Here is a 67,530-nt window from a genome sequence, read left to right on the forward strand (position 1 = left end):
TTATAAATAAATAAAATACTAATATTTTATTGTCTATTGCCAGGGCTATTGAAGTGTAACAGTGGAGATGCAAATTCTATTGCCAGGGCTATTTACTGTTCATTAAGGGCAGTTACTGTTCATTAGGTGGATTGAATAGTGCATTGCCAGGGGGAGGGCTCCAACGCTGGAGTTGCTCTAATGATGCATGCAAACGTTGAGTTCGAATCACAGCATTAAGAGATTGCAATGATCTGAGAAAGCACGAAGCTAACAATTATATACGATAGAAAGAGCTTTACTCGGTGGCAGGGGTGGCGGCAGTTCTACTCGTCGGTTTCGTCGAATTTGGAACCTGACAGGCGGCAGCGAGGGGCGGGTGGCAGTGCCGACGATGTTAAGATTTGTTTAGGGTTATTTATTTATGTTTCAATAAATAATGAGTTATCCTGTTCTATAGCAAGTCTGTTGAGGAAGTAGTTTAGTAAGTACATCCCTTTTCTTTAGGAGTACTCCAAAAGTCGAGATGTGTTGTGAGTCATAGAAATTAGGGGTGAGCACGGGCTGAGTCGAGTTAAGCCTAAATTTGAAAGAATTGGACCGGATTCGTTTAAAAATGCAACGGGCCGATTAATGGATTTTGATTTTGAAATCGGAACTAACCCGGCTCTTGTGAAACGGGCTTATTTGGGCTTATTCTTATGGATACACGGGTCCATTTTTTTTTCCCTTTCTCTAGGTCAGAACAGATTATCAGGTTGGTCTTCGGGCTAGAAGTGCACCGGTTCATCCGAAAGCTTTTTCCCAATGACTTTTGAACGCAGAGATTCCCTCCCCAACACTTGAATCAACACTATCACAAGTCAGCTCAGAATTTGGGTGTAAGCTCATAATCCAGATGGTATAAGGTCCAAAACAGAAATGGAATATCACACTCTTACACCAGTGACTGTAAGCTCATAATCCAGGAGGTGTTTGGACTAATAGATAAAATTACAAGTGAGTCAGGTGGCTTTAGTTTTGTCTCACCAATTTTGTGTGTGATGGATAACATTTATAATCAAAGCTCAAGATTGCTTCCAACTGAATCGAGATTCTCTTCGGATCTCTGTGTCTATAGCTGAATAATCACATATCATAACATCAGGTGATTCAGACCACTCACGTTTAATCTTGTCATCCTCATTAGGCCATTGCATTGGCTTACCTCACATAAACCAAAGTCCGGACCGGATCTCTCCTTCCCTTCAACAGCCTGAATCACATGATCTTTAGGTTCTAGACACTAGTTCCTTCCAACTATCTTATAGCATTTTCTCTTATTACGCACCAACTGAATCTTAAAACATGCAAATGCATTTTTCAATCAAAATGTGAGATTTTATTACAATACTTAACGTGTATTTATTACTATCACTATCTCAACAGTTTAAGATGGTAATTATATTTAACTTCTCCCAACTAAACACAGCCACCAGTTTTCTCTCCTCTCTAACCTTTCCTTCTCTCTGCCTTTAAGAAAAAAGAAACCCCCCAGCTGCTGATCCTTGCTTCGGCTTGGGGTTGGCGGCAACATGACTTCCCCCACTTTCTAGCCTTTCTTTCCTTTTTCTCTTCCTTCTCCACCATCTGCATCTTCCCTCTTCCCCTTCTTTCCTCCAACCTTCCCAACTTTTTCTAGCTCTTCTTCCCTCTATCCCATCCATATCCCATCTCTACATCTTCTTTTTTCCTATACTTTCCTTCTTCCTTCCTTCCTCCTTCCTTCATTCCACTCAAAAGTTTTTTATTTTCCCTTTTTTTTCTTTTGGTCTTTGTTTTGGCTTCCCTTGAGCTTCGTTCTATGAACTCTATTTCAATTCCCATGAACTGGTCTCAAATCTAGACCTTCATGGCCCTCTCCTGCCCTGGTGCAACTTTTCGTCACGCGTCCTCAACCATCGGCCTCTGCTACTCGGCCTGTGTGCTTCTTCTCAGGTGTTAGGTGGCTGTCAAAGTGCTTTTAGCACTATCTGGTAGGATTATGGGAATGCTTCTTACGCGGGTGGCTTGCTCACCCCTATTTTCTTGTGATCTATTTCTTTAGTCGGTTCGTTCTCTTGGTGGTGGTGGCGGCTTGCGATGGAGGCGCATCTCGTGGCTGCGGGTTCCGTTCCAGTCTTAGGGTTATTTTGTTGTTGTTCAACTGGTTACTTTTAGGCCTATCTTTTGTATTTTCTTTTTGGGTAAATGACAAAAAACTACCTCAACTATTGGTGTCATGACACTTTGATCTCATTTTTTAAATTGACAATATCATACCTCATCTTACGAATTTGTGATAATGTCAGACCTCCATCGGTTTTTCTGTTAATTTCTCTATTAAATGTTGACGTGGCTAGAGATGGGGTCCACTCACTAATCCAACTGGTTTAAAAAATAATTAAATATATTTTTAATAATTAAATATTAAAAAATTAAGAATAAAAAAGGGTAAAGTACAAAAAACTACCTCAACTATTGGTGTCCCGACACTTTCATACCTCATCTTTTAAAATTGACAATGTCATACCTCATCTTACAAATTTGTGCCAATGTTATACCTTCTGTTAGCTTGGCATGAATTTCTCAGTTAAATGCTAACGTGGCATGATTCAGGGCCCACTTTCTATTAAAAAAATTAATAAAATACTATTAAAAACTAAAAAAAAATTATTTAATAATTTTTAAATATTAAAATAATAAAAAAAAAGTTAAAAAAAAAAAAACCTTCATCCTCCCCCCCCCTCCCCGGCATCCTTCTTTCTTCTCCCTCATCCCCCCCACCCCCTGCTGCAACCCTGCAACCTAGAAAACAAAGGAAGAAAATAAAAAAAATAAAAAAAAACTTTATCCCTTCCCACCCTCACCACCCCCCCCCCCCCCGGCGTCCTTCTTTCTTCTCCCCCATCCTCCTCCACCCCCTCTTCTCCCCTACCCGAGCCCTTACTGCAACCCTTAAAAAAAAAAAAAAAAAAAAAAAAAATCCCAGTTCTTCTTCCCCTCACATCCACCCTCCGCACCCATCCTTACACCCACCCAACCTCGCACCCACCCCTCGCGGAATCAGCGAACGGGATCTGGGTTTTTTTTTTCTTCTTCTTCCTCCTCCTTCTTTTGCTTTCTGGTTTGGCAGGGGGTTGGATTTGTTTTTTTTGGGGGGGGGGGGATGAACTGGGCTTGTTTTTTTTGGGGGGAGGGACGAACTGGGTTGGGTTTGTTTTTTTTCTCTTCTTCTTCTTCTTCTTCTCCTCCTTCCTTCCTTCCTTTTTCTTCTTCTTCTTCTTCTTCTTCGGGGGGTTGAGGCAAAAATTTATTTATTTATTTTTGGTTGAATCATGCAGGGAAGAAGAAGATGGGGAGAGAGAAAAGGAGGAAGGGGGTGGATGGGAAGGTTTTGATTTTTTTGATTTTTTTTTTTGTTTCAACTTTTTTTTATTATTTTAATATTTAAAAATATTAAATGATTTTTTTTAATAGAAAGTGGGATCTGGATTAAGCCACGTCAGCATTTAACTGATAAATTAACGGCAGGCTAACGGAAGGTATAACATTGGCACAAATTCGTAAGATGAGGTATGACATTGTCAATTTTAAAAGATAAGGTATGAAAGTATCATGACACCAATAGTTGAGATAGTTTTTTGTACTTTACCCAATAAAAAAAACAAAAAAAATTAAAAATGGCCTATGGGTGCGAGCCTCCCCTTTCCTCTACCTGCACCAACCTTCTTCTTCTTTTCGACAACCACCAAACTCTTCCCCATCCCCCCAACCTTTCCTAATCCACCCCCATCTCCCACCTCTTCCCTTCCCCTACCTCTTCCCTTCCCCTACCTCTTCCCATCCCTTTCAAACCCAAACCCAAACCCTAATTCTCCATTTTCAAACAGAAAACCCCAACCTTCCCCACCCGATGCGAGAAGAGAGTTATCCCTGGCGAAGAGGTGGCCGGGAGGTGCCACGGGAGCGTCCATGCAACAAGCCTAGAAAACATGTTTGTAAGCACCGAAAACTTTGCCATTGAAACTGTGACATCCTACATCGCCCATGGGAGTGATCCTTAAATGTATATTCTCATCCCTATCTAGCACGAGGCCTTTTGGGAGCTCACTGGCTTCGGGTTCCGTAGGAACTCCGAAGTTAAGCGAGAAGGGGGCTAGAGCAATCCCATGATGGGTGACCCACTGGGAAGTTGCTCGTGAGTTCCCAAAAACAAAACCGTTAGGGAATGGTAAGCCCAAAGCGGACAATATCGTGCTACAGTGGTGGAGTGGGCCCGGGAAGTGATCCGCCCCGGGCTGGGATGTGACAATTGGAATCAGAGCCAATCCCTGGCCGGAAATGTGCCGACGAAGACGTTGGGCCCCTAAGGGAAGTGGATTGTGACATCCCACATCGCCCAAGGGAGTGATCCTTAAATGTATATTCCCATCCCTATCTAGCACGAGGCCTTTTGGGAGCTCACTGGCTTCGGGTTCCGTAGGAACTCCGAAGTTAAGCGAGAAGGGGGCTAGAGCAATCCCATGATGGGTGACCCACTGGGAAGTTGCTCGTGAGTTCCCAAAAACAAAACCGTGAGGGAATGGTAAGCCCAAAGCGGACAATATCATGCTACGGTGGTGGAGCGGGCCCGGGAAGTGATCCGCCCCGGGCCTGGATGTGACAGAAACTCGGTCTTGGCATTTGCCGGAGGGTTGCGCAGCAATTATTTTGGAGTATTTGGACCCATCAGAGATTTATAAATTGGCAAAGCTGAATCGGGCGTTTCGCGGCGATGATTCTGAGTTTTGTTTCTTCTTTTCTATTTGGGTGCCGAGAAAGTGTGGGAAAATTGGGAAAGTTAGATTCTTTGAATTGAATTGTATCATTGTGGTGTGGGTTTGATTGGTTTCTATGTTTTCTCATTTATCGAATTTCGTTTTCAATTTTTGTTTAGCCCAACCTTGGGAAGGAGGTGGAGATAAAGGAAGAGATGGCGGCGGTGGGGTGGTGAAGGAAGGTTGGGGGGGGATGGGTGGGAAGGGTGGGAAGAGTTTCTGGGTTTTGGGGATGCAGGTGTCCAGAGAGAAAGAAGAGAGAGATGCGAGAGAGAGTGTGAATCCTACAATTTTATATAAAAAATAAATTTATTTTTAATTTTATAATATTTAATTATTTTTTAATCCAGTTGGATTAGTGAGTGGACCCTGTTTCTAGTCACGTCAGCACTGAACAGAAAAATTAACAGAAAAACTGACGGAAGTCTGATATTGTCACAAATTCTTAAGTTGAGATATGACATTGTCATTTTTAAAAGATTAGGTATGAAAGTATCGTTTGATCCATAGTTGAGGTAATTTTGTGTAATTTTTGTTGTTGTTGGGCTTGTATTTAGGTAGTGGACTACCCTTTGGGCTCTCTTTTTCCTTGTACTTACCTTTTTTTTAATGAAAGTAAATTAGTTTGACAAAAAAAAAAAAAAAAAAAAACAGTAATTATATTTATACATGTAAGTATTGAAGTCAGTTCCAAAATGTGAACAGGGTTATCAGAATTTAAAGGACATTGAAAACATTTGCCTTGCTTGTTTAATTATTGTGTTTTTACTTTTTAGTCACTAATGTAATATTTTAAGGACATTGAGAAAAATTTTGAACCATCTTAATCTTATCCAACTATAGTGAATGATTCCCACACGCTTCAATGTCTCTATATAGAAAAAGATTGGATATGCCAGGTCGTTTTCATGTTATTAATTAGGAGTGGTTGAGCGGTAGGTGAACAAGAGTACGATATCAAAACTTTTTAGGCCTTTTTTGGTAGACCGAGTGAGATTGAGCTTTAGGACATGATTAGATTGAAAGGAACATATAAATCAAGATTTCTAACTCATGTGTTAGGACATGTTAGATAACACACTTTATTGTGGATTCATAATCCATCATATACTGTCTATCTTACATTTCAACACAACAAACAACAGACTGAATTGAAGTATATTTTAATTTTAATTGGTCACAATTTATCCCAACTAACTCAACAAACAGAGATGCGGTGTTGATGACAATGATTTTCTTAGACGCGGTGTCTAGGAGATCGAGAATGTATTTAAACTAGCTTGGTCTTTGAACGTATGAAATTGTTTAGTGTACTTAGCACACTGAACGATACACCAGGTGAGACTCATAATTTAAGTATTAAAAAACTCAGGAGGTGGTAACCCACACGTATAACCAAATTTTGCTTAGTCTCACCCACCTATATTCTCAACCCACCAATCATTACATGTTTCCACATAACCAGCCGAATTCCAGAAAAGGTTAAACTTTTTCCTTTGGAGAACTTAGTTGGTGAACTGATCTGAACGCAGATCTTGAGCTTCAATTTTTAAAGCAAGAAAACCTCCTTTGACCTTGTGCATTTCCTTTGTGTTCAAGATTAAGATGAGCTTAAGAGTAACTAAAAGCAATATAATCATTGGTGTGGGACCCTATTTTAAAGAAATTGATAATAATAAAATGCATCTTATGGTCCAATTTCATATTAAAATCACACTTCACCTTCTTACTCCGATTTCAAGTAAGGAATCGGTCAATAACCACTTCGTTTTCATTGTTTTTAAAACCGAAAACCAAAAAGCTGATATTTTTTCAAACTTTGGCTTGGTTTTAACGTTTTTTTTTAACTTAAAAACAGCTAATAAACAAGTTTTCAGTTTTCAAAAAAATGAAAAACTAAAAATTGAAACGGTTATCATCAGACCCTAAACATGTCATATTTTCTTTTGTCACAAAAGATATTGAGGGAGGACAAACAACCTCAAATGTAATGATAAACGCTTTTAACTACTAAATGGAAACCATCCATGAGAAAAACATCATCCAACGTTTGAGTCTTTCCAATTAGCAAAGTAAAACCAGAAAAATGACTTTTGAATTAAAGTCCCCAAATTTATTGACCTGTTCTTATAAAAGGATTATCACACTTCTCCAAACCCCACTAAACGAGAGAGGAAGGCAAGGCAAAACAGGGGAAATTAACCCAAAAGCTTGAACAAAAGGTGACTAATGGCGAAAGTGATCGAATCACAGGCATCGAATCCTTCCGGTAAATGCAAAACATACACTTAGACACGAAGGGATTCGATCCTATGCGGAGACTTGAGTACCGTCATCAAGTTTTGAGGCAGCTGCCTTGTCCAAAAACCACACCAACTTCCCTTTCAGTGGCTGGACAATTGCAGCCGGCACTGGAGGGAGGTCAGATCCCATGTCGTCGACTGCCATGTGCGCAGCCTCTGCTTTGCTGTCACCTGTTGCGACTATCGCCACATTGGATGCCGAGTTGATGACTGGCAGAGTGAACGTGATTCTCTCGGGTGGAGGTTTGGGGGAGTCAGTTATAAAAGTTACCCATTCATCTTTCTTCTCCAGCACCGAGTGGTTAGGGAATAGTGAGGCGACGTGCCCATCAGGACCCATTCCCAGGAGGATTAGGTCAAACTTGGGGCAGTCACTTATATCAGACACGCTGATCACACGAGATTTCACTAACTGGCGAATGACAAACTCATAGTCATCAGCAGCCTCCTCTGCTGACACTGAATCATTAATAGAATGCACATGACTGGGAATTATAGGTACCTGCAAACATGAAATAAAAATGAGCATGGGAAAACCGAATACAGATGGGCGATGAAAGCTTTCAGTTCCAATATACTAACAAATGGATATTAATGTGTTTCCGAAACTTTGGGAAAATACATGAACACAAAGTGAATGACGACATTCAATCACATTCACCGGCAACAAGATTGTCATAAGTTTGAGTGCTTCTCTAATACTAAAATGATACTACGTGCACAAACTAGCATATTTTACATTCAGTAAGAGTCCCGATAGCCATGAACGAAAAATCTATAGCTTGATTAACTAATTGCTGATTGCATATTAGAAGATCTTCATGCTGTTGTGAAGAGATGTTCATGAGATAGCCATATGTGAAGTCAACAAGTGAGTAATAGTTTGTCCAATACCAGTTGAAATAGAAAAAAATCATTACTGCCAATGGCGGAACTCATCACATCATGTAATTAAAATATGGAAAATCATGAAAAATAGAAGATCATAACTCAAAGAGGAACAAAAAAACATACATCTCAGTAAATACTTTGTTTAAAAGGAAAGTTCACTGAAGTGGCTATGAGATAGGTTCATGGTGTTTAAGATGCAATAAATGACGGAGAAACAACCAACATAATCTGCAGCAGTGATCCTCCTTTTACTAAAAGCCAACTTTATCCGCAAGAATTGTTAAAGTTGAACATGTGCACCAGAAGATGGCTGCAATATATAAGGTGGTTCCGATGATGACACAGAAACTTAGCGAAACTACAGAAATCAGCAACAGCTAGTAAATTTCTTATACAAGAAACTTGACTATTTAGGGGGTGTATTAAATTGGGAATTTGAGAGATTTTAATGGATTTTTACGGAGTTTTAGAGATTCTATGTAAAATTTTGATTCAATTCCCTCGAAATCTCATGGGAAGAGGCGAGATTTGTGGATGCTTAAAATACACTACAAAATCTGTCTAATTCCTTCTAATTCCTCAATTTTTCCAAATTCTCTAAATTCTAATTCTAATTGAATACACCTGGAATTCTATAAACTTCTTTAAAATTCTAATTGAATACATCCGGATTTCTAAGAATTTTAATAAACTATCTTAAAATCCTGATTGAATACGCATTGAATTTCAGAGAATCACTTAAATCCTAATCGAATACCCCTAGATTCATTAAAAGAATTAAAATCCCTCAAAATCTCAATTGAATACACCCCCCTTAATATGATAAGCAGTTTAGATCCAGTACACAATTGTCGCGTACTAAATCACAGTCACCTCGTCGTCATGTAAAGAGGTAAAACACAGAACGGATCAAAATAATAATGCTAATATCTATCCTTTTATTCGAAGTTCATCCTGTCATTTGGCTTTCCGAAAGAGAGAAAGACCGGAAGAAGAAAGCATCATGCTCAAAGCAAGACAAGCAATCTCTATTACATTTCTTTGACTCAATTACTTCAAGAACAAAATACAGCCTGCACAGTCTGAGAGGGTAAAAAAGACGGAAGAATATCATACAAACCTTGGACAAAAGGCGATCTTTCGCAAGCTTGTAGTTGCTATCGACATGACTTTTCGCCACAACACGCTCGTCTGCCCAAAATATATACCATTTGGCCCAATCTACAGTCTTGTTATAAGGAGCTTCACACAGTTTCCTGTTTTCCCACCATCACAAGTTACGTATTAACACAAAAGTCAAAGCACATGAAAAAGGGGATGTGGAAGGGAAAGCATGATACCCCATTAAGCCAATGAGAGAACCACCAGATAATGCAATTGCAAAGACGCCGCGCTCCTTCACGGATGCCTCTGATAGCTCAGCAATGTAGTCTGCCAAATCAGTGCTCAGCTCATCCAAACTTTCATGAATCCTCAACTCTCTATCTTTTCGAACCCCGGAAATTGCCATGCTTCCAACAAGTTCAACACCACTATTTCCACACAAAAAAAAAAAGATCAAATTTAGAAGGAAAAAAAAATATAGAGCAAACACAATATTTATTTTTTGGTCAAATAGGAATACGAGGCAAAATTGCAGCTCATGAACTTTGGATAGGGGGTTAAAAATCTGTATCACTCAAATTCTACAAATTCATAATTCCAGCGGATTTTATACAAAATCCGGACTCATCGAACATAATTACTGATTATTAATTAAAAATTAATCACTGTGCTGTTGGAGTCTCTTAATTGAGTTCAATACTGCGATAAAACCAAGGGGTATGCTGATCATAATCCAAAGATCAAAACCCAAGAAATAAAGATACTAATTTTATCATTTTTACAGTAAAAGCAAGCAAACCCAGATCATAAAACAATCAAAACTCAAATCCCATCACAGCAAACAACTCAGAAAACACAAGAAATACAGAATGCCATGCAATCTGAGATTAAGGAAACTGCAGAAAATAGCAGTGCAGAAAGAATAAAGAAAGAAGAAGCAGATGCTTACAGAGGGGGAGGAAGAAGAAGGAAGGAGGAGGGAGAGGTGGCAGAGAAGCAAGAAACTGACGAAGGTGGAAGATGGGAATCTATACCAATTTGTTTATATATAATATATTTATAGTATTTCATCACATTACTCAAAAATTAATTTTACTAATTATTTATAAACAATTAAAAAAAAAAAAAAAAAAGCTGCAGTAGAAGTTGAGAAGGAATAAGGAATTTACCTTCTGGTTTTGCACGTGCATCCAATCATCTGGACAAAACACATACACGAAATCAACTCTCTCTCTTCAAACAAAGTAAACGGATAAAATCACTGACTGAAGATAAAAGGTGAAAAATAAACTCCCTCTACAGATGAAGAGAAAATCCTCTACCCTATATTCTCTGCTAAATGGAAGGAAGAGACAAAACAAAAAAAAAAAAACAAAAAAAAAGGAAACATTAAAAACTTGAGTATAGATATCCGACCACGTTATTTAGAAGGTATCTGTAACAAAGATACATAATTTTTTTGGTAGTCTTACTGATAGTAATTTTGTCTTCAAAAGCTAATAGCCAACATAACATTTTCTCATTGTATTTAAATGAGTGGTATTATCCGCACATCTCTTTACTTTTCACACAATTTTCTTAATTTTTTGGCCATTGGACCGAATGATTGAAGAAAATCAAACAACAAAATTAACAAAAAAAAATGTGTGGAAGGTTAAAAACATGTGTGTAGATAGCACCATCGTATCCAAATATCCAATTATGGTGGTGGGATTTTATCTATGCCAACATTACCAACCTCACCATTTACTCCATGCTAGCACATCATTTTTCCTTAATATGTAATTTCCAAACTATTTTTGGCTTTAAACCCATTGCTAAAACTATTTGAAATAAGAACCATAAATTTGAAATTTCTAATATGAATTAATTTAATAATATCTTTAGAAAGGTTGGTGAAATTTAATTTCTTACTAGTTTGTTTACTAGTAATATCTCTAGTTTTATTTCTACTGTGGCCCAAAGAAAAGGGTTTTATTTCTATCTTCCCCTTCATGAATCATTTTTTTTCTTGATTCATTTTCTGTTTGCCTGCATGACTTTGAATTTCTTCTTGTTTGTCGCTGCAAAAGCAACTATTTGTATACTTTTTATAGAGTATTGAGCATGTCAATCAAATCACACTATTAGATTATCACTTAACTAATAATCCAATTGGTTGAAAACTTTATTAAAAAAAATTCAATTAATTGTATTATAACATTTGATGTATTGAGCCGTATTCCCGACACACTAAAAAAAAATTTCGTACCCATCACCTCCATGATCTTAAATAATGCATTGTGAGAATACATATACGTCCTATTTCTATGGGCACCCACGGTGAGAAAACAAATCAAATCACAGTTGTTGATCAACTATTGGAAATTTGAGAAACCCAACCTAGATCAATGAGGGGTTGTCTTTAACTTGCCGCTCCTTTTCAGAGCTTGAATTCCTTTCACTTCAAAGTGCTCGTGGAAAGCATTTTTATCTTGAAAAAAAAATTAAAGAAGACAGCCTAATCATGTATCTGATTAAGTCATTTTCACAAACACATAAAAATCTACTGTATTTTAATTATACTTAATCTCACGCTAATTTTATCATATGTAAAATATGTCCTGATCAAACAATCTGTAATCATATAAAGATAAAAGCTTTAAGTCATGTTTCATGTTGTTTATACTTTAAGTATCATCATGTTAGCCATCATTGACTCCAATTTTTACTCGGAGTAGGATTTTTTCCCTTCAAATTTCCTCTCCCTCCCTCCTCTCTTACTTTTTTCATTTTCTTTCTTTCTTTCTCTATAAAGAAAATCAACACAAGATATTAACTCATTTTAATCGTGATCATTCAAATAGAAATAGATTAAAAAAAAAAGCGAATTTTGAAACAAAGAAAATCCTACTTTTTTTTTTTTTTCCAACCTCCACCACCACATCCACATAAATTAGTGACACAAAACATACAATGGAAATGATGATACAGATCAAAGAGTGGTTTGGAATCTCTCACACTCAATCAAAAACAGAAAAACAGTGGGAAAAGAAGTTCCCCAAGTAAAATGTGTGTCCTAAAAAACAACAAATCAAAATCAAAGCCCCACCACATCATGACAAATCAAAGACTTCCTTCCTCCGTTTCGAAAGATGATCCTCTTTGTGAGAATTATATGAATTCTCAAATCGTAGTCCTCCAATGTATGATTGAACAGACATGATTTACGGATCTTTAGAATTTTTATAAAAAGAATTTGAAAATGATCATTACAAAGAAAATTCGGAAAAAATCCTCATTACTCTCCTATACCTATATGTGTATATATACCCCAGTAGACAGTAGAGTTTCAGAGAATCTTAGCATTATCAAAGCCTGACACACTGATGGGGTCCTTACAATGTTTACTCCTTTTGGGGAGAAGCAGGCAACCATGAACCATGGCCTTCATGGCTTGGGTGACATCATTCCATTCACCCTCTCTTCAGTCTCTTCCTTCCATTGATTCCCAATTTGAGCCATTTTACCCAACGGGACTCAGACGGATGGGGTACACATCACGGCAGCATCTCGGTTGAATAATATAATCCAAGAGGATCCTCGCCGGATTTAGAAGATCTTCTAATCATATTAGTTCATCGTACATCGTACGGTCTAAAATTATTATAAATTTTTTTATTTAAAATTGAATACAAACAGTACTTGATAAAAAATGACCGTACGATATACGATAAACAGATGTGATTGGAGGATCCGGTCAGATCCTCTCTCTAATATAATGTCTTCTAAAGCATAACTAATGCATAATGGTTTGTTATTGAACTGATACACTGCAATAACGGTATATCTATCTGTATAAATTAATACTTCACCTTAGCACGTATCCTTTCAATTATTAGAAAAATGAAGGCATTTTTGAAAAATTAATACTTTTATGTTTTATTAAATTGTTAATGATGCCTCCGAGTTGATCAAGTTTCATTCCTTAATGGAAAATTAATAATCCTTAATTAGAGTTAATTAGACTTCTTCCATTTTGTACTCCTCCTTGACAATTATTGAACCATTGAATAGGTGTATGACAAAATTGACCATACAACCATTAATTCATCACAAACCATCGATCCATATGTTGCAATCGATCTAAACAAATTATTATAATTTGGTGGTCCTGAAGTAAATCCTCTACATTAAGAGCAATTAGTATCCCCAAACCATTATTTTTGCGTAAATATTGTTTCTCAAAAGCCACTTAGTACTATAGTCTAATAATATTCTTATTTACTTATAACTGAGAGGTCTTTAGTTCGATTCTCGTCAAAGGTAAATTCGAACTAACATTGTGCAGTTTAACCCATTCTTTCAACCCCTTAGATAATTAGTGGTCTAAATTGATCCCACAAGTCTTTTTTAATGTAGTTCAAAATTCTCTATGTTTCTTCGTATGCTATGTTTTTGTATCATATGCCTTGGTTAAAATAGCATGTTGTACAAATTAATTGCCTCAAATATTTCAAAGGGTTTCCAAGTTCACAAGGAACTATACAGGAGAAGAGAGATCCTTTTAGATAAACGGTAAGATAATCTAAATATAGCTTTCCAAAATTGTAAATTTTATCATTTGAAATATTCAAACTTGAGTGCAGAACAAACTCGAAGAAACAAAGTATTTTAAGTGAGTTTAAAATTTTGCAATTTGTCAAAAAGCCAACAGAATACACTTAAATTGGCCGTTGAAATGGTTGATAATTATGAAGTCTATATTTTTCTGAGAAAAATTAAGATGAAGCAGTAACGTGTGGGGATGTAATTGCCTTCACCAAAATTTTGCTTTCCCACCTTTGAAAGTAATATTTCGTATTGCCAAATGGTATCCTTGATTATTATACACCATTAGTAAAATACACCCTTTACACTAATGGTTGAAGACGTGAACTGAAGACTTATAGATGCTTTGGTTGAAATATGCGACTACGAGACAGATGCTCAGGGAAAAAAGGGTAGAGAAAGACCTAGAAACACTTGAAACTTTAAGAAAAGATATGAAGGTTTTTGGAGCTAACGTAAGAAGTGGTGCAAAACCTAGTGCATGGACGTTATAGAATTCATACAGCTGACCTCATATGGTGGGATAAGATTTGGTTGTTGTTGTAGTAGTAGTAAAATACAGCTATTTAATCAGAAAACAAATTAGTAGTCTAACAAGTTGTATATATGTTATTATTATTTATATATTAATCATTGTGTGCAAAATTATTCTAACTTGGAGTTGTTCAAATTTCAACCAAATACGTAGTTAAAATGCTAAAACAATTGGGCAAGATTTAGTGTTGAGCCAAAGCAGCCTCGAACTTGAGCAAACTATACACGCAAACAAAACTATCAGGACGAGATTCAAACTCCGGCGTATAAAGGGAGCAAATTTGCTATAACGAGCATAATTAGGCCCGTGTTTGCATGTTTATGACATTAATTGTTAGATTATGCTTGACACATGTTTGGTCTTAGCTAAGAAAAGAAACCCATCAATCTGAAAATAGTTAGTTTGCCAAATCTCAGTGGTGAACTAAAAAGGGAATTGGTTTATTGTTATATTTAGAAAGACTTTTTCGTTTGAGGATTCTTTGGTTTCATTTTGTTGATTTATTTCAGTGTTTTTGGGCAATTTGTGATTAAGGATAGTTTAGTTTCTCCTACCTTGTACATGTGTTGTCTAATCTGAGATTAAGATCTACCCTCTCTCTCTCTCTCTCTCTCTCTCTCTCTCTCTCTCTCTCTCTCTCTCTACACACACATATACATATATACAGTTATGGTAAATTGGGACCAAGTGGTTTCAGAATTATTTGAAGTTTGGAAAATACACATGTGAAAGTCTTTTAAGAATCCTTCGAATGTTTGGTCTGAATCTCTTTCGTACCACCAAATGTTTGAAGTAATGCATGTTAGGCATATCTCGGCAGGTTGCGTCGAGTGTACTCGACAAGTTCTCTCAATAGCACTTATTAGATTACTTCGACATACGTTGATATGTGCGCAACATGGTTCGGTAAACGACAACAAGTCCATAAAATGTTCGACAAAATATCTCGGTAAATAAAACTTAAATCTTCAACACTAAGACTCTCGATATTCAAATGTTTGATCTGCGATATTATAATATACACGGGATCACTTATTTCCCCACAGATTGGAGGATGGTTACTTGTAGATGGGGATCAGCAGCTGGTTTCAGGTTGAATGGCCATGCTTCTTTGGGTGTTTCAATACGTTAAATTGTGCCACATGCTACGTCGAGTTAACGAACTTTGAACTTTTTCATATTTGTACGTATATAATGCATCCAATCACAACGACCCCTCCATCAATTCGAGAAAAAAATTGCATCTCACGAGTTCATATTCTCTGATTCTCTTTATCTCTTTCTCAATCACATAATAATTAAGTTATGTGAGAAAGAAGTATAAAAGATGTGAACTAATGAGTTACACGAGGAGAGAGAAAAAGTATGAGTTTGGATTTGGACAGTCAAGTTATTGTCCTTCGTCTTTTTGCTCAGTGACAAACTTACGTGATGAGAAAAATAGATATGGAAGGAATATAAATCAGGCATAGTGAAGGATTTTCTCCTTAATGAAGAGCCTCCTCATGTAACCTAACTAGGAATTTGTCAATGAGGAAATTAAAGGGAGGTCTAAATCAGATAATGTAAGGATGGGGGGAGAAAATGAATGAAGATCCTTTCCAATTTCTCTTTGTGAGAATCTCGATGATTCTTCAATCACATTTGTTTATCGTACATCATGCAGTAAAAAATTATTGTAAGTTTTTTTTTATTTAAAATTAAATATAAACAGTACTTGACGAAAACTGACCGCACGATGTACGACAAACGGACGTGAACCCGCTTATTTGCTTTGGGGTCCTCCCAAAATGGACACATGCCCTCTTTTCAATTGACGTATAAGTTTTTTGTACTATTAATATTTTTATTTTATTTTATTTTATTTGTATTTTAAGAAGAGACCAACTGGTGACTAGCTACAACAATTCACTTTTCTAAAGATTGAGAATACTCACATAGGCATTTCACCATCTCCTAACCACCATCGTGTGATTCATCAATATCAAAAATAGAATTCTAGATGTGCTGTATAGAATACGAACCTAAAATTTGTCTCAACTACTGATCATCGAGTGATGAATTATTATTATAAATATTATTAATTTAATGAAATGAGTTCATCATCCTCCGCTGCACTACGCTTCCCACTCAATTTCAATCTTCATCATTTTGAAGGCATATCCCATCTCTTTCCATCTCCAATCACCAAGACTCTCACTGTGGGATTCTAACTTTCAATTGGCTTGTTTTTCACGACGATCTTCCAAGTCGCTCAAATTGCGTTTTAACTTTTCAATATGACAACTCATGATTATTTCAAATACCATCACAATAACATTTCTGTTGCAAAGAATAAGGAGAAACTCTTGTGGTACCTAAGAGATGAAACACAAATCAATCACACTCCCAATTTGTATTTGTAGTTGGTTTAAAATACCGTTGCAATGATATCCTGATCGAATGCTTCATTGTGAACAGAGTGTTTCATTGGGAGACTTTTTCTTGTCCTAAGAATTGAACATGAAATTAAAATCCAACCAAAACCATTGAGGATAGCAACAAAAAACCGACAAGAAGCAACTCCCTCCCTCCTTCCCACAGTATCTATCAAACCTATCCCCACTCTCATTACTCTCCCACAAGTCACAGTGCCTTGTATTCAATTCATGTTGTCAATTTTAACCGTTCAATTCTCTCATTTCTTTCTTGTTTTTCTTCCATCTGCTTTGTGGAAACAGTGACCTTTTTTCTCTCTCCAAAAAGTCCCATGGATTCTTTTCATGTGAGTGCAGTTGCTCACATCACATTCTCCTTAGCCCTTTTCTCAGTGCTACCACACAAGCAATTTTTCAGTAGGACAGTCATGAATTATATCACCTATTCATATTATAAAACGTACATTATTGGCGTTATGAATGTAAATTCTTTTAGATGAATTGAGACGGTATGAGATGCTCTTGATTAAGGGCTCATTCGAAAATGTTTTTAAAATAACTGAAAACACTTTTGAGGAAAATAATTTTGGGAAGAAGCATTAGATGTGTGCTTCTTGTAAAAAACACTGCAAGTGTTATTTCAGGATCCACTTGGATTTTTACTAAGGATTAATTTAAAAAATATTTTCACCAAAAGGGATTTTAGTCACTTTAAAAGCACTTCAAAACGAACCTAACAATTTTGTATCCACCCATTTGGTGAAGTAATCAATTGACACAAAGACGAACTTCCTAGGGCGCCTTGAGAGCGTGAAATCTTAAAATAGAATGTGGGATTGGCTACCATACATGTATTTTTACTTAATGCACGCATTGTCTTAGTGTTAGATAATGAATGTGCTAAGTAGGGAATAATTATTGACATTCCAAACTTTCTATATTTATAAAGAAAAAAAATACACTTACAAGACGGGCACAATTAATTTTTTTGAGTGCCAATAGTTGGGTAAGTAAATACGTGTACCGTAGGTCTCCTACAACCCAGGATCAACTTACGGGGTATGATAAAGGCCTTCGAATGGAAATCAACAAAATAAAAAGTAAGTGGACCTAACCCATTGCATCATAATTATATCTACTATTTTGATATTAAAATTCAATAGAGATTAAATTGGATCTTTTTTTTATTTGGACTACGTGGGAATCTGTCAATAAATCCAATTTAATCTTCTTGTTCCTAGACGTTGTATAGGAATAAATTAGGAATGAATAAATTAATATTCCCTTCCTTTACCAAAAAACATTTATTCCAAGTCACAACATACGAGCCGTTTTAAATATCTTTCTTTTATTCCAATTCCAGAACACAAGATCCGTTTTATTAGTTATATCTTATACATCTAGCAAATCGCTATTTCATGATCTTGAGAACTTAAGAACGTAAATTTGAGTGGCACGTACGAAATTCCCACCGAGAGTTTGCGTACCCTGAATTAGGCACGGCAGATTGGCAGGAGATGGAATGGTCCCTTTGCCCACTCAACAAAATTTGCACATTGTACGGCCCAAAAAAGAAAGAATCTGAATACGGAAAGCAAAGTGGAACCCTAAAGATATGAAACTCAGTCTCACTCGACATAAAAAAAGCATGAAATAAAGGAGCACCTGGAAAGCGCTCATCTGGGTTATCCTCCTCAACATCATCAGAGGATTACCATGGACTTATTTTCTTACATTGACCCCCATAAAATTTTAAAACGTCCATACAATTTCATGTTGGGGGAAATGAAATGCGTAATTTACAAGGTGAAGGTAGAGCACAATTACAAACTACCAACTGTTTAGATATATACTTGACGGAATTCAAACCGTACTAGGTACACCACAACTATAACCTACCTACCTACCTACCGTTGCCCGCACTGTTCCTCGCCCTTACTTAGCCTCAGTAACTTTATCTACAGCCCTTCACATATGCCATTGCCATTGCCATTGCGATGGTAACAGTCTAACAGATTATCGAAAATCAACAAAATTACACTATAGAAGCTCCGTTTCCCCCCTACCTACAATCGAAGAATGGTTCTTAGTGTATCACAAAGATTTTGAATAGTCTGTTGCTCCTGAGTTGCTTGCATTTCTTGAAGCGGCATATCTTCATAGCACCTAAAAGCAAATGAAGTCTCTCGAGTAAATAACAAGCAATGCAAGGAAGGTGGCGGCATGCAGGACATGCTTGCCGCAGCATAGATAATGTGACATGCTTGCATATTACGCACAAAAAACAATTTTCTTTCAATTTTTCACCAAGCCAAAGTAAAATTTCGATAAATATAATTTGGTTGACGTACATCTTGTGGTAGGCTAATGCTTGTGCCAGATTCATTAGAGTTGAACTTGTAAAGAGCCTTTTGTAAACACTTGGAGGGAGGGGAATCTGCAGCACATCAGTAGACCAGAAAATGCTTAGAGATAGAGAGGGAGGGAGGGAATGCAGAGAGAAGAGAGAGATTTGACCTCGTTTTGCGCTCTTCGTCCCTTCTTAGACTGTCCATCACCAGTAAAAAGCTCTTGTAGTGCCTCCATGGCTACAGTTCCACTATTATCCTGATGAATGCTTCCAAGAACAGTGTCTGATAAAAGAGCAATGGGGGATATATCGGTTGCCCTCAAAAATGGAATAGGCACTGTATTACCAGCTGCATATATGGACCATAGCTGCCATGAACATGAACATAAGTAATTATATACTAGTGTTGAGTCTGTTGACAACCCACCATTTTTTTAGGAAGGGCTGGTTTTTAAGTCAAAGGGTTGGGATAATTTTCGATTAGTGAGAATAGATGGAATTAGAGATGCCCCTTGACAAGAAGAAATGAGGAAGGCTTGTCCAACTGTGATAGGGACCTATCAACTGGCAAGCATAGACCTCAGGACGAATATTACCTTATCTTGCATTGCGAAAGCCTTCCGGCTGACAGTTTCATTCTTCACTGTGCCACTGCTTATACCGCTTGGATCTCCAACCTGGACTTGAGATATGCCTTTTGTCTTTATGCTCTGCTCAGATGCTTGTAGAGTGTGCGTAACTGGAATGCTGTTTTTGGTAATACTACTTGAATTTTCCTCCCTGATAGAACATCATGGTAAATTAGAGCACTCTTGTGGAACTAAAGTTTATCTTTTGACTAGGCAATTGATATTACATAAAGCAATCTTATCAACCTTGGGGGAGAATCAAAAAACGAGATTTCTAAATGGAATTCACAAATAAAAAGTGAGGGCAGCACCTGGGTTCGGGTAATTTGCCTCCTGCATCAGCATTGGAGGCGCTTCCAGGAAGTCCAGGAGCAGGTGAAGGTTCTTTGACACTAAAACTCTTTGTCTCACTAGAGATCTCATCTTTTTCATCCCCCTCGTGAATAATAAAGGTGCCAAAGTTACCTGTTAAACATAGGTTTCACATACGTCAGATTCCAAAGATAAGTATCTTGCACCTATAGTCATCAAATAACAAGCATACTTTCCCCAGCCATTCCCACATCACCAGATATGTGTTACCTGAAGAAACTTCATTTTCCACTTGAAGTGGCCTTGAAGGAACAGTATCTCCATAATCCTCATTGACTTTGGGAGCTTCAATTGTCTGCTTCATATTATAAACAACATGTAAGAAGACAATGACTTGACGCGAGTTGCACAAGGAAAGACAAAATAAGAATTCGTACACTATCCTGTTCAGGTGGAGCAATATGTTGTGCTTGCAAAGCCATTGAAGCCCTTGCTTGCCTTGCCTTTTCAATCTTTGTCAACATTACAGAGGGACCACATTGGCATTTTTCAATGAACTTGTGCTGCATTTAAATAAAAAATTAATAAAGATACACAATATCCAAGATTATTAGCTCTTGGCCAGATTAAGATATGTTTGTTTTCTTTTAACCAAATCTGCTTCAAGGTAAATATAATTATTCCACCCAGGAATTATATTCTTGCAAGAGTATCATCAACATTATGTATAAATTTGCTTCAAGCGATTCCTTCACGAAAGAATTTGATTTTGAAGAAAAATAGACATAAAAGTTTTTAAACAGAGGTTCTTCATAATCCTATTTTGCCAATAGAACATATTGTCATTCGCTATTAGCACTACCTTCAGCATCTCAGATGCAGTAGGGCGTAGACGAGGTTCTTTAGTTAGGCACTTTGCCACAAAATCATGAAACACAAGAGACCTGCAAAAGAACGCAGTACTATTTGAGCACAATGCTGCACAATAAAAAGCAAAAAACAATGGGTTTATACATAAAAAAAGTTAGAACCATCGTGAACATAATAATTTGCACCGGTAAGAGTTTATATTAGAACTCTTTCGTGTTTCATGTGAACTTCTTTAGTTCTATCGCAACTCCTCTCAAAAGAAAAACAGACTCAAATGCAGTATCTCGGACAAGTCCCAGGCAAAGAATCACATTCCAAGAAGTAAGTTGAACTCGTGCTCAGTAATTTGAACCATGGCAGTGGTTATCCTTTTGTCATAAAGAATTTTCAGTTGAGCGCAAATCCCATAACAATAAAATCACAAAACCTACACTGCTTTAAGATACAGCATAAAATAATTTAACATTGTCATACAGGCTACTGTCCTAAATAATGCAACAGAAAGATCAGATATACAAAAGAATGAAAACGGACCATTTTTCTTTATCCTCAAGCATCGGGGCTGGCTCAAGGGATATCATGAATAAAACCTATAATAGACAATAAATTGGTTACTTATCCCTTCAACAAGCAATAACGTGAAAGGGAAAAAGGGGGAACTTTTTTAACAAATTAACATTCAAATTGGGAAAGACGAAAAAGCAATTGAAAGATGAATGCTGCAGAATTTTCCTTTCCTCTTTTTCTAAGTAGAATCTGCAATTAATTCCCTAGCCTTTATTCTGTCCATTAAAACTGAAATCATGGAAACAAATAAAAAAATGTGGAAGCAATGAGAAAAGGAAAAAAAGAAACACTAAAAAAGGATTTTAATTGTGAACTCAAAGTGGTCAACTCAATAACTTCTAGTGGCAAAAAAATCCTCTATAATATCATATACATTTCCAAGAGTAATGTACACATGGGAGATTTCAAACCTCATAACTTACAGCATTCCTAATTTTGAACTAATTTTTTGAAATTTGTAAACCAAAAGAGAATAATGGAACCAGGGAAAAGATAGATGAAGGCTGTATAAATTTGGAGGCTTCATCAAGCCAATCATTCTCATACCTATATCAGTGCTATCAACCACACAACTTTTGAGCCATGGAATACACATCACATCACAGGATCCCTACTTATGAGTGATATGATAATTTTGCTACTTGTATGTATCAGGGGCCATCAACAAGGCACGGTTCTTTTGAAACATCCAATTTTTCTTACAAGCAATAATAGGGAGGGGGGAATCGAGCTCGGTAACTTGGGTGCAGGGGTGCATACTCTTAACCATTGAGCTACAAGCCCCTTGAGAAACATTAAAATTTTTACTATTTCTATATACTAACCTACTGTCAATAAAAGCAATGAAGGAAAGATTGTGCAACATAGAAAGTGACATCTGTGTTCCAATTGGACATGCAACCTTGGTAGAAACTGAGATGAAAAATAAGTAATTTAACTTTTGAGTAACTAGAAACTAAAAGGTTAAAACACTAACCCTCATTGGATGCACTGAAGATCTTGGAGGGAGCCCCTGAAAATTATTACAAGGAGAACATGACAGTAATCAACAATCATTACTATGAATGGTGTAATCTCATGAAGAAATGAGTAAGCAATTGGTGCTAAGACATAAACAACTATTTCATCGTGGGAGTTAATACCAGTGTTCTCTACATAGGACACAATAGTCATCAGTCCCAATTCAGTTTTGAAAAGAACATGCTGAACATATATTACCTCTGCCATTTCAATTGCAGAAACACCAAGAGCCCATACATCCACCTGGAATTATACCAACAAGTCAGTCTAGATAAGGGCAGCACATAGAGAAGAAACAAGCAAGACAAAGGAAATAAAACTGTGTAGAGTAGAAATGAATCGCATGATACCTTTCCATCATAGCGACTTTCCTGAATAACTTCTGGAGCCATCCAATGTGGAGTGCCAATGAACTGAGAACAAAATAAAAGAACTTTCATGTATCAAGCACAAACAGAGTATCACCAAAAAGCCAAGGTTTGTAACCGTTCATCCTATCAAACCATGATATGTTAGTCATTGTCAAGTCCAGGGAATCATCAGTTTCCCTTGATTACTTTTACAAGTGCCCGAAAGAAACCCGCCATTAAAAAAGAAGAAGAAAATAATAATCTTTGACCTTTAGAGCATACTACTAGCAACTTCTGGACCATTAAGGGAAAATTTTGGGGAAATAACAAATTAAATCAAATTAAACACAACTGTGCAGCAGCTATCACATACATCTTATCAAAACCATTAACATACCGTGTTGCGCTTTGACATGGTTCTTGTAAGTTGAGCTGCAACACCAAAATCACCTGCCAATATTGTCATACACCAAAGTTGAGTAAGAATGTAGTTAAAAGTACAAGAAAAATTATAACAGAAAAGAATAGCACAGAACAGTTTATTATACTCCATTTTAATTGTCAACTTGGAATGTTGAAAATTTAATTAAAGGGAAGAAGCCCCTTGGCATTTTCGTTGATGATGCAATAATGCCACTAAGGTTTAGAAGGATTATAAAAGAGAACGTCATCAGCAGTGAAGGAACTGCATAATATGTATGTAAAGAACATCCACAATTTTACCAAGATAGTACTGCATATAATGAAAGATAATTGCACTCACCCAACTTGACATCTCCTTGTTCAGTTAACAGAATATTACCACCCTTAATATCTCTGTGGACCTTGAAAATTGAGTGCAGATAAGCAAGGCCCTGTGCAAAAGAAATATTGTCCAAATACAGCAAACAATTTACATTGATAAATATAAACTGAATAGACAAAGAACATATGTAAGGCGGCATCATCACTGAAATTTTTTTGTCAAGCTCAATTTACTTTGACATATAAAATTGCGAGAACATATATGAAGCATTCTATAGGCACTTCATGACAAAATTTAAGCATAAATAAACCAGGGGAGAAGCCCTTAATGAGATGCAATTGTTTACTTCGAACTCGAATATCCAATCAAAATTGATCTTACCTTCAACGCTTCCCTACAAATGTAGGCTATTTGATACTCCTCCAGAGCATCCTCGGTAGCATTGATCAAGTCGGCAATACTACCACCACCACAGTACTCCATCACAATCTAACATGACACAACAAAAGAGCAGTCTATAGTCTCAGATTTTGCACTACCCTACTTACAAACACAAACCAATAACAGCTTCATCATCTAGCAATTTCACCAGTAATAAAAGCAAATGCCATTCATTACCCAAAGATACTCTTCTCCTTGGTAGCTTCCCAGGTACCGAACCACATTCGGATGGTTACATTGTTGCAGCATCTCGATTTCTCCGCAAATTTCTTCATACCCCTCTTCCTAAAACCAAATCAAAACAAAAATTCAAAATCAAACCAATTACAAACAAAATGTACAAAAAACCGAAAAGAAGATAACCGAGACATACCCCTTGAGACAATGAAATGACTTTGATGGCCACCAGCTCCGACGTCTTAATATCCCTAGCTTTATAAACAGCGCCATACGACCCCTTCCCTGCCATTCAATCCACTCTCAGTTAAATTTCACAGAAAAATTGAACAGAAGTAAATGCAGGAGCAGCTGAGATGCATATAAGTTGAAGGTACAAGAAACCCACCAAGCTCATTGAGCAGCTCGTACTTTACAGTTGGATCTTCTCTGGTAACGCTATCTGGTATCGAACTCGACGACATTTTAGTGGTTTGCCGATACTCTTCTCCGTGCGACGACCCACTGCCCCTCCTCTGCTTCCCAACTCCTAACTCCGACGAGGCCTGCATACTCGCCACTGCCCTACTCATTGTCGAACCAGCGCCACTGCTCGTCCTCCTCACCACGGTCCCGCTGACCGACTCTCTCTCACTCGACGGCCTCACCACAAATGTCGAGAACCCACTGCCGTCTCCGTCATCGTCGAACGACGCCCGCTTGAAGTCGCGCGACCTCCTCGTGGTCCGGTTTCGATCGGGCTTGATGATCATTGTGCCGAAATCGCCGCCGTTGTCGTCTTCCTCTTCGTCGTCAAAGTAATCGATTGAGGGTCCGCCGCCGAAGTCCTTCGGGAGGCGTTTGAGGAGCGGAGGGAGAGAGGCGTCGTCGTCTTCGTCTTCGTCTTCGTCGGCATTACCCTTATAGACCATGGTGGCGTACAGGTCGGGTTCCAGGTCAGAGCTCTTGTGCTTGCTCTGTCGATCGGACTCGGAGTCATCGTCGTCGTGGATGACTACCGTTGAGTAATCGGGTTTGGGTGGGATTTTTCGGGTCCGGCGAGTGGTGAGGATCGGATCCATTTCCGATTGGGAGTGAGAGATAGGGAGATAGAGAGAGAGAGTGTGTTAGCTAGTTGGAGATGGCCATAGCTCGGAGTGGATGCGAACCAGTTGGAACCAGCTGTCGAGGACGATGATGTTTTCGGGCTCTTGGCCTCATTTGTGTTTCCGATTTGGGCCGAACGTGATTCGTTTTCAAAGGACTTAAAAAGCCCATGCTTCGGTAACGCGCCTGGCTGCTCATCCCGATGGGCACTACCACCAAGGCACTAAAACAATCTCGTTTAGTTTTTATTTTTATTTTTTATAAACGATTGTGTTAGTGGGTTAAATTGTTAAATCTTAGTGGAAATGATGATATGTGCGGGTCCAACTTGCACTAGGATGGATAAGCATTATTACTTTCTACCACTAGGTAAAACGTCATATGATGAATGATATAATATTTCAAATGATGAATAGAAAAATGAAATTGATATTGCAACATTTGGACAATAAAAATGCCTTAACCACAACTGGATTATTAATATTTGTAACCTAATCAATGACACCATGATATGCTTGATATTATAAGATTTCTCACCACTACATGTCACATGAATAGAAATTTTAAAAAGTAAACATGTCAAAGACTATTACTCAAATTTAGTAACTCGAACAAGATTTTGACATAGATGCGTCGCCAAAGGAATTTCGAGGGGGCTCGATTGGCTATATTTCTAAAACGTGCATGGGAAAAAGTAGCATGTTGTTCTCAAAACAAAATTGTCAGTTTTCCGGACATGACCTTAACTTTGATTTCACAGCTTTGCATATGAACATATCAGAGGAAGGATGAGTTTTTTGCTTCCGGCACAAGGCGTGAAGGCCTCGCTGAAGGATAATGGGTCCTGAGATTAGCATCGCTTCACATTTTTGGTCTCCAAGATTTAAAAAATCGATAGAAATGATCATTGAAATTGTCCACTGATGATCAATTTAGTTATTCCGTGAAAAATCTCTATTAAATTGAAGGTATTTTTGTCAAAACAACCCTTCACTTAAACTATTGGTTTCTTCAATTTTATTGAGATATTTCATAGAAAAATCAAAATGGTTGACGGTAGACAATCTCAAAAACCGTTTCTATCAATTTTAAAAATTCCGATAATTGTATGCAAAATGAACCATGAACTTGCCGGTGACGTAGTCGGAAAAGATTATCATCGGAATCACTATAGTGTTGCATCTCCTTTACAAAATGAAAAGGAGTTGTGTCTATTTATATCCCTGCTGGTTGCTGCTCCATATATACATATATATTCTCTCTCTATCCTTCAAAAAGGAAAAGGAATATGAATCTCCCGACCCATCCTACCAAATCCAGCCTTTGGTTCTTATTCTTTGATCATCAATCAGCATGCATGCTGCTCGATTACAATCACGTATATATCGACATAAATTTACTACAACAGAGATGTCACGACATATATATGCCTAAAATACGATAAGATGTAGAAACTATAAACCACTTGAACGAGAGACGAACCTCATTCCTCATCAGCATCGTGAATCAGTCTGTTATGCAAGAATTGCCCCCATACACTCTCGTTCTCAAGTTAAAGTTGGCATATTTGTTTTTTCATGGTCCCTCCCTCAAATATGTTCAAATGTCTCTTTCTCGTATTTCCTTATTTTTTTAATTCTTGTTTAAAGTTAATTTTTACCAAGCGAAGGGAGTCCGTTTTCAATCATAAGCCTTTGTAATATAGAGAGTAACTCAATTTACTTGCATGCATTTGCAAAATTTCTCTTTTTACTGACGTAAGACTCTTTTAAACTTCACATCCATACACGGCCTCTCTTGTATGACGAATTTTCGACTCAAACACATAGAAAACACAAATTAAGTGACATGAAGCACGTATAACAGTTAGACTTCAATTGTGGGCCAACCTATACCATGAAAAAAATTGAAATTATGCCATGAAACCACTTAGCAAGATGAACAAAAACCCACGTCCTCAAAACTTGGTACTCTCTTGGTCTGGACTTTAATTTCACAAATGCCAAATTAATGATCTTTCCTAACTAAGGTTCTAAAAGACGCTAGATACTAGTTGGCGGTGAGCTGGGACCTAGTGCCTTGGCGGACCAGATAGATTTAAGTAAATTTATTATATTTCGTGTAAATAAGTGTCTGTTTATACTTAAAATATGTATAATTCTATCGTAAACTACAAAATCAATTAACATATATATGATAAAATATTTGAATATAATGAAAACATAAGAACAAGTATATAAAGTGTGTTCATTTAAGTTTTCAACAAGTTTCTTACATTTTATTAAAAAATAAAATAAAATGCAAAATGAAAGTTATTTATTTTTTGTCTAAGTGAGTCGCAACCTAGATTGATGCTTAAGTAGGTATGAGTAGGTGCCTCAACAAGTCTAGGCGCCCTTTCTTAGGCCATCTCCAACCGAATGGTCCAAAGGGTCGAAAATAGCTTCAAAACTGTCCCCAACTAAGGGGTAGGTCAAAGAGCTCGTGGACCCCAAGGGACAAAAAAGGGCCAACGGTCTGGCCCAACCTAGCCAGCCAGCCAATCCTGGGTTGGGCCACAAATTTGAATGTAACGGCTAGCTAACGTCAACTAGCAGTTATATTTGAATTTATTTTTTTTACAATTTAAAAATCAATTGTTTTCCTGTAACTTCCTAAGCCATTAAATAACATTAAAAATTCTCATTTTTTCTTATAAATTTAGGAGTGTTATTGGCACTCCAAAAATCTCATTCTACACTCCTCACAAGTGTATTTTTGTTTCCAAATATAGAAAGTTTGGAGTGTAGAATGAGATTTTTAAAGTGTCAATAACAATTTCCTAAATTTAAGTTGATGTAGTTTTTAAATTTAAATAATAAATTATGCTTGACCATACAATTCTCAGTTGGAGATGGTTTTTTACCACATGGTTGCAAATAGTTAGAAATATAACCCTGCATGGTTTATTAAAATATTAATTTCTTAAAAAACCAAAGGACTAGAACGAGACATCTAACCCTCATTCGGTTGGAGATGATCTTAATTTCCAAACGTTTAAGCATTAATCGGAACGATGACCAACCACCTAACGTCTAGGCAGATCCGGGATTTTTAGAACAATGTTCCTAACCTAACTTGACTGAGTAAACAAACTTGCGACACAAAATGAAAGGACAAGAAGAAACAAAATCACAGTAGAAAATTGTGGGGATGTTGTATAAACACAAACACAAACCAACTCGACTTGCAAATTAGAATTAGCGGACATAAAACATAATAGCATAATTATACATAGAATTTAGCAAACTTAGTTAATCAACTTTGATTACCATATATTCCAAACTGTATTATACAGTCAATAAGCTGCCCATGCATTACGCTAACCCTACTTAATTAACCAAAACTACCCGCACTTAACCCAAAAGATGAGGCCAAACTTGTGCATGGTAGCCCCCCAGCTATGGCAGCTAACATATCCAAACCTTGCACACCTAACCACGACTGACTCTAATTAAACTACAGTCTACCCTAACTTGTTAACCAAGCTACTTAAATTACGCAAGGGTCGGTTTAACAAGTAAACAAAGCTTTCATCAAACAAGCCTAGGAACCACCTTGCAGACCAACGGGCTCTTCATCTCCATCGAAAGCTTCAAACACTCCGACAAGTCCACGTCACAATTCTCCGAAGCAACCCAGGTAAAGTTCTGCAGCAGCTGAGCAAGCCAGAGCTGGACGGTGGCCAATCCCAATGCTTTCCCGGGACAAACCCTCCTCCCGGAACCGAAAGGCGCCAGCCTCAGATCAGTCCCCATGATGCTCACATCCTCCGCCATGAATCGCTCCGGACTGAACTTCTCCGGTTCAGTCCAAACATTGTCATCGTGTGTGATTGCCCACATGTTCACCATGGCAGATGTTCCAGCCGGGACAAAGTTATCCCCCACGTAGACATCATGGATGGCAATGCGAGCCCAGGATAGGAGAGGGCCTGGTGGGTGCACCCTCAGGCACTCCTTCACAATGGCTTGGAGGTAAGGCAGGTTGGGAATATCCGAACCCTGGACGGTTCTCGTGGAGCCTACCACGGCGTCGATTTCAGACTGAGCTTTGGACTGGATTTCTGGGTGCAACACCATTCTTGCAAGGATCCATTCGAGTAGAATTGCCACTGTGTCTGTTCCTCTAAATATCATCTCCTGCAATTAGAACAGTTTAGGTCACAATTTTTCACTGCCGGTAGATTATATACACAATAAAACACGTTATTTAAGCCACTTTATTGTTGTTTAATAGTGATTAATGTCATTTTCGTGAAAAGGGTTACTTAGAACATCGTCACCTGTAAAACCGTTTATGTTAGTATCTTTAATTTCGTTTGTTTACAAGTTTAATTAGAGTAGAAAGGTAAAAATTTAGTACCCAAAGCACAGCAATCATGTCAGAATCGCTGAGTTTGTCATCTTCCTCCAAATCAAGCAGAACATCAACAAAATCTCCAACTTTTTCCTTCTCAAAGTTGTCACCTTTAACCCTCTCCAGCCGATGCTCTTCGATCATCTTTCCAACGAAAACATTCACTTTCAAAACCAAATTTCTACTCCTCTTCCTTACACCCTGCAAATCCAACCAACCCAAGAAAGGAAAATGGTTGCTCCAGTTAAAAACTCCGAGTAGCTCATACCCTTCAGTCACCAGACTCTCGAGCTCCAGCCCATCTCCGCCCTTGTCGAACTCGTAGCATCGCCCAAAAACTGTCATCATAACGTTGTTGAGAGAACCAAAATGGAGCACCCTTTTCACGTGAACCTCGCCGTTCTCCGTCATCAAACGCTTTAGCTCCTCCACCATTTTCATCCCTATTTCACGTCGGAAAACCTCGGAGCCGACCACCCTCTTAGGACTGAACAAATGGGTCGCCGCAATCCTCCTCAGATTCCTCCAGTAATCTCCGTACGGCGCGAACCCCATTGCTCTGTGGAAAAGAAGCTCGTAGGCCGTCTCGTTCACGGGGCGGTTAGCGAAAGCTGTGCTGTTCAGCATCTCTTTAGCCGTCTCCGGGCGGCTTGCGATCACAAACCGGGTCAAACCTACAGAGAAAGACATCAAAGATTCGGCCTTGAAGCTCTTAGCCATCTTGGCGAGCACACGGTGACGAGTTAACCCAGTGAAAACCGTGAGCGACCCAATGAACGGGTAGCCAGTTGGACCCGGAATGGCCCGGAAAGCTCGGACCTTGCAGAGAGCCCAGGCGAAACCGCCGGGAGCGAGGCAGAAGGCGCAGACCGCCGTGAGGAGAAGAAAACAGGCAAATGCCTCGAAACCAAGAACGGAGGAGTGAAGAACCGACCTGGGTATAAAGAGGAGGTGATTTTCGACAGACATTTTGATTAGGGTTTTAGAGAGAGCGGTTTTTTGAGAGTGGGAGAGGAAGGCAGAAGAGCAAGCACAGGGGACGAAGAGCGTGAAATGGGGTAGTTAAATAGATGAAGTTGGTGGGATGAGTTTAACCGTGGTAAAAAGATAACTTGACTGGAGTTAAAAAGGACGGTTCTGGTGGACCAAGAATCAATTTCGAAATCGTAGATGTGTCCTATCCATCCGATTACGATTCTCAAGATGGAGCCCACCACGGAGAGGTCCCACGTCTTTGGAAATGCACTTTTGTTCTAGTTATAGTAACGAGAGAGAGAAGCGTAACGGTTGGAACAGTATTTATGTTGAAAATTAAGGACACGTGTAAATATTAGAAACTGATGGTCGTTCTGGTTTCCTTCGTTAAATAGTGAATATATTAAACAAATATCGATTAATCCATTATTAATCCTTGGGTGAATAGGATTATATATAATTATTGAGATTGTATTGATATATCTGTCGATGGATATTTGAAGTAATGAATAACATAGATCTTATTGATACGATAAACTGTCTTATTCAAGTTTTTTTAATCAATCTCGTAGCGACAAGTGGAGTGATACTTTTATAAGTAGGGAGGCATGATTGTGGGCGAGGAGGATTCGAACCCTGACATTGTGGTTTGTAACCATGCACACGAATCATTGAAGTTAAATGCCTCACCTCATATCCCTTAGATATGTTATGGGATCAAAATTAGCAATGCAATTTATCCAACGATAAACCCAGTCCAAATTATAGAGCCACAACACAGAAATAACCGATTTCGGTTAAGAAAATGGTAAACACCTATCTCTATATACATAAGAACATTGTGTTCTGAAGTGTGAAGTGGAAGTGCCACACCACCTATATGTCAAAGAATACACCCCCTTGCATTTCCATGGACTTAAAAACCATGATGCACATTTTGAGCAAACTGATAACATGATATAACACTATGTCTTCAAGGAAAACATTCATAAAACACGTTTTCCACATAACATTTTGATCCACTAACGTAATGTCATAACAAGATACTATTGAGTGTTAAGGTTGGTGCAACTATTACCATTAATTTGAATTGGTGGAATTTGTAAACCAAAATTACCCCAAAAGGACAAAGTTGATGCGTTTTGGTTCATCTATAACATAGAGAATAAGGGTTGGTTTGATATTGCTGTGCTTTAAAAAAAAACTGCTTCTACTATGTTGTGAGAATAAGCAGCTGTGAAATAAAGCAGCAGAGTGTTTGGTAAACTTTTTTGTAAAAGTGTCATGGGAAAAAAAAGACAGTATTACAGTGTTTGATAAACTTTTATGTAAAACAGCTATGACTGTGTGAAATGACCAAAAAAGGTATAATACTAGATGTGCCATTAATTTAATTTTCTTAACAAATAAGATGAATTACTAAATATACTTTATTTTTAAAAGAAAAATATTTATAAACTTTATCTTAAACATATAATCTAACGTTTAACAAGAAATCATAATCCAACATTCAAGATATAATCCAATATTTATGCTACTTCACGTTTTCAGCTTTTTTCATTCAAAACTGTGAAAATAAGCTGTATTTAAGTGTTTACCAAACACTTTTTTGAGTTCAAATTTTTTTAATACCCACTAGCAACTCATTACCAAACTAGTAATAAATATACATCATATGGATTTGCATTTCCCAACTAGTTTTGTTGGTTTAAAATATTTCTGGTTAGAAACCAGAATGCAAAATACTAGTTTGGTTTCAAGTGGTGACGTGTATATGAAGGACAGAAAGCCCCATGCACTCTTTGAAGTGTTGAACAAGCAAAAAGCTGTGGCCTAGAAAGAAAGATAGCTGCAGCAGAGATTGCAGTCTGTACCAAATAGCAATAAGTAAGGCAGTGGCGCATGCTGTGTACCTGCAACACCAACACCATTGTGTCTACTATACACTCAAGAGAGAAAAGAAAAACAAATGCAGTTTACGGTATTTTGATTTAATAATACATTATTTTTACGATAGTTTCATTTATACTAAGAAAATGCAAAGAATTTGAGCTCGAGGGACACATGGTTGAAGATAAAAACTTGTACTTATGGAAACAGTTTACCGGGTAACCATAAAAAATCTGATAATACATTGTTTTGTAGATCTAAATATAATTTATTAAAATAAAAAGAATTTTAACGAAAAACATACTTTTACATTAAAAAATCAATTATAATACTATTCATTTTATTATTTATTTTTAAATAAACAATATACACAAAAAAAATACAAACACGATAAACAAAGTCTGATTGCAACTTGCAAGGACGATGAATGAGCCATTGGAGTGGTCAATGAGAAACGATTTCCTGAGATTTTTCTCTCTCTGTTTTCTTTTTCTGTGAGGAGGAGTACAGTGGAGTATGTACGACAGTTTTTACGGTGCCGTCCTGCTCTGTCAGTTCCCAGTAAACGACCTTTGCATTTTTGGTCCGTTTTGGAAATAGGGACATTGATTTCCTTAATTCCAAGAAAATAAATAGGCACCTAGTGCAAGTGCCAGGGGGTTTGGTGTTGTAACTCTCCTTATTAGGGTTTACGGGTTAGGGTTTAGTTGGAGTTTGGTGTTTGGAGTTAGGGTTTGGTCTCGTCAGAGTTAGGGTTTGGTCCGTATTGTATTTCAATTTGCATTCAAAGAGAAGAAATGAACCGTTTTTATTTAGGGTTTCAGGTGTTGAAGGAATTAAAAGTTATTATCAAAAGGCCGAGATAAGACTTTGTTTATTTTGTTTATCACTTGATTTTTCACGTTATACACATAATTTTAGGCTAATTTTATACAATTGTTCAAAAGTTTTGGTCTTGATTTGCTTCTTAATTTATGTTTATTGATATCAACAACGATTATCTTTAACGAGTTTATTCAATAGTGTCGAATCATGATTTATTCGTAAATCAAAGACAAAGAAACTCCAAGAGGTTGAGTTGAGATACAAAAGCTAGGGAGAAGCAAAGGACAACATAACCCGCCCCGTGATAGACCATTGCCGCGGGACAATAAAAGCCACCTTCTTTATGGTTAAGGTTGAATTTCATTGAACTGGGCACAGAAACGGCATTGGCACATACTTTTACATCCCCCGCCATGTCCCATAAATATCGCATTGAATTTCTAATCGCATACAAAACAAAGCCATTTAATACATTTTCAAACCCTAGCCGACTCCCTCCCCCTCTTCATTCTTCCACTATCAAAACCACAAATGTTGAGTTACATGACCAGGTTAGCACCTTTTGTAATTCGAGTCTCTTAGGGGTATAGTCAACCTGGATTTCGGAGAATTTTAATATATTTTTTTTAAGTGATAAATTTAAAGGATTTTAATAGATTTTACATCCTTATATGAATTTCACTTATAGATTTCTATGAATTTGTATGGATTTTTTTCATGAATTTCTTACGACTTTTGTCATGCCAATTAACGCAGAGCCTACGTATGAATTCATCTCCGATTACAAAACACTCCACCCACGTATCCAAACTAAAATCCTCCATGTCCCTGCACGCTCAAGAACCGTCGCCAAAGTCGTTTCATTAGGCTCAAATCCATCACCTCTCATTTCCCGGAACAACCCCACCACATCTCCAGCACACCACATCTTGCAATACCCAGAAATCACGGAATTCCACGATACCAAATCCCTCTCAATAATTTCATCAAACACTGTCCATGCAAAAACCCACTACCACACCTTGCATACACAATAATCAAAGAATGACTCACTTGTCCATCATTATTCAATGCCATCCATGATTTGTATTGGATTCGAACCACAACAAACACTAACAAGTTTTAATCGCAACCTTACCTGCAACGACATTGGCTTGTTCATCCAATAAAGGCAAAGCACGAAATCAAACCCATTTTGGCAGTGGGTGGGTGGGATTGTTCATCCAATATGGCAGTGTGTGGGTCACGGGGAGGGATGAGGGATGGTGAAAGCAAGTTAGAGAAATGAGGATTTGGAAACCTGTTATGTATAGATGGTGAGCTGCTCATCGGGTTCTCCGGCTGGGCCAAAAATGGGGAAGACTATTCCTCTTCTACAAATATAATTCTTTGTTCTTGAAATGAAATTCTGGGGGTGAAGGTTGGATTGTTTATGACCTTTATTATTTATACTTTTACTCTTAAATCCATCAAAATTCTAGCAAATCCTTGATATTTTCACCACATTTAGGCTATTGTGGACTTTTTAAAATCCTAATCGATTACCTATGGATTTGGATCTATTATTTAAAATCCTAATTTGACCACACCAAGATTTTAAAATATTTTAAAATCCTAATTTGACTACACCATGAAATTGTAATGATTCACAAAAGTGGGTGCTTCATTTCTTTGTTGTGATGATTAAAAACGTTATTGTGAATTACGTTTCATTGGATGCAATGTTCAGTAATTTGCCCAGAAACTGTTTGTGAAAATGCTTCACAGGCAATGTATGTATTTGTTTTGATCGTGTAAAGGTTAAATGGTTGCTGAAATTTGCATGTAAGGATTAGGATTGCAACAAAAGCAGAGAATTGCCATGTTTGGAAGTGCTCGTGTTCGGCTGAACCGGTAGCAGCAGGCGGCTGTTGCGGTCGGTTCAGCTGCGGGCCCATTGCTGGACCCAAGAAGAGCTGATCTCGTAGCAGCTCTTGGAGGGACAACTGGGAAGCCTGCATTTGAGAGAGTTCTATAAAGAATGAAGAGGAGCCCTGAAGGCAGAGCAAGACCTCGTCTTCTCTGTTCTTATCCGTCTTAGTTATTAATTACATTTCGTGTTGAATGCTGCTGCTCTTGGTTTATATGCGACCCTTATATTGCGTGTTATCTTCCGTTATATGTTTGCTTTTGTAGCGTCACTTACAATGCGTTTGTTATTGAACTGATTCTTCTTATGTGTACCGTTTTGCGTTGTTTTTGCCACCAGTAACAGACTTAGAATGGTCCGAGATATCATAATTTCATTGCTAATCCATTTGCTTGCTAGACTTCTTGTTATCCTTGGACGAATGCGTTTCTTTCTTTGCAGGCCATACTTTTGGAGCAACCCCGTGTAATATCTGTAAATGTGGGTTATGCATGGGATCTACCAGAAAACACATTTGGCGCCGCCTATGCAAAGTTCATGGGATCCAGGAACTTCTCGCCAGATGATTGACCGGCTGTGCGGTTCATGGAGACGGATGAGCTTGCATATGTGGCCATGAGGGCTCGGGAGGTGCACGACTTCTGGCACACGCTTTTTGGCCTTCCGACGAACTTGATGGGGGAGTCAGCGCTGAAGGTAATAGAGTTTGAGCAAATGTACCTTCCCATGTGCCTGATGTCCGTCATAGGGGGATCGACGGGATTCAACGAGAAGCAAAGGAAATTGTTCTTTCAAAACTACTTCCCTTGGGCCGTCCGAGCTGGAATGCATTGCACAGATCTAATGTGTGTGTATTACGAGCAACACTTTCCGATCATAATCCAACTTTAGAAAGCAACAGAAATGACCATGTATGGATGGAAAACAGAAATCAATCACTGAGAAAATGACGGGAAACACGAAATATGCACTAGGAAATGTTTGGTTTGTCAATGAAAACGAAACCTGTATCGGATGGTTTACCCATCTAAAATAGATCATTCTTGACTGAATGATCCAAAACAACCACAAGATCTATATTACATCACAGAATCCACAAAGACTTCCATTGTTTATATAAAAAGGATGAAGGCATTGCCTCGTCCGCCATGGAGGTTTCACAAAATTCAACGTTACGAAGGGCATGTATGTCTCAGTTACCACCTGGTCCACCGAAGAGGTAACCCAGAGAAGATCCACCACCTGGGGCAGCATGGACCTTGGTCGAGGGTCGGTCCTGCACACAAGGAAAATCAATATGAACATCGGTAAACAGAGATTGCGCATAAAACAGAACAAGAACGTTACAACAAACAATGTTTTGGGTTGGGAGACAAGTTTAGGGCGGAGGAATGAAGAGGAAAATGCCAATTTCAGCATAAATATAAACTGTTGTCACTGTACCGTTAGAGATTGGATTTCACAAGAGTAGTTACTTTCTAGAGAAAATAGCTTCACTGCATCATAAACACAACACTATTTGGATAACAAATTCAAAATTAACGAAAAAATTGGGGATTCACGGGGCTATATCAGTAACCGTGTAAGTAAACTAGGTTTTGTCTAAGGCTATAAGCATCAGAAACAACCGTAACGTTATTTGTAGAAGACAATGAGAAGAACCATACAGTAATGAAGTTTCCGGTGTTCTGGCCATCTGCACGCATGTAGTTGTTTGTAGAGGTGCTATGGATACCAGCAGGAATAGCCTTGGTGATATCAACTGGTTCAGGAGGAGGAGCAGGAGCAGTAGGCTTGGAAGCAGGCTCATTGCTCACAGCCCTCCCTTCATTTGGAACTGGCGCAGCTTGAGCATTGTTGGCAGCCGGTTTTGGCGCCTCTCCACTCCCAAAAAGATAGTTCAAAGAACTCTGACCCCCACCGCTGCTAACTCCGCGACCCATGTTCTCCAACTTCTTCACAGATACCCTGAACTCTTGTGTTGGAAACAAATGTTTAGAACGGAATTCCGGAAAAAGAACAAATATTTCAAGAAAATATACCAAAAGTTATGTGCCAACATGAACAATTACAATAAATCAGAACAAAATTCTTTGAAATCAAACAACTCTACATGATGGTAAGCCATTGATCCGTTTCATAAAACATACCATTCACAACAAACCCGAACAAAATGGAAAAAACAAATATCTTAGAATCTGCACCATGAACTTCAAGGCTCAAACTTTCGACGTACAATTCCATTTCTCTTCAATTTTTAATCTTTTCTTCACAAATTTTAAAACCCAATTGATCATTTCAGCTAAATTACACAAATAGCAGCTCAATTCAACATAATGTAGCCTCGTATGCAAAAGCTTTTCGGTATGAAAATCGAACAGAGACAGATCCACGATGAGCTGTTCATCCTATAAATCTCAAAAAATCAGAAGCAAAAGATTTAAGAAACGCCTCATCAAACACCAGCACAAATCAAAACATATACATTCTAAAAATAAATCATAACACATATATAGATCTAACAAAAGAAATGCACCTCATCGTTGTACTAACTCCGTCAAACAATTTCACCCCAAAAAATCCAGCGATCAAAATATCAAAATTATTCATTAGGAAAAGCATCAAATCAAACACAGCACACAGTACAATCGGGTAAAAAAAGCGAGGAATTGAAAGCGAAACGCAGCGATTGAAACATGGAAATCAAAATCCGACAAGGGAGGCAGAGATCTAGGGTTAGAGAAAGCGGCGCGTGGGGTACCTGGTTGTTGGGATCAGATCTGGAGGGAGAGCTGTGGAAGCCGAGAGGGTGTTGAGCTACTGAGCAAAACTTTACGCCACTTCTATGCGTTATATACATATGTGAGTGTAGATACACTGTCACTGCTTTTCAATTTTATTATTATTATTATTTTATTTTATGGAATTCGGATTTTATTTTATAAATATTTCAAAGTTCACAAATTTAAATCCTACCAGGAAAAAGTAAATTGGGCAAGATTTAGTGGAAGTTAGCTATATTAATTTTCCTAAAATTGGATTGACCATTTTCGAACTTGATTCTTTACTTTTTCAGATTTATTGTTATTTTTTTTAAATAAACACGATATGACGTGAAAGATGATTATTGAATTCTAAATATGAACGGTTGTTCACGCATTCAAATGGAAACCCATCTTTTGCTGCATTGGTTGATTGTTACACCGCAACTCTAATATGAGAGATATTTTTTACTTTCAAGAAATTTTTTTCTCTTATTTATTTATTTATTTATTTATTTATTTAATGTAATACAAAAAGCTCATACAGATTTCATTTTCATTTAAATAAATAATTAGGCAGTAATTATGGATAAAACGTTATGCCAGTTTGGCATTTGATGTAACCCATGCTTTGTACTTTTCATTTGTCGGCCATGCATCAAGTGTAAAACCATAATTCTCGTCGGAAAGAGAGAGCTTCTCTGTTACTGGTGCAAAAGGGACTGGCCTCATTGAGACAGATGCCAGTGCAACATCCTGGTTTGGATCAAGGAACACAAAAATTAGCTAACCGGCCTAACCCCGTATGCAAGTCAAGACTTTCATGTTGGATACTTGAAGGCACACATTTTCCACATAGATTCATTTCTACAGTTGTACGAGATAAATAACAGAAAACAATCAGATTGGACTTCATCAGTGTACATATTCCTGTATCTTGTTTCCAAGTTCAGGTTCATCGTTATGGCATAATTCTCGTCGTCGTTAACCTATCACCACCATCTGTATCAACAGTTTTAAGTTGCATTCTCGCTGAAAACCCGAAGAAAGTAGATGGCATCCAACATGGATTTAGCTTAGCTTTAGATGCTTAGCATCGACAGCATGTCAACCAAACGCTACAACAGCACTTCTCGTCATTTTGCAATTGTGAAGCCGTTGCAGGTAGCTGCTTGGCTGGACAGGATTAAGCTCTTCAAGAATGCTCCAGTTCACAAGTAGGCGGCGGATGGACCACATGGTCCAGGTTCTGAGCATCTAATCGACCAGTCAACTTATCTCAACATTCAACAACATCTAGCTATGCCAGCATCAGATGTCCAAGCCACCGATTCTGCAACCACTCCTTATCTTGTTGCACGTCAGGATCAGGCATAAAAAAAAAAAAGCGAATGGCAGTAGAGCTTTCAAACGAATCATCTGAGCTATGCCTGCATGTAATATGGTACTCGTAAAAACAAAGAAAAAATTCACTGCAGATGGTGCAGACAACAATGGCATCTCTGAATAATCCAATAAGCATACCTCTTCGCACTACCTTCAATTCTGCATGGCATAGAATTGAGGAGCAAGCTCAGTTAACCACAAAAAGTCGATTCTAGTTGTGTTGCGGATGAATTTTCTACTAGTTTCGACCAGTTCATTGTAAATTAGGCACTCTGGTCTATTTCTTAACACAGAAGACGGGTGGATAGAAACCACCTCACCATTTGCTAAAGCCCTGTCATTTGATTAGTTAACTGTGAGAGATTGTACATGATTCCAAGAGAGAATTAAATAATATACATATAAGGGTACAAGCTTCGAAACGTAAATGAAACCAACCAAAAGAATTTCAAAACATGTCAAGGTAAGTTCAAGACCTGTATGTTCCATCAGGCTGCTTTAAAGCTGCATTGAGGAAGAAAGAAGCGGCAAGACATCTGCAAAACTGAAGCACATCATCCCCACAAGAGGTGATACGAAGACCCATTTGTTCAACATGCCCTCGAATTTGTCTGCAAATAAACATCTATTACACTGAGAGAAGCCAATTACTTCAATCTACACCATAATAGACACACCGATCTTCCAAAACAGGGGCAAAAAATCTAGTCTGATTGTGTGAGACCAGCAGAAACATGTCTATAGCTCAACAAGTAAGAAAAATAGCCAACCTGTGAATGTCACGAGCATTTGTCAAGGAGCGACTATGAATGAAATTATCCTTGCACCATTTCCGGAAAGCTTTTTCACGCTTCTCTTTACTAAGACCTGATCTCTTCTCCAAGAACTCATTGGATGCTCGATATACATTAACCAAAGTGAGGTGGTCTCCCTCTGGACTTGCAAAGGATTTCTGCGCAGATCTCACCTGACAACAGGAAGGTTGTATAACAAGTTAGAGTAGTATTGTAAAAGACAACAGTTCACCGTATTGTGAGATCATGAAAAGAGAAGCATAACTACACTAATATAGCTTCATTCATATCAGTGAAGCAACAAGATTATATTTAACTATATTGTGTGGGAGCATAATGGAAATTGGAAAGAGAGAATGAAATCTCAAGAATACTTCTACTCCACTTTCAAACTATACATAATCTACAAGAAATTAACAGGAGACAGATAGGTAAATGATTCATAACAAATACCTCTTCTATTTTGTCACGGGGATTAAAAAATATTGATTCCACCGAGAGCATTGCAACACTTATCAACATCTCTTCCAGGCAATTGAATTCACTTGCTACGATTAGAGCCTTTGAATAAATAGGGTCTAAGGGAAGGCGAGCCATTTGGATTCCAACTGGATTTGACAATTTGCAGTCGTCTGTCAAAGCACCCAGTACAAACAATTGCTCCAGTGATTTGACAATAGCCGACCTGTTCAAATAAGATTCATGTATGATAAAATTCTCTGGGAGATCAAAAAGCAATATTTATTAGAAGAACTAACTGCTTGACAAAAACAAATAAAGCTGCCACTTGCTTTCTACCATCAAGCCACAAAAAGGCATCATAAGAAACAAACAAATAACAAAACCTATCAAAGATTTTACCTCGACGGTTTTTCTATAAAGTCAAACCCAGTGATATCATCAACACCCAGCGCCTTAAGTTGCAAAATGACATTAGAGAGGTTGCATCGCTTGATCTCTGGCTTGGTTGAATCCTCTAGTTTGCCAAATTGATCTTCTGGGTAGAGGCGGAAGCATTTCCCTGGTCCTTCTCTTCCTGCACGCCCACTGCACAATGAAAGCATTTGTCATACAAAGTTATATGGTCTTAAGCATCAGTTCAACACTTCAAATATCCACAGATAAATTTAATTTTATGATATTGCACTGTATAAAGTGTTTACAAAATAAGCTGGCAAAGAAATCTAAAAATTTGTATAACATAATTTTAGTTTTTTATTTTTTATTTTTGATAAAAACATAAATATAAATTAATAACTTCAATTGTCCTCGAAACTGATATTTTATTTATAAGAATTCTTGTTAGATCCCCCCTAACCAACTATTTACCTCCTTTGAAGAGCCTGTGCTTTTGAAACTGGAACAACCACCAAAGATTCCAACCCTTTGTTTGGATCATAGTAACGTGCTTTTACAAACCCAGGATCTACAACATACTTGATTCCAGATATTGTCAATGATGTCTCAGCAATATTTGTTGCCAATATTACCTAACAGAATAATGTAAATTATTAGAGATCACCAAATGAATATACATCATAAACCTTCTTTTGAGTTTCCCCATGATCAAGTTCATGAAAAGAACAACTTTACACGAACAGATATGTAAGATACTCAAACCAAAGGTGTAGACAATTAGACAATTCGAGGGGCTGAGGTAAGTGACTGTAAATATCTTGGGGATGATATTTGCTCTTCACTTGAAACTTTGTTATGCAACAATCACAAAATATCTTGATGCTTCCTATTCATATACAAAAGCTAATGGACATCATTAAGTTACCTTACGAAATCCAGGTGGGGCTGGTGCAAAAACTCGCATTTGATGTTCTGACGAAAGAGATGAGTATATAGGAACAGCTACTAGTTTTTGACTGTTTTCTGGTAACTGCTTAAGTCTTTCTTTGACAAGTCTTTCTGCAGATTCAATTTCTTCTTGACCCGTCAAAAATACAAGTATATCACCAGGGCCCTCCTCCAGGTGAATCTAACACCACAGATATATTATTAGAGTTATATTATAAGAACATGTACATTATTTAGGAATAATCAGGACCTGCTCCAGATTAATCTAACACCAAATACTGATGAAGGGCACTAAATACCTGCAATATTGTGGTTAACGAAGCATCAAGATAATCTTGTATAGAATGATGTGTATAAAATATATCCACGGGAAACTGTCGCCCTTGGATGTGAACAGCTCTTGCACCACCGAAGTACTCAGAGAAAATTTTTGCATCCAAGCTGGCAGACATGATAATTAACTTCAACGGGGTCCTTCCTTGGTATTGCTTGAGAAAACGGAAGCCCAGAGCACCGTTTTCTTTCGACTGCATGTCATCATTTGTTTTCTGGTTTTTAGTATTCTGGAGGTTGTTGAGGGATTTTGACCTTGCATCTTGTACATTTTTCAGCAAGCCTAATAGCACATCTGTCTGGACAGTTCTCTCATGAGCTTCATCAACAATTATAACTGAATACCTAGAGAGATATGGATCCAATAGTGCTTCCCTGAAAGTGTTCCAACCGTTATATCAGTTCATAAAAATCATATAACTAAGCCAAAGTCTACATCTAGACAGACTCCAACGTGGTTTTACAACAACTGAAAATCGACTTTCTTACTGAGAACTCTCTCCACATGCACCAAAAATGATTGTAAAGTATGTCAATGAAGCTTCTAGATGTCTCAGAGAGAGAATATATCGCCTGACCAAGTTATTCATAGATTTACCTCAGTAGCAATCCATCTGTCATGTACTTGATCCGTGTTGAACTAGAAGTCACATCCTCAAATCTAATGGAGTATCCAACCTTCTGACCCAAACTACCGCCACATTCCTCAGCAACCCGCTTCGCCACAGTCATTGCAGCCACACGCCTAGGTTGAGTTACCCCAATGACTTTTCCGTCCCCGGAAAACCCAGCATTGAACAAAAACTGAGGTAATTCTAGAGAAACAAAAAAAGAGCTTATACCACAGGTAAAACAACATCAAGCTGAAAGCTCAGAACCACAAAATCAAATAAATACAGAAATTCAAAGAAAAAAACAATCTGCACATAAATACATATTCGTAGATTTATACAAATATATATATATATATAAAGACTACATACGTGTTGTTTTTCCGCTTCCAGTTTCGCCAACAATAATCAAAGTATCGTGCTTCCGAACCTCCTCGATTAGCCGTTTTTCAACTAGTAATCAAACAACACCAGTAATTACACTCCTAGGACAATCACTAAACAGAAACAAAAAAAGATTAATTAAAGAAATTAGAGTCTCAGATAATACCAGAAGCGATTGGGAGGGACTTCCTGTGCTGCGCGAGCGCTTTCCTCCTAGAATTAAAAAATCAAAGACCTTTTAATATTTTCTGGTTTTCTGAGCAGCCAAACAGAAAGTAAGGAGATTAAAGGTGCTTACTTGGTCGCGAGGGCATCGACGTTGCCGTTGCCGGCGGAGAATTGGCGGTTAGGGCTTTTCATGGAGTTGTTCGGCCGTCCTTGGCCTTGAGCCATGGCGGTGGGTTTAGGGCTTTGGCGCAAAAGGCAGTCACAGTTTGAAGCACGTGCAAAATTTTGTTTTCGAATGCCGCACGTGCGAACGTAGGAAGGGAGTTGTGTTTGTTTTACTGTGGTTGTGGACTTGTGAGGGAGTAAAGCGGAGTTGAAAGCCTATAAGAAACGTGTAAAGCCAATAATGCCCTTACTTTTGTGTAATCTATAAGGGCAAAAGAGACATTACATTCTTAAATACTCGTGGAACGGTTCCGTTTCATAAACCGATTTGACAAAAATACCAAAAACCCGAACCAACCCAAACCGTCTAGTTTGCTTTGGAAAAATAGAAAAAAAAACCAAACCAATCCAAACCGGGTTAGTTTGACTTGTAAAAATACTAAAAAGCCAAACCAACCCGAACAGCTTAGTTTAGTTAGGTTTCCGAAAGGGTGCACCGCGCCCATGATTAGATATTTTCAAAGGGATGTACCGCGCACGTGATTAGAAAAAATAAGTTTTAACGAAACACTCCTGATATTGTTCATTTTTAACGAAAAACTACATTTTTACCTTTCCCTGGTACTATTCACTACACTTTTATGTATCATTTTTCATGAAAACTAAAGTTTTTTTAAACTTTTCATTAATTTTCTTTTAAAAAAAAGCGTGTCACGAACAGGAAAACGCATGTGGAGATGCTCATCTGCGCCAGAAAATAAGAATGTATGTAAAAAAATTGGGCTTCTCTATTGAGGAGCCTCTCATATTTCACGTAATTACAGATACAAAACTTGAAAATCAAAACAAGGCTCTCTTTCAAACGGAAACTGCTGTAAAAAATACAGTACACATCTTACACTTCAGGTACTACCTATGTTGTGTGAGAAATCCCTTTGCGCTTGAAATCCTCGGCACTCGATTCTAAGCAACACCAAAAGCCAAATATGAGTCGACATCTGCTTTCGTTAATGCTGGCTTTAACGAATCTTTTGCAGTCCGGAAATGACGATTACACACAACAGTGGCTGATATGTCTTCCCTCAGAGCTACTATTCCTGCTTCCCTGCATAGACCCTCCAGCTCCGCTCCTGTGAAGTGCTCAGTATCTTTTGCTATGCGTTTGAGATCAACATCATCTCCTATTCTCATGTTACGAGTATGTACCCGAAGTATCTCATATCGACCTTCTAAATCTGGTGGTTGTACAAAGAGCACCTTGAATTTCATGAAAATAAGAGTTAACCCATCTCTTTGACATACTGCTGAGTTTTGGTTTGTAGAAATTTTTCACTAGACCTCCGTAACCATTCATGTGATTAAACAAAATCCTTACCAAATCAAAGCGTCCTGGGCGAACTAGCGCTGCATCGATTGCATGAGGACGGTTTGTAGCAGCCAAAACAAAGACTCCCTAAAAACAAATGAGAATACAATTTTGAAATTACGGCAGAAGTAAAAGAATTTAATGGGATATAGTGCCAACCTTAGCCTCTTCCAAACCATCCATTTCGGTCAGCAAAGTAGAAAGAAGCCTTTCTCCAACAGTACTGCTGTTGCTTGAACTCCCACCTCTGCCCATTGAAGGAAAACAAAGAAAGTTATGAAACTTGTACTGCTGTTCTTCGTTAGATTATGCAAACTTGTTCTAGTTGATACAAAATAACAAATCATCATGTTAATGGTCAATCCCACAACAAAGAAGGCTACTGGACAATTGCAGCATGCTAAGTTACTAACCTTTTGGCAGCAACAACATCCGCCTCATCAAAGAATACTATGCTGGGTGCTGCAAGGCGAGCTCTCCGAAAGGTATTACGCAGCAAAGCTTCACCCTCTCCAACGTACATTGAAAACAATTCTGCACCACTGATTCAAACTTTATGAATTTCAGGCATGCAACTCTTCTAGTTTGTCAAATAAACATATTGTAAATGTAAAAATTTCAATGCACTTCCAGGTGAGCAGCTTCTTACTGAATAAGTAGAACAAATTTGTCAAACTATGGAAGAAGTTCAAACCTCAAAGAAAAAAACGAAGCTTGGGCAGCATGTGCAGCGGCTTTAGCAAGAGTGGTTTTCGAGCATCCCGGAGGACCATAAAGAAGAATTCCACGCATGGGTGATATTCCCAGCCTTGAAAACACAGAAGCATATTTGATGGGCCACTCCACAGCTTGCTGGAGCTTTTTCTGTCAACAAGAAAGGTAAAATATAATTAGTACCATGAGACTTCAGCCTGAGATGAAAACAAACAAGCAAAAACTTACACACCTTTAAATCATTCAACCCTCCTATGTCTTCCCATGTCACCTTGGGAACTTCCACCGTGACACCTCTTGTTATACTTGGACTAACCACAGACCTTGCATGCTTCCAGTCTTCTATTGTTAAGCTAAACGCACCAGCATCTTTATTTGCATCTGAATGTCTTTTAATTGCAGACATAGCAGCCTCACGACATAAAGCTTCCAGGTCCGCCCCAACAAATCCATTGCAAGATGCAGCTATGCCTTGTAGATCAACGTTGGGATCCAAAGGAACTTTTCTTGTGTAGAGCTGAACATTCATTGGCATTGTTATACTTGGAATTTAGTGAACACTAGGTCGAATTTCGATTAGTTGATTGACATTATTGAAAAAGTAAGCCATGTTATTGCTTACAAAAATTTTAAAGCATCACTCTAACCTTGAGAATTTGAAAGCGTTCTTCTTCAGTAGGTGTAGTAACTTCAACTTCAACATCAAACCGCCCAGACCTTCTGAGTGCTGGATCAATTGCTTCAGCTCTTTGTATGTAGAAACCAGATATTAATATATTTGGAAAATAAGACGAAATAGTATACAAAACCTTTACATAAGTACTAACTAGAACATAAATCACAATGTAAAGCCATGAATTCTTCTGCACATTGGCTTTACTGGCAATGTGATAATGAGAATGCATAGAAAATTTATGACGACATAGTACCAAAAATTTCAAAACCATGGTGAAATAATAGATCATATCTCTCATGAAACAATCAGATTTTGTAGGCATGATTAAACATTATCAACTATTCAACTCTAGAAGAAACAACATACCTGTTGGTGGATGCAACAACCACAACCTGTGGTACTGATGCTGAGGATGTCTTGGAGTCCATCAGCGTAAAGAGTTGCGAGGCGATACGAACATCTTGCTCTCTTCTGCAACTCAAACATAACTTAACCATGTTAAGCCGGGCATGTCCAAAGTTCATTAGGGTTCACTCTAGCACCACTGGTTGTTACCTAGAATCACGGCGAGGACAGAGTGCATCTATTTCATCTATAAAGATAACAGATGGCTTGCCTGACAATGTACGCGAGGAAGCCTCTGCAAAAGCCTCCCGTAAAAATTTCTCACTTTCTCCGGCATGTGCTTTGTGGACAGAATGTGGACTATAGGAAAATGAACGAAATTAAAACCATGACAACATAATATCATAATCCTAACTTAACATGAGTCAAGAGCAACATTGCTACTGACATCATTTCACCTGTACCCAGATGATTAAGATTAATTCAAAGATTAAGGAATAAAAGGGTACCTAATGACAATTAAATGTGCACCACATTCCCTAACCACAGCTCGTACCAAGCTTGTCTAGCATGAAGAAAAACAAAAACAAAAAATTTCATAAAAACCCAATAAGCAAACAAAATTAGTAAAAACCCTATTGGAAACCAATGCTAATTACAACTTTAACAATATGATCAAGCAAATTAACAAGTAGAAACCTTGGAAAAGTGATGGTTCAATCAATATTTACCTTTCCGGTGCCGGGAGGGCCGTAGAGGAGCAAACCCCGAGGCCACTGAAGAAAAACCCAGAAACCCAAAATTAATTAGCATAAGAGAAATGGAAGCGTAATAGATATGGAGTGTGTGTGTCGGTTTTGAGGTGTTTACTTTGAGACCGAGCTTTTGAGCTTGACGGGAAAAGAGGAGAGGGTAGATGATGAGTTCTCTGAGAGCTCGGAGAGCTTCGGCGTTGCCGGCTATGGCGTCTTCAGCTCTCCATTGCTCCTTGTTGGTGTTGTTGCTGCTGGTACGCGAGGTGCTGCCATGGCTTTCCATCTCTGCGAAAAGAGTAGAGAGGGAAATCCGAGAAAGAAACAAAGAGAAATTCTGTGACCGTCGCCGCTCAACGGCGCTAAGACTAGACGATCGTATCTGGGCCTGGAAAGCGTTTATGACACCCTATAAGATTTGGGCCTGTTACAGACGTTATGTTTCTTCTTGGGCCTTTGACAGAGATTCACAATATTAAGCTTATGTTACGAGATGATAGTATTCTCTCTATTTTTCTCAAAATTCGAACCTTCGACTCGTATAAATTGCTAGTTTGATACTTAATTATGCCTAACTTAAAACTCGTTTAGAATTATTTTTAAAATAACTGAAAGTACTTTTAGAGTATTATAGCTTATCGAAATATCGAAATTCAGCTTTGATCAACACAAAAAACATAATGAAATACACCACCACGAGATGTCTAACGAAACACCAACTGCTACCGTTTGATTAGTTCCATGGTTCCAAACAGGTTCTTTCCGCACAAAAACTGATGCATAACATGACACCAGATCAATAACAGAAGGTCAAATTATTCCCAAGGCCAAGTCAATACAAATTAATAAGCGATTAAGCGCCAAAGAAACGGAGAGACATGCGTGCGAATGTGCATAAAACAACGTTGTTTCCGACTCTTCCCAGATCTTCCATTTCCAATTCAATCATAAACATGTACGCATCTACGCTGCATCAAAGAAACCCACTTAAGCCATGTCAGTCCAACCTTTTGTGAATCACTGCACTTCCTGCAGATGCTTGATTTGCTGCACGGTTACTGCCGTAATTCTTTCGGTTTGATTCCCTTGCAATTCTTGAACCAAACTAAAACAGAAACACAGAAAAACCCATGATTAAATCACCTAAACTATCAGAGTTCTACGCATGCTCAGCCCCCGAAAAAGTGGGGGAACACAGGAAAGAGAGAGAAACAGAAAAGAAGAACACCTGTATAGCTCTTTTAGGCAGAGAAGCAGCTTCATACAAACCAAGCAATTCTGCGACCTGCATAGCCACCGTAGAATAGGAAAACAATTTAGCGGTTGGTCAAGATTCATGAATTGAGATAACATTGTATTCAGTACACATCAAGTGCAAAAGCGGATCAGACATTACTCAAATGCTGAGCAAAGGAATTAGCACTGACCCCTCTCAGAATCTTCTTATCTCCTATCCCGCTCGGTTGATCAAGGCTGGCAACCTCCCAGAGAGGAAACCCAAGCAAAATTCTTATAACATCTTCATCCAGGAACGGAAACCTTGCCTGGCATAAATTAAGACTAAAATCAACACGTAACACAAGCCAAGGAGAAAATGAAAGATATTTATCCAAGTTGTCAGCAGCACCTCCTTGCCATTGTCAGCAATGCACCTATCATCTCTCCCAAGGTTTCTTTTCCAAATTCTCTGCATGTCCAATTTCATTTCATCGTTTAGTGCACGCCAGCTGAGATACAGTAGACCACCAGAATGAGTACCTGAAAACATATAATACTCTACACCCCAATTATTTAATTACATACCTGCCATTTCTATATTTCGTTCTGTGCCTACCATAGCCAGCGCATTGCTCATCTGCACCTGAACCAACAAGAAGAATCCTAGCCTTGGACTTGTACTTGATGCATTGACAATCCTCATCATTATAATCGGTATTTTCCTCATATACCCATCCATCACCAGCAGCAGCAAGCCACAAGGCAATTCCAATATTCAGGTCCTGCAACACTAAATAACATAAAACACCTATCTCGAAACCTTAGCATACTTGTGATATCTAAAACCGTAATTTAGTCAAACAGTCAACAAAAAAACATATAAATATAAATATCAGCAGGAAACATGTCCTGGACAAATGTAATCTACACTAGGCCATAGAATGAAATTGAGTACCATGTAGGTGTTAGCAGGATTTATGAGCGACATGACATGCTTTGTTTCAAAGGTCAATGTTGACAATTCAGCGTCGATCTCCACAAGCTTCCACCTGCATTTCCAATCGCATACAGTAAGGAACACCATAAGCATTAAGAATGGAGTCAAACCATCAAGGACTTTAACCCAAAGCTGCGTGATAATGTGGACCATAAACACTTCTTTGAAAAGCACGTTAGACTGCATTTTAGCGTAGAACAAATAATCCAAAAGTATATTATTTTATACACATGCTGAGCCAAAGCATTAAACATAGACATAGACTCGCAAGAAAAGTTTAGTGAGTACTTTCTTGAAGGTGCAATTCTTCTCAGTTCGCATACTCCTGCCCTGGCAGAGATTCTGTCAGGAGCAGACCGACCATCAAAGCTCACATTAAGTAGATCAATATCATCTGCAAGCAAAATATTAACATAAAATCAACTCAGCTATCGGTATTACACAAGTATTCCCCAATGCGATAGGCAAACTGCGTTTCTCAAGGCGAACGTTGAACTATGGAAAAATAAACTGCTGACCTAGCTTATCCAGCTAACTTACAGCTCGGATCAAGGCACTCATGTAACAAGGCTGCAATTATCATAGAATCCAATCCACCAGAAAAAAGAACTGCCACCGGTACAAATTCCTTTTCCATATCATGTCTACCTGCCTAATAAACAGTAAGAAGTTAAAACTTAAAAGTACTACATCACTGAGTATTTAATATTAATACTGCAGATACAACTAGAAGCATGACAAAACAGAATAAGATTTCTGAACCTGAAAAATTGTGTGCAGTGAAGAGCGCCGCCTAACCGATTCCCTTAAAGCAATCAGTACCGCCTGTGCTGGCACAGAAATTGAAGCTTGTATAGATCCTGCTCAGTCAGAACAAAAGGCACAATGACATCCTCAGACAACAACGCGTGTACTAAAAAAATACTGAAAGTTTAAAGTTTACTGACTTAAGATTAGATTCTCTGCAGCGAAGATGATATTAACCTGATTTAGATGGTTCTGTATCTGAATTAACTGACTGCATATCACGTTTCCCTGTCAGAGTCTTGGAACAGGAAATATGTAAGTCTTCATGTTTAGGTTCGACAGAAGTTCTCTCCCATTTTATCAGTTCTTCTAGTACACCATTTGTCCACTCATGTTTTTGCACTTCACCAACCAAAATCCCATCAAGACCTGGAGCATTCATAGATATACTGTATATTCCACATCGGAGCTCTTCCCAAAAATTCAGCTTGGTAGTTCCATTTTCAGCTTCAAAATCTACAGTCCATTGACATTATCAATTAATAGATACGGCTCACTACTATACAGTCCAAGATCAAGAATCAGATTGGCAAGAAAAATAAAGCTCTACCGAGCTATACATACCAAAAGAACGCTCATTTGAAGAAAAAGGTGATACAGACGACAGCAGAAACCGAGAGTCCTCCAGTGTTGGCCAGTGAACAAGAAGACTCCGCCGACCAAATGCATCTCGAGCAAACCACAGGGTTTTTGAACTTTCCTATCCATGGAAATACATAAACAATTCAGAAGCAATATCCCAAGCAAGAAAAATGCTGCAGCAAATGCCAATAAAATCAAACCAAACTTACCACTCGGAGTTACCTGCCAATAGATGATAGCCCAAGGCCCTTTGATCTTAGAAAGAACATCTGGAACAGAAATCGAACAGCACTCTCCCAGCAACTGCAGAAGAACTTCGCCATCGTTCTCATCTCTACCAATGTCTATGCCCCCAAAGATTTCACCTTTCGGAAATAATCCATACTCAATATCCAACAGCAAGCAAACTTAAACAAAACGCAATGCTAGAAAAAAAACCCAAAACTCGAAAACAAATGTATACCATTATAAACAAGGATATTCTTATCCGAATCTATCAATGGCTGAACCACAGAGCTTACTCCCCTGAGCTGCAAAGTGGCACCCAGCAAGTGCAACTCAGCAGACGAACTGGGAACGGTGCTGAAATGTGTATGCAGATGTGTTCGACCATTTGCCAAAGAGAAACAATTGCCTTCATCGCCTTCGCAACCAGACTCCTTTATTTCCCCCTCAATGGAAGACACAATTTCTCGCTCCGGGAGACGATTCGAAACGGCTGAACGGAGAAGAAGGTTCGTGCTGCCTAAGCTATCGGGACCCCTCCTCCGCAAAGCTTCTTTGAGGTCGTCAATGGCGAACGGAAGCTGCTCAGTCCCAACAACAAAGTCTGTTAATCAAATAGTTAAGCCGAAAAGCTTCCATTTTTTTACACAAAAAAAGAAGAAAGAGACAGACTTGGTCGGAGTTGGGGAGTGCAGATGTGGAATTGAGAAGCAGGGATGACAGATCAAAACGAATGCCACAGATGATCAAAGCGATTCCGCACATTTTCCCTTGTGTATGATTGCCAATTTGCCACCCACCCTAAACCCTAATTGATGAAGTTTTGGGGGTTTAACTAAAATCCCGTCTCTGTGCAAACTTTAGTAAGAAAAATATAGGGCTAAATTAAGGGCACGTGTTAAATTGGGAATTTGAGATATTTTAAAAGATTTATAAATTCATGAATATTTATGAAGTTTAATCGATTTGTAGAGATTCTATATAAAATTTTGATTCAATTCTCTCGAAATCTCATTGGAAGATGTGATATTTGTGGATGCTTAAAATACACTACAAAATCTCTCCAATTCCTTCTAATTCCTCAACTTTTCCAAATGCTTTAAATTCAAATTCAAATTGAATACACATGCAATGTTATAAATTTTTTTTTTTAAATTTCTAATTGAATACATTCGGATTTATAAGTATTTTAATAAATTATCTTAAAATCCTGATTGAATACCCTGGATTCATTAATATAATTAATCCCTCAAAATCCCAATTAAATACACCTCCAAATTTTTAGAGTTGAATAATATTTCTTGAAAATAAGGGATAAAATTAAGGATGATGTATTCAATTAAGATTTTGAAAATTTTTAATGAATTTATAAATCCTTGTATTTTATGGAGTTTAATATATTTATAGAGATTTTACGTAAAATTTTGATTTAATTCCCTTGCAATTGCCTCAACATTTTATAATTTTATGTAATATTTGTAGCTTTAAAATACACTACTAAATCATAATTAAATAGATCCAGACGCATAATTAAAATATTTGTAGTTTTAAAATACACCTGGAATATTATGAGTTTTTTTTTCCAAATCATAATTAAATAGATCCAGATGCATAAGAATTTTAATAAATTATTTTAAAATCTTGATTGAATACATTTTTAATTTTAGAGAATTTTAAAATTCTAATTGAATATCCTAAATTTACTAAAAGAATTATAATTTATCAAAATCCCGATTGAATACATTCCTAAAACTTTTAGATTGCGCATGATTATGTAAGTTATGTGTAGCTTGTATTTTTTAAAAGAAAATATTTTGCATGCATTTACGAGACAAGTATAATTTAACATTATGTCAAAAAATAGTAATTATCTTGACCCGATTATTATTAGTAAAGAATCGCACCCTAAATTCATTAAAGGCTCATAATCTTACCCTAATCATCTCACAATATTTTTTTCAATATAATTTCCTCGTTTGAGCAAATTATTAGCAAACAAAACAAAAGGAACAAATTGGCAATCTTAATTCCTCAGCAAAAATCAACAAAATAAATAAATAAATCCCTTAACGAATACCCAAAAAAGGAGGAAATTGACAACTCTTAATTTCCCTTATTCGACATGGCATAAAATCCACCAATCATAGCCGTCAGATCAAGAACTTTTTTATTATCTTAAAACAAATCAAGGACGTCAATTCTAAATGCTTGTACACCAGTAAGGCTCCTCGAATTTTTTTTATGAGGATTTCAAAGATATTTCAATCATATCTTTTTATTATACATCGTACGATTATTTTTCGTCAAGTATTATTTATATTTAATTTTAAATAAAAGAATTTACAATAATTTATAATCGCATGATCTTCAATAAACGAATGTGATTTGATAATCCTCACCCGTCGTACAATATCCATTTAATTTTGGTGGGACCCTCCCGAACTGTGTAAATATGAAAATTCCCTCCAACTCCAGACTCCTGAGAAAGGCGGTGGGCCGAGAGAGGAGAATAAATCGGACCAGGATTTGGAGAAAAACACAAACAAATCAGACCAGGATTTGGAGAAAAACACAAACAAATCGCCTATAAATTCCAACCTTCACATCAGATTCTCCACACCACCTATTACTCTCTTCTTCTCTGCCGCTCCTCTCTGAGTTTCTCTCCCCTTTATCAGGAGTTGGAGCCGCCGCAGGGCGCTTCTCGTCTCCCTGTTGCCGTCGTCTGGTGCGTCTTGATTTCTCTCTTCGCTCCGTGTTGGGTTTTTTTTTTTTTTTTTTTTTGTTTGAATTTGTATCTGGTGTGTTTGAGTTTTCGGTTGATTGCATTGTATCGTGAATGAATTTGAGTTTGCTTGCGTTTTGTTTTCTTGGTTTTTATATCCCAGTGTTGTTTTCTTTGCGATTCGATTCAGGAACTAGTTTTTTTTTCGTAAGGTTTATGATTCCTGATTAAATTTTGTAGATTTGGGTCCAGAAACAAAAGAGAAGAAAAAAATATTATAAATTTCGGGTTTTTTTTTTTTTTTTTTTTATGTTTTATATGTAAATTATGCCGATGAGAATTGTATTCCTGTTTTATTTGGGGTTTTAGGGCTGGGGTTTTGTACCCAAGTTTGAGTGGTGATCGTATCAGTACGTTCGGTTTCTTTTTTTAGATCCTCAAATTTCAGTTAATATTGTATGTTTTTCTTTTGGTTGATTTCGAGAGAATGTGAAATTAAGCTATAAATTGGGTTTTGTATTGGATTAATTCTGTTAATATCAAATAAAATTTAACACCACCTTTGTGGTTGCAGAGATGGCAAATCAATCAGAAAATACACCAACAGCAACGGACGTGGGCAAGAATTTTATAAACCAATACCGTCAAATCTTTCGAGGTGATTCGAAGGTGCTCCATAAATTTTATCAGGATTCAAGTGTGCTATCTCGTCCTGAACAAGATGGTTCCATGAAGTCAGTGACAACTATGGAAGTAAGCCTTGTAAAAAGTTTTAATAGTTTCTTTACTGATGTTCGTTACTTAGTTGTTACAGCCTTTTGATTGAGTACAATATTTGTGAACGTATTGGAGGAGATTGCATTGTTAATATGGTGGCCTTTTGCTGCTCTTTCGTGCTTCTTTGGCAGCCTTAGTTATTGTAAATTTTCATGATGGCATTCGGTTTTGTGTTAACTGGAGTTCTCGTATTCTGATGATTTAATTGGATGTTTGTTTTGAAACAGGGTATTGAGAACATGCTACTGTCCTCGGATTACCAGAAATATCGTGACTTAGAAATATTGACTACCGATTCTCAGTTTTCACTCAATGGTGGAGTGATTGTTTTAGTGACTGGGTATTTAACTGGAGATGACAAAGTGCGAAGAAAATTTACTCAAACTTTCTTTCTAGCCCCACAACAGCACGGATACTTTGTCTTGAATGATATCTTTAAATACTTGGATGTTGTGCCAGATAATGTTGTCGAAAGTACACCAGAAGCTCCTGTTCCCTCGAACCATGGTATGTTATGTTATATGGTGTATGCGATTTCAAATATAATTTTCCTTTTTTTTTTTTTGGGAGGTTGGCTTTTGGAAAACAAATTATTTATGGATATTATGTTATCAGTTGTTACAGAGCCCTCTGCTGTCGCTGATCAGCCTGTGGTCGGTCAAACTACCATTTTGGAGGTTAAGATCACTAATGAAAAGGAAGCCACTAATGTGATGGAGACTGTTCCGGAACCTATTGCTAAATACAGTGTGAGTGCTGATAATCCCATTGAATCAAGACAGAGCGTTACCCTGAAGGCAACGGAGCACGCAGCTCCTAAAGCCCAGAAGGATGCTCCAAAGAAGTCTTTTGCAGCAGTGGTGAGTTAATGTTTAGGTTGTCTAGTAGTTGGTACTTGGTATTACTAGACTTGTGTTTATCATCTGATTGTTTCTCGGTTCAGGTGAGTGCCTTGAGTGAGAATAAAGCTCCATTTGTTGTGAGGACACCTGTGCGCAAACCTGCACCCAAACCTGTTGAGCAGCCGCGTGCACCTGTAACGCCTGAAGCTTTACCTCCCCGAAACAACCGTGCTGTGGACAAGAATAATGTCCCTGCAGGTTGGTATTAAATTCTACCATTTTACCTGTTTTATTTGTGCCAGTTAATGAGGTGTTATATAACTTTCTCACTGTTGGAATAAGTATTCATACTTTGTACCCTTCTTATTTGCTGTTGCAGTTAAGTCTCATGCCATTTTTGTTGCCAAGTTGCCCATGGATGCAACTCATGAAGAACTGGAGAAGATATTCAAGCCTTATGGACCCATCAAGCGCAATGGGATTCAAGTTCGAAGCCATTGGGTATGCTTTACGTCTTTTGTGTATTCTTCTTGATTTAAGCCTTTCTTTGTATTGTTTCTCACTCGTCCTGCATCACACTTGTATATCCAGGATCAGGGAAACTGTTTTGGGTTTGTGGAATTTGAATCTGCTGACTCCATGCAACTTGCACTTCAGGCATCTCCTATCAAATATGGCAATTACGAGCTACAAATTGAAGAAAGACGAGGCAAGTTGAAATGTTATTCATCATTCTTTCTGAATTATGTGCATTGCTTTTGTAGAAATTACTTTCTTTCCTCCACCATTGCCTTTGTCACAATTGCTCATACGAAAATGTCCTATTTCCAACATGTTTAAAATAAAAACTCTTTATTTGCTCTCCTATCTTATCCTCGCTGCGCTCATTTCTTTCTCATCACCAACATAGAAACAGTATCAAACGAACCCATGTGTTATAAAATAATGTAACATTGCCGAAAGACCATAACCTTATATATCTGTAGTAAAAAATGCAAATGTGTTATCACTCAAAATATGCTTGGGAGATGGCATGCTTGATTGCTCACGACTTATTTTATGCTTGCAGCCAGCGACAAAGGAAGGTTCTCATCAGGAAGGGGTGGATACCAAAATGACAACTTTAGGGGCCGCGGAAACTATAATGGAGGCCGTGGGAACTACAATGGAGGCCGCGGAAACTACAATGGAGGCCGTGGTTATGGAAGAGACGATCAGGAGAAAAGGGGTGAATACCGTGAATTCCCCGGTCCAGCTGCCGGGCGCAATGGAGAAGCTTATCAGCACCAGAGACCTTACCAGAATGGAGGAAAAGCTCCTCGTCAAACATCAAAATCTGCAGCTTAAGTTAGGTTAAGGATCTTATTAGGTTGAAACATATAAGAAAGCTTATTTACTTAAGAGATTTCATACACTAGGCGTTTTTGGTAGGCAGAAGTTAGAGAGCGGCCATATTACGAGGTTTTGACCTTGCCCCCACACCCCAACACACCCCCCCCCCCCCCCCCCCCCCCCCAAAAAAAAACACAATTATTATTGGAAGTTTCGTAATTGAGTAATGTTAGGAAAATCATATATTTATACATCAGATGATATACACATGTGATACAAAAATATGGTTTCTCCAGCATTTATCTTTAGTTATGTTGATGATTTTGTGTCATATGTTTGACATCCTTGATCGAATAATTGGTGTTGAAAACCAAATTGAGCATATATGTGCATAGCTAAGTTGTTATCACAATTTGCTCCGTCCTTGAGGGTGTGGCTTTTGTTGGTGCCAGATCCAACAAGATCCTCTTCAGATTTTTTTGATGAGGATTATAGAGATCTGTAAATCGTGTTTGTTCATCGTAAATCGTGCGGTTAATTTTTTTCAAGTATTGTTTGTGTTTAATTTTAAATAAAAATATTCAAAATAATTTCTAACTGCATGATATACGATGAACGGACACGATTCACAGATTTTCGGTATTTTCACAAAGATTCCGGCGAAAATCCGGGTTCGTGCCGGACTGACGTAGCATGTGGGGATACAATACTTTATGAGACAGGTGTATGTAGGCAGGGGTTTTTTAAGTCATTTCAAAGATGGCGTAAAACACGACCGTGTATTTTGTCTGTGGATTGCAATCCTTAACCACCACGTGGCGACCTGAAGTATCGAGGAATCTTTCGTCTGGTTTAGCACCGTGGGACTGTTTAGCAGGCAGAAAATTATCCGCCTACACTTTCACACTCTCCCACTCTCCCAAATATGAAACACGTTGTTACAAGTGAAAAACTGCTACTTTCCCGTCCATACTATTCCCATACAAAATAGATCATGAGCGACGCGTAGCGTCTGTGATAGTTAAGAGTCTGGTGCAAGCGTTTGTGGAGATATTAGTATACGTGATAGAAGATTGAACCTCTCTATTTAGTATTGTTTGAGGTCACTTACACTGCTTTGACGAGCCGTTTAACATAATGGAAAAAAAAAGTATAGAAATGTATGGCTATTTCAAATATACGCAATCACGTTAACTAAAGTAGATATGCTATCTTTTATGCACATGTATTTGAATTCGTTTTTTATACATTTTATATTAGTTTAAAATAAACACCGTTCGAATAAAAATTTTAATTTTAATTTTAAAATGAATTACTAGCATTTAAAATAGACTTGTGCTCTATTTTCTACATTTCTCACTATTAAAAAAAAGTGCATGGCTACGTTTATAAAGTGCAAAATAACCCCCTTTATTGTTCCAAAAAAAAAAAAACTCCCTTTATTTTTCGGTTGATGAAATCGAAATTCTTTTGGCAAAAAAGTAAGGGAAAAAGTTGGGCAAAAATACCGGACGACATGTCGCTCTCAGAAGTTGTTGATTGCTATGTTGGACACGTGGATACCCGACACGTAGCTAGTTGTACTATTTTCCAGGGTGTGGGAAACTGTAACTTGCCACTGCTGGTCCCACTTCTTTTACCCATAAAAAATTATGATGACGGCATGTTTCTTGGTTGGAAGCACGTGCATCCCACTCCACTCGCCCGATCTCTATGTTCTTCCTAGTTGACTTTATGGGTAATAGATTTTGACCACACCGTGGTAACGGATAGCAACTTACATTGTACATTGTCGTGTATCATTTTAATTCTTAAATATAGAAAAGAAAAAAAACTTGGAATTAGCCATGTACTATGTATTAGTAAACATTCCATATAATTGGTAAAAACCTAGCTCTATCGTAATACAAAAAAAGCATTATAGCAACTTTATGTTTTCTATGAGTGTGTGCTATTTCTTTTACTAGAAAATAAAAGTGCGAATCTAATATCGTTATCGAATATGAGTGCAATCAATCTTATATTTGGTTTAACAGTTATTTCATGCACTCAATTTTAATTTGTATAAAATTTAATACTTTTATTTGGGTGGATTTTGGATCAACATGCTGTAACTATCTTGTACGGTTTGGCGGATAATCGGCAATACATATTTTAACTCTTGACTTTTCATGTATTAATAGACACGAGAAGTTCATAATTGTAATGTTTCAATTCGATTATACATTGTGACAGTCACATGTACTTTCTTGTTATTCAATTTATATTTCATTTACAAGTTAGACTCAAGTAATGATACTTACGAAAGTCTGAGTTAAGAAATCAGCATGATTTATTATTTCGTGGCCGCAAACCTATATCCGCAAAGTTTGTAGAAAATCCACCTAAAAACACTACTTATTGTCATCTAACCTAAAAAGCTATAAAAACCAGTTCCATGCTATACATGTTAGGATATTGAAACATAATATCTTACAATTTACAACCATAATTAACAATATAAAAACTCATCAAAATTAAATTATCAGATCTAAATCTGTTAGTTAAAAAGATGACAGAGAAAGTAGTACTAGTCAAATAATTAAAACAACAACAACAATAACCTAAGCACGACCAACAATAAAATAAACAAACACGAGTGGACAAGTAGTAGAAGGGGGATTTTCGATTGAGCAATTTTATCTGGTGTAGGTTTATCTCTCATCTGTTTTTTTTCTCTCTCCTCGCATTCCTGTTAAAGGTCATAATGAAGTCAAGTTAACATTTTGCGTTGACTTTTGTACAGAGAGAAAGAAAAAGTAAAAAATGTAAAGAAAAAATGCTAAGAAGACTTTCTTTAAAGTAGGTTTTCCGTACTACCTCATCTCTGTAGAACAATTCACGCTCTAATATTATATAATAATATATCAAAAAGATAAAATGTCGACAATTTATTGAAAATTCCAATTTAAAAGAGTTTCCTTATCGTTACAAAAAATAAGGAGATAAAGAAATGGAGGAGAGAGAAATCTAGCAGCAGCAGAGTACAACAACCAAAGCCAACGTCGAGGCATTTTACGACAGGCGAACCAGTCGGACCACGTGTCTCCTAACCGCTGTCTATGTATGACCGACACGTGGTTCCATCCCCTCCTGATTCTCTTCACGACACGTGTCTAGGCAAGGACAGGTTACTGTTGCTGGTGGAGATGCCAAAAAGACAATGCTGGCCAGGCTACGTGTCGGCACAGCATTCCTCGAATCAGCCACTTGCCTCCCCTAGGTAGTTTTTCCTTGTCAAAACGCCAAGGGCATTTTCGGAAATTTAATGAAAATCTCTCCCATTGTCTCTGCTTTTCTTTCCCTTTCCGTTTTTTATGCAATACTTTCTTCTTCCGTTTTCTTATTTATTTTTATCGAAACTTTCTGCTTTCGTTCTCTCTGCTTCTGTTTTTCCTTTCAAAATCCGTAATCTCGGATATCTCTCGAGTTGGGAAAGAAAATCGGCCGAGTTGAAAACGGACGACTCATAAAGTAGCAGAGAGGGAAAAGGCTTTCTTTGGTGCGTCGTTCCTGAATCGGATTTGAACTGAATGCTGCGAGCGTTTTCCTACTGTCATCTAAAACAAGTTTCTGCTCATGGGTTCTGCTGATCAAAGCTTCAACCTTTCGAATCTGCAGATACATACATATAGCTTCTGAAGCATATATATATGTACACACACGTACATATATATATTTATCTGTTTTTTCCATGGGTGAAGCTAATGAAGGGAGAAGGAGAGCAATGGAAAATCTGTCTCTGGAAATGGAGAAGTACCCGAGAGATCTGCTGCAGAGGTTAATGTGCAGAAGCAACGACGCGACGACGCCGTTACAATATACGGACGCTAACGAGGAAGAGGAGTCGGATGAGCTGGAGTTGAATCTCGGGCTTTCGTTAGGTGGCCGGTTCGGGGTCGACAAGAGCGCGAAGAACAAGCTAATCCGATCTACGTCGATTGCCGGGACGATGCCGTTTGTGAGGGACGACAACGACGCAACGGCGCCGACGTACACGGCGGGGCTGATGAGGACGTCTTCGCTTCCGGCGGAGACGGAGGAGGAGTGGAGGAAGAGGAAGGAGTTACAGACGCTGAGGCGGTTGGAGGCGAAAAGGAGGAGGTCGGAGAAGCAGAGGAACTCAAAGAACGAGAAAGAAGGGGGTTCTGTGGAGGAGGAAAAGCGTGAACTTGAGGGTTCAATTGGGCCCAGCTTGGGCGGTGTCAGGGGTAATCGGACGGCGGGCCCGCCTTTCGGGTTGCCTAGCTGGGTTGCGGCAGCAGTTGCTAGGCAAGCTGCTAGTGGTGGCGGAGTGGGTGCAAATGCATTTGTGAAATTAAAAGGTGAGAGTTTGAGTGGTTTGCAAGGATTTGGAAGGCGACCCAATTCGCAGGGCTCGTCGGAGTCCCAAGGCGGAAGCTCGTCGGGGATGTCGGAATTGGAGAGTAAACCTCTTCAAGGTATCTCAATTTTTCTGAATTCTGTTTCTTAATCTGAATTTTGATGAATTTTGGCATTGAAGTTATTGATTTTGCTTCGATTACTGGGTTTTTCTATTTTGTTTTGTTGAGGAATAGGATTATAGGAGTGCAGGACAAGTCTGCTACATTAGAAGATGGAGTCTTAGGTTGTTTTCCCATGTGGTCTCTCTTTTGTTCTTTGTTGTATGTTGGGGTGTTCTAATCACCCGTGTGCTCGCTCTCTTTAGTTAATGGAGTGCGATGCAAAGTTGGTTGCTGAGAAAAATTTGGAACACGACAGAGGACATGAGTTCCTCAGCTTAACGGACCTAACCAGTTGTTTTCGGTTAGGTTCGGTTCCCTTTAGTTCCCAGAAGGGATGTGTCTTGTGCCTGCATTTTTGTAAGACGCCGGTGCAGATCACTTTCCCGTCCAAGTGAGATTCAAGATGTAACGGATCAGCATTCGCCTTCCGCCCTTCTGCGTGACAGATTTTATCCGAGTATTTCCCAAGGGGGGATGAACGAATGTTGCAGCACATTCTGCAAGCCTGCAACAGCTGCACTGATCTCTAATCTGTTCAATAGTCTGGGTAGTTCCAAGGTAGGGCGACGGATACATTAGAGAACGATTATGATGTACCGAGTATTTTCTTCCTTGCCGCACAAGTGACGACAATTCTGTAACTAAGCAGTACAGTGTGCAATTACCCCCGGTGACTCATCTTCAACTGGATTGTGGACAAACCGAGATATGGTATGAGCAATCTGGAGAAGTAAATATCAAAGTTTCTAGTGTTCTATGGAAGTTGTTTTCCATTTGACATTGCAGCCTAAACCTAGCGTGGATGCGAGAGTGGAACATATTGATTAGCTTATCCTAAGAACTGTACTCTTATGATGTAGTCAGGTAGTCTATGGAAGTAGCTTTCTTGTCCGAGGCTGGCTTCTGTCTGTCTGTCTTCGTCGATGTGAATACTTGGTTTACTTCGATAGATTGATATGTAGTTCAACAGGCTCTTACCTGCAGTGTTTTTAAATTTCCAAACTTGCTAATGTGAATTTGAAATCATAAGATTCCACAAACAGGTGAAGGGGATGGAACAAAAGAGGAAACACAATGCTGCTTCTTCTCCCTCATTATTTTCCCTTACCATCACAGGAACCAGCAGTTGCGGTGAAGGAAGAAGCCCTGTACTTTCTAGCAACCAGTCGCTGCAAGAACGGAGTAATCAGGACAACGCCATGGCCACTTCAGGCACAAGAACAGCAGATGATGCATCCAAAACTCCCAAAGCCGACATAGAAAACCCATCTAAGAAGCCTAGTTCGCAAGAAAACAGCGAAGGGGAAACGAGGAGGAACACCATGGAGGACATGCCGTGTGTTTTCACAATAGGAGATGGCCCAAATGGTAGAAAAGTTGAGGGAATTCTGTACAGATATGGGAAGGGACAGGAAGTGAGAATAATGTGTGTATGCCATGGAAGCTTTCTGTCTCCGGCAGAGTTCGTGAAGCATGCAGGAGGGAGTGATGTCACTCACCCGCTTAGGCATATTGTTGTAAACCCAGCTGCCATTTCCTTTTTGTAAACAAAAAGGAGAGAAATTTAAATTTGATAGCTTTTTTTTTGTTTATTTATTTATTTTTATTTTTGGTGCGTTCTAGAAATGGAGTTTATATAAAAATAATATCTATTATCGATTCATGGTTTCGCAGAGTTTTAAATGACATATCTTCTAAAAGAGAATAACTCACATGAAACGACGGAACTCCAGTATTTTAATGGAATGGGTTTGGTGGGTTTGGACTATGGGCGCTCGGCCACCTGTTTTTATCATTTTAAGATCACGCATGACAGTAATGTGTTGCGTGTTCATGGTATTCGCGGTTGTCCACCTCTAAAGATATTGCCTTCTTTTCATTAAAGCTCTATATATTTCTCTTATGAGTTTTGAAGAGACGAACATGGAACACCCTGAATCCGTTTCTTTTAAACAAGAATTGTTGTTCGTAAGGTTTGAACTCAGGATTTCCTCCCATAAAGTGGAGACCGAATGCCACTAGACAGTCAGCGACTACCAATTTTTCAGTTAAGATTATAGATGGTCGATTGCAAATGAACTCAAGACATATACTAGTATAACTGCATGGTTGACAAAATTTCTCCGCTCAGCAGAATATGCTTGTTGCAGGAAAAACAACAAACTGGAAACCAAAATTCGACTACGCAGAAATGTATAAGTTACAAGCATGACATACCTTCTATACTTCTAGGTTATGATCGATAGCTCTATACTTTGCTCATTATCCGGCTTCCTTGAAACAGGTTGGATCCGCTTTAATCTTTGGACGACTTGCTTCATTGTTGGCCTAAAGGTGAGGGTCTTGACCGTGCACGAGACGGCCAGATTCAACATCTCGACTAGATCATTCTGGGGTCCTGCATCCCATAGCCCTTCTATGAAGACCTCCTCATCCCGACCCTGTTCTAACAGCATGTCCACCCAAGAGACAATGTTGAAACCATGGCCATGCGACGAAAACGAAGGGTCCAATGCTTCTTTGTGCGACATCAATTCAAGCAGCATAACACCGTAACTGTAAACATCAGACTTTTCAGACACATGGCAAGTCATAGCATACTCTGGTGCTACGTACCCAAAAGTCCCTGCCACACCAGTTGTTACGTGTGTTTCTGAAGTTCCCAAAAGCCTAGATAATCCAAAGTCAGACAAATAAGCATTGAACTCATTATCCAACAGTATGTTACTTGGCTTGACATCACGGTGAAGGACACGCGGAATACACTCGCCATGCAGATAAGCAAGTGCATGGGCTATATGCAAAGCAATCTTGTGGAGAATTTGCCAATTAAAAGGCCTCCGAGATCTCTCCTTGATAAATTTTTCCAAATTCCCTCCCGGTAAATAATTGTAAATGAGCAACATCTCAGTTTCACTGGCATGGTAACCTATTAAAGTTACCAGGTTTGGGTGTCTCACCCTGCCAAGGGTTTTAATCTCAGCATGAAACTGTTGAACACCATGAAACCTTCCAACAGCTAGCCTTTTCACAGCTACAGTGATTCCTGGAGCAATTTCGGCTTTGTAAGTGGCCCCAAATCCTCCGCTTCCAATGTGGTGGCTGCCATTAAAATTCCCTGTTGCTTGAACAATAATCTCAAATGTCAAGGGAGCCCCAATGTTTGTAAACAGAGTCATTTCTTTATATTCAAAACCCTGAACCCTGGAATCTGGTATCCATTTTCTCGTATAAAAGAAAAGGATAACGAGAGAGAGCAGAACCAAAACAACAGCTGATGCAGATGCTATGGATGCGATCTCGACTGAGCCTAATCCACTATTATCATCACCACCAGTAGTTTCTGATGTAGAATCAGGGTTATGTTGTGAACTCCCACTCCTATCTGGCTGATCTGAAGATGGAGCAGTTAGCGGAACATGGCATGGAATAATGAAAGGATTCCCAAGGACACTGCTGCAGTTCATTGCACTATTGTTCAATGGAAATGAACCAGACAGGTTATTGAAGGAGGCATTGAATGTAGATAGGGATTTCAGATTAGTCAAGCCTGAAGGGATGTGCCCAGAGAGTTTATTGTTGTCGAGCAAAAAAACAGTTAAATTTTTCAAGTTCACAAGACCTTGAGGAATATCACCAGAAAGAGAATTAGAAGACAGTTTTAGCACCTCAAGGGAGTGCAACCACCCAAAGCTAGCAGGAATTGCACCAGTGAGGTTGTTGTTAGCCAGGGCCACATACTTGAGATACTTCAACTGACTGATACTGGCGGGAATTTGACCTTGTAGCTGGTTCCTGCTCAAGTCAAGAAAGACAAGAGATTCCAAACCCCCAATATCTGAAGGTATTGACCCATATAAAACATTGCCAGAGGCATCCATGAATCTAAGAGATCTGCACATCACACCAATCCCAAAAGGAATTTGACCTGACAACTTATTGTCGCTGACATCAATAATCATTCCATCTAATCCATCACATTTTCCTAGTAAGCTTTCAGGAAATGATCCAGTAAGCTTGTTGCCACCAGCAAGAAATGCATAAACAGTCTGCTTCTGCAATCTCTCGGTTGCAAGAGGGAGGTGTTGGATTGGACCAGTGAAGTTGTTACCACTAAAATCATGAACCATAGTGAAACTAGGCAAATGGCTATCAAGCTGAGTTTGGCAAGTAAAGAGCACTTGATACGGAAATGATAGATTGTTGACTCGAACACGATCTGAATTTGGGAGCACCTGGGGGCACGCTCTGTACAGAAACTCGGGCACAGGTCCAGACATGAAGTTTCCACTGACATTGAAAACAGTCATACATGGAACTGGAAACTTCTCATCAATATTCCCACTCAGCTTATTTGATCCCAAATTTAGATAATGCAGCTTCTTGCATCTTTCAAATACTCCAGTGACTTCTCCGCTGAAAAGGTTCTGAGCTAAGTTCAACATTTCCAAGTTCTCACAACCACCCCAATTGCTCGGAAGCTTTCCCTCAAGGGTTGCCCTTGGAGCCCAAACTATTTTCAAATTTGGAAGGGTTGTAATTTCCTCTGGAACGGAGCCTTCGTAATAATTGTAATCATCGTCCAAACCACTAGATAAATCAATTGATGTATCTCCTTTTGTATTCTGATTGGTTGTCAATGGATTAAAAAGATTCGACAGGACAAGAACAGATAAATTGACACATTGTCCAAGCTCAGCAGGGATTGGCCCGCTAAGGCTATTTCTTGAAACATCTAGAACTTCAAGCATTCGAATCCAACCAAGTTCTAGAGGAATGCCACCATCCAATATATTTGAAAACAACAAAAGAGTCCGTAAACTCCGACAATTCCCCAAACTACCAGGAATCTTCCCAACAAGGAAATTCCCCGACACATCAAGATGTTCAAGATTTCGGCAAAAGCTTCCAAATGTGGCTGGTATAGACCCATTTAACCTATTTTGAGCCAAATAAAGTCCCTGCAACTTTGCAAAACTACCAACAAACCCAGGAATGGTTCCACTCACTTCATTGCCTACCAAATTCAACACCTCCAAATCCACACATCTCGAAAGCGAATAAGGAATCTCCCCACCAATTCTATTAAACCCAAGGTTCAAAACCCTCAACCTCCTCAAACCCAAAAACCGGGTTGGCAAACTTCCGTTCAACAAATTTCCCTCAAGATCAAGCACTTCAAGCTTCTCCAACCCCCAAATTTCCTTCGGAATTTCGCCACCAAGTTCATTAAATGGCAGCGATAAAACTCTAAGCTCAGTGAGCTTTCCCACCCAAGGCGAAACCTTTCCACCCAATTTTCCACTAATAACTAAACTTTTCCTCCAAACAGCGAACTCATCAAACGGAAATGGAAATTTCAAACTCTGAGAGCAAGAGAGAGCTCGAAAATTACCTCCTTTGCCACTGCTGCCGCCGAGACTGAGCGAAACGACCCTGGATTTTTCGTTGCAGGAGACCCCGACCCAGGAGCAGGGGTGATCGAAGCTGTTGGATATCCAGCCGGAGAGAACCCCATGCGGGTCGGAAAACGAGCTCTTGATCTCGAGCAAAATCGACTTCTCGGAAACCAGCGCTTCCCCAGAAACGCAACTCAATAAGCAGAAGGCTTTGAGAAAAAGCGCGGTTTTGAAAAGCAGATGGCATCTCATTTTCTCGGGAGCAAAGGGTAAGACCGTGTTTGGCTTTTGGCTTTTGCCTTCTTGTTTCTTCGTCTTCTGTAATCTGCTTCTGGGAGAAGATGAAGACTCGGGTCTTCGGGGGTGTCTGTTTCTGTGAATTTTGTTGAATTGAATTTTAATTTTATTGGGTTCTGGGTTGGAAAATTCAATGCCCAAAGCCCGCGGGGGAAGACCGGGGGTGGGCCCCGGGGGACTTTAAGGATGTGGGGACCATTGTCGGTCAATGACTGCAAAAGTCAACAGATGTGGATAGTGGGGCCCTGCATGTGTCCGGGTAGCGGTCTGTATCTGCCATCCTGCCGTTAAAACACACAATTATTTTTTAATTGAGGAAAATAGACAATTTGAGACGTCT

The 67,530-nt window shown here is 38.4% G+C and overlaps 9 protein-coding genes and 1 pseudogene across 16 annotated transcripts; 2 read left to right on the forward strand and 8 right to left on the reverse strand.

Annotated features, from left to right (window-relative positions):
• Positions 1-6,729: 6,729 nt before the first annotated feature.
• Positions 6,730-10,207, reverse strand: LOC137731106 (putative 6-phosphogluconolactonase 1). Its single transcript, XM_068470187.2, has 4 exons — positions 10,065-10,207; positions 9,352-9,543; positions 9,132-9,267; positions 6,730-7,622 (listed from the first exon to the last, which is right to left on the reverse strand). Exons 1-4 carry the CDS (start codon positions 10,184-10,186, stop codon positions 7,128-7,130), a joined length of 945 nt encoding a protein of 314 aa, XP_068326288.2. The 5' UTR covers positions 10,187-10,207; the 3' UTR covers positions 6,730-7,127.
• An 8,200-nt stretch (positions 10,208-18,407) lies between these two features.
• Positions 18,408-25,338, reverse strand: LOC137731837 (serine/threonine-protein kinase 1). Its single transcript, XM_068471074.2, has 18 exons — positions 24,507-25,338; positions 24,315-24,403; positions 24,119-24,226; positions 23,882-23,989; positions 23,519-23,609; positions 23,153-23,205; positions 22,756-22,818; positions 22,604-22,648; positions 22,362-22,397; positions 21,353-21,408; positions 20,811-20,892; positions 20,386-20,511; positions 20,219-20,303; positions 19,948-20,101; positions 19,604-19,787; positions 19,175-19,375; positions 19,009-19,094; positions 18,408-18,823 (listed from the first exon to the last, which is right to left on the reverse strand). The coding sequence occupies exons 1-18, from the start codon at positions 25,177-25,179 to the stop codon at positions 18,724-18,726; spliced, it is 2,340 nt and encodes a 779-aa protein (XP_068327175.1). The 5' UTR covers positions 25,180-25,338; the 3' UTR covers positions 18,408-18,723.
• A 3,155-nt stretch (positions 25,339-28,493) lies between these two features.
• On the reverse strand, positions 28,494-30,630 carry LOC137730641 (cytochrome P450 78A5-like). The gene is made up of 2 exons (XM_068469615.2): positions 29,609-30,630; positions 28,494-29,385 (listed from the first exon to the last, which is right to left on the reverse strand). Exons 1-2 carry the CDS (start codon positions 30,569-30,571, stop codon positions 28,780-28,782), a joined length of 1,569 nt encoding a protein of 522 aa, XP_068325716.1. The 5' UTR covers positions 30,572-30,630; the 3' UTR covers positions 28,494-28,779.
• A 5,518-nt stretch (positions 30,631-36,148) lies between these two features.
• LOC137731394 (protein SPIRAL1-like 1) lies at positions 36,149-38,110 on the reverse strand. 3 transcript variants are annotated; one of them, XM_068470503.2, is made up of 3 exons: positions 37,963-38,110; positions 36,869-37,169; positions 36,149-36,477 (listed from the first exon to the last, which is right to left on the reverse strand). In XM_068470503.2, the coding sequence occupies exons 2-3, from the start codon at positions 37,142-37,144 to the stop codon at positions 36,394-36,396; spliced, it is 360 nt and encodes a 119-aa protein (XP_068326604.1). In that variant the 5' UTR covers positions 37,145-37,169; positions 37,963-38,110; the 3' UTR covers positions 36,149-36,393. The 3 variants fall into 3 exon arrangements, with proteins under 3 accessions (XP_068326604.1, XP_068326605.1, XP_068326606.1); XM_068470504.2 differs by having other exon boundaries at positions 36,869-37,176; positions 37,963-38,107; XM_068470505.2 differs by having other exon boundaries at positions 36,869-37,179; positions 37,963-38,054.
• A 635-nt stretch (positions 38,111-38,745) lies between these two features.
• On the reverse strand, positions 38,746-43,804 carry LOC137731768 (RNA helicase family protein). 2 transcript variants are annotated; one of them, XM_068470975.2, is made up of 13 exons: positions 43,576-43,804; positions 43,444-43,490; positions 43,266-43,346; positions 42,881-43,097; positions 42,249-42,657; positions 41,927-42,130; positions 41,473-41,633; positions 41,005-41,190; positions 40,597-40,828; positions 40,120-40,316; positions 39,826-39,960; positions 39,488-39,683; positions 38,746-39,393 (listed from the first exon to the last, which is right to left on the reverse strand). In XM_068470975.2, exons 1-12 carry the CDS (start codon positions 43,668-43,670, stop codon positions 39,503-39,505), a joined length of 2,145 nt encoding a protein of 714 aa, XP_068327076.1. In that variant the 5' UTR covers positions 43,671-43,804; the 3' UTR covers positions 38,746-39,393; positions 39,488-39,502. The 2 variants fall into 2 exon arrangements, with proteins under 2 accessions (XP_068327076.1, XP_068327077.1); XM_068470976.2 differs by having other exon boundaries at positions 39,501-39,683; positions 43,576-43,795.
• Positions 43,805-44,356: 552 nt separating this feature from the next.
• On the reverse strand, positions 44,357-47,830 carry CDC48B (cell division cycle 48B). The gene is made up of 12 exons (XM_068471395.2): positions 47,582-47,830; positions 47,443-47,487; positions 47,221-47,276; positions 46,922-47,071; positions 46,733-46,837; positions 46,338-46,437; positions 45,923-46,207; positions 45,671-45,840; positions 45,390-45,518; positions 45,136-45,223; positions 44,986-45,063; positions 44,357-44,867 (listed from the first exon to the last, which is right to left on the reverse strand). Exons 1-12 carry the CDS (start codon positions 47,747-47,749, stop codon positions 44,574-44,576), a joined length of 1,668 nt encoding a protein of 555 aa, XP_068327496.1. The 5' UTR covers positions 47,750-47,830; the 3' UTR covers positions 44,357-44,573.
• A 334-nt stretch (positions 47,831-48,164) lies between these two features.
• Positions 48,165-52,147, reverse strand: LOC137731834 (Asparagine synthase family protein). Of its 4 annotated transcripts, none has more exons than XR_011068293.2 (14): positions 51,965-52,147; positions 51,531-51,873; positions 51,290-51,432; positions 51,050-51,185; positions 50,663-50,941; positions 50,441-50,538; positions 50,219-50,330; positions 49,967-50,072; positions 49,637-49,730; positions 49,267-49,463; positions 49,091-49,150; positions 48,891-49,007; positions 48,692-48,748; positions 48,165-48,568 (listed from the first exon to the last, which is right to left on the reverse strand). XR_011068293.2 is itself a non-coding variant. In XM_088687917.1 (14 exons), the coding sequence occupies exons 1-13, from the start codon at positions 52,055-52,057 to the stop codon at positions 48,723-48,725; spliced, it is 1,875 nt and encodes a 624-aa protein (XP_088544043.1). In that variant the 5' UTR covers positions 52,058-52,146; the 3' UTR covers positions 48,165-48,568; positions 48,692-48,722. The 4 variants fall into 4 exon arrangements, 2 of the variants coding, with proteins under 2 accessions (XP_088544043.1, XP_068327171.1); XM_088687917.1 differs by having other exon boundaries at positions 48,860-49,007; positions 49,091-49,190; positions 51,965-52,146; XM_068471070.2 differs by having other exon boundaries at positions 49,091-49,190; positions 51,965-52,145.
• A 1,685-nt stretch (positions 52,148-53,832) lies between these two features.
• LOC137732535 (nuclear transport factor 2) lies at positions 53,833-57,121 on the forward strand. The gene is made up of 8 exons (XM_068471856.2): positions 53,833-54,020; positions 54,592-54,770; positions 55,022-55,301; positions 55,410-55,654; positions 55,738-55,894; positions 56,016-56,137; positions 56,228-56,349; positions 56,710-57,121. The coding sequence occupies exons 2-8, from the start codon at positions 54,594-54,596 to the stop codon at positions 56,981-56,983; spliced, it is 1,377 nt and encodes a 458-aa protein (XP_068327957.1). The 5' UTR covers positions 53,833-54,020; positions 54,592-54,593; the 3' UTR covers positions 56,984-57,121.
• Positions 57,122-59,282: 2,161 nt separating this feature from the next.
• Positions 59,283-67,284, reverse strand: LOC137731781 (LRR receptor-like serine/threonine-protein kinase RPK2 pseudogene; annotated as a pseudogene). The gene is made up of 2 exons (XR_015957868.1): positions 63,712-67,284; positions 59,283-59,699 (listed from the first exon to the last, which is right to left on the reverse strand). The product of XR_015957868.1 is annotated as an LRR receptor-like serine/threonine-protein kinase RPK2 pseudogene (transcript).
• LOC137731782 (ninja-family protein AFP3) lies at positions 60,325-63,155 on the forward strand. Its single transcript, XM_068471001.2, has 2 exons — positions 60,325-61,449; positions 62,611-63,155. Exons 1-2 carry the CDS (start codon positions 60,702-60,704, stop codon positions 63,039-63,041), a joined length of 1,179 nt encoding a protein of 392 aa, XP_068327102.1. The 5' UTR covers positions 60,325-60,701; the 3' UTR covers positions 63,042-63,155.
• Positions 67,285-67,530: the final 246 nt, after the last annotated feature.

This window comes from Pyrus communis, chromosome 16 (genome assembly GCF_041283825.1).
Source record: "Pyrus communis isolate YQ-2024b chromosome 16, ASM4128382v1, whole genome shotgun sequence".
Classification (NCBI taxonomy): domain Eukaryota; kingdom Viridiplantae; phylum Streptophyta; class Magnoliopsida; order Rosales; family Rosaceae; genus Pyrus; species Pyrus communis.

Excerpts from the sequence above, each read along its gene's own strand:
- LOC137731106 (XM_068470187.2), bottom strand. The coding sequence starts at position 10,186 with ATGAAATACTATAAATATATTATATATAAACAAATTGGTATAGATTCC. Across the intron at positions 9,544-10,064 it reads CTTCTTCTTCCTCCCCCTCT|TGGTGTTGAACTTGTTGGAA; the intron begins GTAAGCATCTGC and ends GTGTGGAAATAG. Across the intron at positions 9,268-9,351 it reads TCTCTCATTGGCTTAATGGG|GAAACTGTGTGAAGCTCCTT; the intron begins GTATCATGCTTT and ends GTGGGAAAACAG.
- LOC137731837 (XM_068471074.2), bottom strand. The coding sequence starts at position 25,179 with ATGGATCCGATCCTCACCACTCGCCGGACCCGAAAAATCCCACCCAAA. Across the intron at positions 22,819-23,152 it reads CCATGTCAAAGCGCAACACG|TTCATTGGCACTCCACATTG; the intron begins GTATGTTAATGG and ends TTTTGTTCTCAG. Across the intron at positions 19,788-19,947 it reads GGCAAATTACCCGAACCCAG|GGAGGAAAATTCAAGTAGTA; the intron begins GTGCTGCCCTCA and ends ATGTTCTATCAG.
- LOC137730641 (XM_068469615.2), bottom strand. The coding sequence starts at position 30,571 with ATGTCTGTCGAAAATCACCTCCTCTTTATACCCAGGTCGGTTCTTCAC. Across the intron at positions 29,386-29,608 it reads ACATGATTGCTGTGCTTTGG|GAGATGATATTTAGAGGAAC; the intron begins GTACTAAATTTT and ends TTCTAATTGCAG.
- LOC137731394 (XM_068470503.2), bottom strand. The coding sequence starts at position 37,144 with ATGGGTCGCGGAGTTAGCAGCGGTGGGGGTCAGAGTTCTTTGAACTAT. Across the intron at positions 36,478-36,868 it reads ACACCGGAAACTTCATTACT|GACCGACCCTCGACCAAGGT; the intron begins GTATGGTTCTTC and ends CCTTGTGTGCAG.
- LOC137731768 (XM_068470975.2), bottom strand. The coding sequence starts at position 43,670 with ATGGCTCAAGGCCAAGGACGGCCGAACAACTCCATGAAAAGCCCTAAC. Across the intron at positions 42,131-42,248 it reads CGTTAACCACAATATTGCAG|ATTCACCTGGAGGAGGGCCC; the intron begins GTATTTAGTGCC and ends CTGTGGTGTTAG. Across the intron at positions 39,684-39,825 it reads CAGCCTGATGGAACATACAG|GGCTTTAGCAAATGGTGAGG; the intron begins GTCTTGAACTTA and ends ATCAAATGACAG.
- CDC48B (XM_068471395.2), bottom strand. The coding sequence starts at position 47,749 with ATGGAAAGCCATGGCAGCACCTCGCGTACCAGCAGCAACAACACCAAC. Across the intron at positions 46,838-46,921 it reads TGTCCTCGCCGTGATTCTAG|AAGAGAGCAAGATGTTCGTA; the intron begins GTAACAACCAGT and ends TTTGAGTTGCAG. Across the intron at positions 45,841-45,922 it reads GAGGGTTGAATGATTTAAAG|AAAAAGCTCCAGCAAGCTGT; the intron begins GTGTGTAAGTTT and ends TCTTGTTGACAG.
- LOC137731834 (XM_068471070.2), bottom strand. The coding sequence starts at position 52,057 with ATGTGCGGAATCGCTTTGATCATCTGTGGCATTCGTTTTGATCTGTCA. Across the intron at positions 50,942-51,049 it reads TTCAAATGAGCGTTCTTTTG|ATTTTGAAGCTGAAAATGGA; the intron begins GTATGTATAGCT and ends AATGGACTGTAG. Across the intron at positions 48,749-48,890 it reads ATAAGAAGATTCTGAGAGGG|GTCGCAGAATTGCTTGGTTT; the intron begins GTCAGTGCTAAT and ends GTGGCTATGCAG.
- LOC137732535 (XM_068471856.2), top strand. The coding sequence starts at position 54,594 with ATGGCAAATCAATCAGAAAATACACCAACAGCAACGGACGTGGGCAAG. Across the intron at positions 55,655-55,737 it reads AGAAGTCTTTTGCAGCAGTG|GTGAGTGCCTTGAGTGAGAA; the intron begins GTGAGTTAATGT and ends TTCTCGGTTCAG. Across the intron at positions 55,895-56,015 it reads CAAGAATAATGTCCCTGCAG|TTAAGTCTCATGCCATTTTT; the intron begins GTTGGTATTAAA and ends TTGCTGTTGCAG.
- LOC137731782 (XM_068471001.2), top strand. The coding sequence starts at position 60,702 with ATGGGTGAAGCTAATGAAGGGAGAAGGAGAGCAATGGAAAATCTGTCT. Across the intron at positions 61,450-62,610 it reads GGAGAGTAAACCTCTTCAAG|GAACCAGCAGTTGCGGTGAA; the intron begins GTATCTCAATTT and ends TTACCATCACAG.